Source organism: Triturus cristatus, chromosome 8 (assembly GCF_964204655.1).
Source record: "Triturus cristatus chromosome 8, aTriCri1.1, whole genome shotgun sequence".
NCBI classification, from domain to species: Eukaryota; Metazoa; Chordata; class Amphibia; order Caudata; family Salamandridae; genus Triturus; species Triturus cristatus.
The window spans coordinates 677,463,898-677,535,986 of NC_140591.1; positions in this window are offsets into that span (position 1 = coordinate 677,463,898).

The following is a 72,089-nucleotide window of genomic DNA, read 5'->3' on the forward strand; positions in this document are numbered from 1 at the left end:
CTCCATTATTGCACCGCACCTCCGAGACATCATCAACTGCTCCCTCAACTCCGCAACCTTCCCGGAAAGCTGGAAACATGCCGAACTCAGCGCCCTCCTGAAGAAACCCACAGCTGACCCCACCAAACTCAAAAACTATCGCCCTATCTCACTCCTTCCATTCCCGGCCAAAGTCATCGAGAAAGCTGTCAACAACCAGCTCGCCGCATTCCTCGAAACCAACAAATCCCTCGACTCCTCACAGTCCGGCTTCCGAGCCAAGCACAGCACCGAAACCGCCCTCATCGCAGCAACAGACGACATTCGAACTTTACTGGACAATGGAGACACAGTCGCCCTCATCCTCCTCGACCTCTCCGCAGCCTTCGACACAGTCTGCCATAGCACCCTTCTACAGCGCCTCAAAAACATCGGAATCCAAGGAAAAGCACTGGAATGGATCACCTCGTTCCTCTCCGGAAGAACCCAGAGAGTCCGCCTCCCACCATTCAAGTCAGAGGCCACTGAAGTCATCTGCGGCGTACCTCAAGGGTCCTCACTCAGTCCCACCCTCTTCAACGTTTACATGAGCCCCCTCGCGGCCATTGTACGTCAACACAACCTCAACATCATCTCCTACGCCGACGACACTCAACTGATCCTATCACTCACCAGAGACCCTAACACGGCCAAAACCAACCTACACGAAGGAATGAAAGAAGTAGCCGAATGGATGAAGCACAGCCGTCTGAAACTGAACTCAGACAAAACAGAAGTCCTCATCTTAGGTACCTCCCCCTCCGCCTGGGACGACTCTTGGTGGCCAGAGGCCCTTGGAATAGCACCCATCCCGATGGACCACGCACGGAATCTGGGCGTCATCCTGGACTCCTCACTCTCGATGAACAGACAAGTCAACGCCGTTTCTTAATCTTGCTTCAACATTCTTCGCATGCTCAAAAAAACATTTCGCTGGATCCCTACCGAAACTAGAAAAACAGTCATCCACGCTCTGGTCACGAGCCGACTGGACTACGGAAACACCCTCTACGCCGGCACCACCGCAAAACTCCAGAAAAAACTACAACGCATCCAGAACACCTCAGCCAGGCTCATACTAGACATCCAGCTTAAAGAACACATCTCTGATCACCTGAAAAACCTCCACTGGCTCCCCGTCAATAAGAGGATCACTTTCCGGCTCCTAACCCACGCACACAAAGCACTCTACGAAATCGGACCCGAATGCCTCAACACACGACTATCCTTCTACACCCCCTCCCGCCAGCTACGATCCTCCAACCAAGCCCTTGCTAATGTACCTCGCATCAACAAAACCACCATGGGAGGTAGATCCTTCTCCTACCTAGCAGCTAAAACCTGGAACTCACTTCCCACTCACCTTCGCCTTACTCAGAACCACCTAGCATTCAGAAAGCAACTCAAAACGTGGATATTCGACAAGTAACTCCCCACCCTTCTACAAGCGCCTTGAGACCCTCTGGGTATGTAGCGCGCTATACAAATCTTTTGACTTGACTTGACTTACTCCCCAAATAGCAAACTCAAATATAAAATCGCCCTTAAGGAGTACAGGAAGAAAATTATAGACCACAAAAGATCCCATCTTGAGGAGAAAATCATCCGGGCACAAGGGTCTTCAAGAGTTATTTTCAATACCGTCAGAACCTTCACTGACCCTCTGGCCCTCAAGCCTCAACCCCTGGTATCCCAGACCCTCTGCGACAGCCTATCCAGCTACTTTGAAGACAAGATTGCCCCTATTCAGAACTCCTTTCCCAGCAAGACTAACCCTGTCTATCTGGAATCATGTATGGTCAGCTCTAATCCTACTAAGGTCTTTTCTAACTTTGAGGTGATTACCCCGGAACATTCGCTGGCAGAACTACTTAAATGTAAATCTGGTTCCCCTCTGGACCCTTGGCCGGCAAAACAGTATAAATCCTTAGCCCCCCTGCTCAATCCCATTTTAAATGAAATTTGGAACGACTCTCTGCAGACAGGAATCTATCCCGACTCCTGGAAGCACGCCAGACTGGTTCCTATTCTTAAAAAAGCAAATGCTGACCCCTCCGAACCCGCTAATTACCGTCCCATCTCCCTGCTCCCTGCCCCAGCTAAAGTGCTGGAGAAACTCGTACAGCGGCAACTGGCTGGTTTCTTGGAGACTAATGGTGCCTTCCACAACTCACAGCACGGCTTTAGGTCGGGTTATAGTACCGAATCCGCCCTCATTGAGATGGCTGACGCCATTAGATGGAAGTTAGACGAGGGATCTAGAGCGGTGTTGGTGTTGCTCGACTTGTCGGCAGCTTTCGACACCGTCTCCTACCCCGTCCTCCTTGACCGACTGCAGGCAAAAGGCATACAAGGCAAGGCCTTGGAATGGTTGGCCTCCTTCCTGTCCAATCGGACACAGGCAGTATTCACTCCCCCTTTTACCTCAGACTGTCGCCCCCTCAGGTGGGGAGTCCCCCAGGGCTCCTCACTGAGCCCCCTCCTGTTCAATGTTTATTTTTTCCCTTTGGCCGAGATCATCACTCAAGCTGGAATCCAGGCCACTTCCTATGCTGATGATATACAGCTACTGTTTTCATTTGACACCCCCTCCCAATCTACTTTTGACCCGTTGAAAAACTGCCTCCGTAACATCGCTAGCTGGATGGACAACAATTCCCTCCGGCTTAACGCTGGTAAAACCGAGGTTATATTTTGCCATCAGCCTTCGCCTCTGGACCCTAACCTATGGTGGCCTCTTGAACTGAGTTCACCCCCTTCACCTAAAGACTCAGTCAAAAATCTCGGGGTAATCTGGGATACCAATCTCTCTTTTCAAAAACAAATCCAGTCAGTATCCGCGGCCTGTTTCTCTAAGATGAGGATGATGAAAAAATTCATCAATTTCCTCCCTAGCAAAACTAGGAAAACTATTGTGCAGGCTCTAATCACTTCCCATCTGGATTACGCCAACGGACTGTACCTTGGTCTCTCCCTGGGCCTCCAGCGTCGCCTTCAGACAGTCCAGAATGCTGCTGTCTGTCTGGTCTGTGGGCTCCCCCTTCGTGAACGTATCACTCCCCATCGACATAGGCTGCACTGGCTCTCGGTTCATAAAAGGGCGGAATTTAAGGCACTTACTCTTGCTCATCGCGCGATCAAGGGAAAGGGTTCCGCTTACTTATCCTCCTGCCTTCGTCCGTATAGCAATACCAGACATCTTCTCTCGAGCTCCAAACATCTCCTTTCTACCCCCAGAGTTAAAAAAGCTCGTTCTGGGGGAAATACATTCCAAGTCTGTGCTTCCCTTTACTGGAACAAGCTACCCTTGTCCATTCGGACCATCCAGGAGGAACTCCCTTTCCGGAAAGCTCTGAAAACCTTTCTTTTCTGTTGATACCAACTGAGCTCAGACACAGCTTCAGCTCTCACATAAGCGCCGGGACACCCCGTTGGGGTATCTGTGCGCTATACAAGATTCCCAAATAATAATAATAATAACAACATATCCTTCTCTGCCAGTCAGTCATATTATTTATCTCACCCGTCCTTCCACCCTTCTTTCCCTCTTTGTTCAACACATCCATCAAGGTCATCTGATCTGAGTTTGTCTTCTCCATAAAACCTTCACACGTGATTTTGGAGTCAAATAGAAGAGGCCATTGGTTACTCAACTCACGCTGCTAATGCTAAGTAAAGGGTGTCTTCTTCAACCCTTGTATAATGTTCACTACAACTTAATAAGTAGCACACAGTACAGAGAAGTAGTGAACACATCTCCATCTAGTAGTGATGTCAAGAAGTAATGAATATAACTTACCGCTGCCGGCCACTGCTGCTGGCTTCCCCCCTGTCTCTCCTGCAGGTGCCGCCAGTTCTCCTGCCCCCTCCGGAATGGCTGCATCGCCGCTGGCCCCGCCGGCACTGGTGGTTGGTAGTGTGCCTAGAAAAAAACATCACACATTTTTAGATTCCTGGAAACCTCCCCCTATTTTATTAGTGTTCACTTGGAACATTGAAAAAAAAGTTAATACAACATACATCAGCACTGGACAGTAAGTACAGTCAATAGACAGACACTAGTAGTGATATGGTTCCTAGGGTCATCTAGTCCTACTCTACTCTTTTGAAAGTTAGCCTGAGCCATGTGTAACCCTTTTAGATTCATCATGTTGACTACTACTCTTTTGGCGCATATTTAATTATACCTGCCAGCTTATTGACATGTGCAGTAGACGCCTTTCGGGCCACTTGACTGTTGCGTACAAGTGAAGAGGTCGAAAAACAACCCACTTTGTTATTGAGTTTGGTTAGTCCGTATTGCTTAGCCATCACATACATGTTACACTTTTTGCCATGACTGCAAAATGCTTGCATTCACCAGTATGCTATATAACGGCTAACGCGCAGCATTTTTCTCATATAATAGGTGGAAGATTCCCTTCTACAAACCAGAGATTTACAGAGCTTATGATGCATGATGTAACCAGTATTTCTACGTTCTACGGTGAGGGGTCTTCCAGAATTCCAAAGATCTTGTCTCTTGTTCTTGTTGTCATGCACTTGTAAATGTTTACTGTTTTAATCTTAGGCTTTTTGCTGGCTTATTGACGATGGCTGTAGTAAATTAAATTTCATATTAACGATGTACAGAGTTTGTAACTTGTTTCAAATAAACCTTTTAAACTTAAACATATACTATGTGGTATTTGGTGTGGTGGGGTGGACTTACACAAGTGAGTGAGCAAAATGGTGTTATTATGTTCTGGGTTGTCTGTCTCAGTCATCATCAACATTGTGTATCTTCTTCGTGGGGGGGGGTCGGCAGTGGGACCCTAATGTGAGACACTATAGCTAGTTGGTCAGGGGATCGTGGGTTCTTCGGACTGAGGTGTGATCAGTAAGGTCCAACCTCCCATCACCAACATCCTATTTTGTTGTGCATAGTTCTGTATGTGGCTCTGCAGAATCACTACAACAATAGTAGTATCATGTACTATCCGATCCAAAATACTAGTCAAATATCTGGTTGGCCATTTTGTTTTTGGTAATTGTCAAAGCCTCAACATTGAGAAGACTAGAAGAGGACAACCCAAAGGACAGGACACAGTGGCTAGAGCTATTGGTCAATCAAAGTTTTATTATTCCAAAGAAAACCTTCAATAAAGAGCGGGCAACTGTGCAAGCTTCGCTACAGACAGAGTAATAGTAATAGTAGTAGTAGTACAGAGAGTCATAGCAGAGGCAGTTAGAAGGAACTTAGTTAGAGGCAGGGATAAACAGAATTTGGAAACAGAGGTCAAAGAAGCTTTTGTAAAAAATAGAATTAGAAAGTGGAACCATAATTTATAGTTTGGAAAAAAAAGATGCAGTAAAATTTAGGGAAATATACATGTCAATATAACCACTGGAGGACTTACTGGGGCCAGCAGCAGGAGCCTCGGTAGAGGAGCGGTCCTGTGGTTCCCCTGCCGACTCCGACCCCGTCTTCTTGCCCCTGGGTGGTGCTGATGATCATGTAAAATATAATAAAGAAAGAGGCAAACATTAAGGAGTGCTGTGAAACAAATAATAATAAATCATTTGAAAAAATAAGTCAAACAACATTTTAGGAAACAACAATTGCAATAAAATTGACCTATCTAATCAGATGGATTGACTACTGGCTGCTTCCTGCATTCACGGATCGTCAACTTATTTATGAACACTCCAGTGTTCCATAATCATTCTGATTACAAATACTAACGAAGCCAAGTAAGTACCACCTGACCTTTACCACCTATTCCAGACGGGCCAATTGTTCACTAAGTCTGCATTTCCATTTTTTTTCAGCCATCAAATGCATAGATGAGATGTAGGACACATGCATACATTTGTGCATACATACATACAACAAATTGTGGGTTGGTTGCATGATTCTGATCTAGTTCTGCTACTGACTGACCATGCTAAGCCTACCACTCACTAAACAAAGTGCAAAAGGTTCTACAGAGGACTGGGGTAAGCAGCACTCAGTGACAGAGGAGGCGTCACGCAGACCGCATAAAACAATTATTAACTAATACTAACAAACTAAACCTAGTATCCAATATCCATCCACCACTATTTCACAGTAGGACAATTGAAGGACTAGAGTCTCACTAGCAAATCGCATTACCTAACTTCAGTTCTCTAAAATAAACTCTTACATAATCAGCACAAGCTAGCGCAAACTAAGTAGCAAACAAGTAAGAGTACTACCAAGCACCTGGGTCCTACAATCACAGAAGATTTTGCTTTTTGGAACGTGATTTACCAGCAACGCGTAGCATGCAGCAGTAATCTTGTTGTCCGCAAAAATTTAATTTATACACAATAAGTTACTCACCAAGCCCGACGACCTCGACACCTAGCAGGTCCAACAGGTCCTGCTCCCGGTCCTGGATGTCGGACCACCGGTGGGCCAGCTGATTATGGGTGCACCGGACCCCAGAGCACCGGAACACTGCCCGGCGCACCTTCACCCACTGACGGTGCCGCTCCTGGGTAGCGTACCCGGAGCCGGGCCTGTCGCCTGCTGCCAAGGTCAAGGGGGGTGGCGCTGAATGAAAAAAACAAGGGCGGCCACCTCCTCCTCCCCAAACAGTTGCCGGGCCTGCACCCCTGCAGGACGCATTCTGCCGCAAGGCAGGCGGCCCTTGTCTGCTCCTGCTGTGCCCTTGGCCATGGTTCTGGGGTGGGTGGGAGGCGGAAAAGAAAAGTTAGAAGGGGAAAAAACTTTAGAGGGAAGAAGAAAGAAAGAACTTTATAAAAGTAAAAAAACACAGTAAAAGTAGAAATAAAATGCAAAATATAAACTTAGGCAAAGAGAGAGATAGATGATAACTAAAAAAAAGTCAGAAAAAATGCTTTAAATACAAAGGATTAAAAAGATAAAGGGAGGATAGAAAAGTAGGCCCAGAACCATAGCATAGAGTGAAAAACAAGATGGCCGCGCCCATTCGCGACCGCGTGGGTAAGTTTGCGCGATATTTCTCACAGACACTCCCGAACACGACAATGCACATCGCAAACACGCTATCCGCGACCCGGAACAGGAAATAAGGCATCGCGAGCCGGCGGGACAATTGAAAAACAAGATGGCCGCGCCCATTGGCGACCGCATGGGTAAGATCGCGAGATATTATCCCCCGAGCATGCAAACAGCTCCCCGAACATGCTCACCGTGCTCCTGAACAAGAAAAAGCCATCGCGAATGGGCGCCCCAAGCAACTACGTAATCTCGCGAAGCTACGCGTAGCTCGCGAAGCGCAAGTACATCTTCGTGTAGCTTTGCGAAGCGCGACTACGCGAACTAGGCCCAGGGTTAATGGGAACCCAGTCCTTGTGACTTTAGATTAGCCTGGACAAAACTCTGCAACATAAATCCCAGACCATCGACTTTCTATCCTGACTAGAAGACTGAAGAAATCTCCCTTGGGGTCAAGGAGTGACTCCCCTGCTTGGCAGGCACCAAAGAAGCAACTGACCGGTCTGCATCGCTGATGCTCCCGCTGGACGCCGAAGTCTTTACATCACCAGAGGGGGATTACTAGACTTCGTTGAGGCTACCCTGAGTCCACAGCAAAGCTGAGGCCCATGGCTATCGTGGGTGATGTGGAACTGTGACCCCTGGACACTGTGATGTTTTGCAGCAACAGCATTTTCCTGGACTTCCTCGAAGTTGTGCTTTGGGCTATGTGTAGCCCCAGCCTTGAGCACCTTCTGCACCAAAGATTTCTGGCCTCCACTCCACGAGTGACCCGTGGGCCAGTTTCAAGTGCGACCGCTCGAGGCTCCTTTGCGATCACTAGCCCATTGGCTAGCCAGTCCTCACGAAGGCAACTCCTCTTCTGCTTGGGCTTTCCTGGTTGTTCCAGACATGTCCTGACTTGCCCTTGCTGGGTTAGTCCCTCAGACCTTGCTGGTATGCACTGCAGTCCTTTCTCTGAATTCCAGTGACTTGCCGTTGCCAAGGCTTTTTGGGTCCATTCTGGTCGCCGACACTGCAGCACTAGACAGACTCTGTGGGACAGCTCGAATCCGGTTCATGGACTTCGTCAACACCTCCTGGACCTCATGGCTGAAGAGTCAAGACATTCGTCAACTCACCTGAAGCACCTGACATCTGTGGGCATTAGTCCATCCTGCCCTCGGTCACTGGCTAGTGACCCGGACTCTGTCCCCTCTGCTTTCAGGCTCCTTCCATCCTAGATACAGGCTTGGATCTCTTTGGACACTTCTCCTCTTCACGGCAGCAGCAGTTCTTTGCAGGCTTCCATTGAAATCGACGACATGACCCGACACCAAAAGACACCTGTGCACCCGGCTTCCCTGGGTGAGGTAACTCAAGTGCTCCGGTGCTCTAGTGGGTGCTAGTCCTAGAACTTCCTAAGTCCAAAAGGGTTTGGTCCTGACTCGATTCTAAGTGTCCCTAATCTTTAAATTTCCAACCACGACATTGCCCATAAAAGATAGCTGGAACCCGCATTTGTGTTCACACACTGTATACAGTCCGCGTGGGTCCCCTGTGTCACTACCTTGGGTGGTTCCTTGGGGTCCCAGCTATTCTACAGGCTCTAGGGCTTGTGTCTAGTTCAGTTGTGTGTCTTATACCACTTTATTGGTATATGGTTTGGTACGCCCCTAGGGCCCAAACGTGTATTTGTGCTATTACTGATGATTGCTCACTTGTAAATTAAGTACTTCGAACTCCAGTCTCATAAAGAGACTAGAGGGGTGTGTTTTAACCTAAATACATATTTTAAATATATACCTGGTGTGGTTGTCTTTTCATTTGATCATTCAAGAGATTATAGACTGGTAAAACAAGCTGCTTTACATTCCTTCAAGACTTAGCCTGAAGGCTGCTCTCCTTAGCTACCACTAGGATAGCTTTCAATAAAGGTTGTCTTCAACCTATCGCCATAACGGGTTGTTTGGACTGATACAAGGTGCCCACTAGAACTAGTGGACAGCATATATGAGGCCACCTTCTCACAGTTACTACCTGGATTTTTGCAGGAGTGAATCAGTAGTGTGCAGGGGGTTAGGGGACCGCATAGGTTGTGCACATTTGACTGTACCACTGCCTCTCTTAATGCCTGATCCATTGTACAAGTGCATGGACAGTTACTGGATAGTTAGAGTGCTGGTAGTTGACAGCAGGGTGAGTTTATAAGTGCTTGTGTTTCGGCACAGAGATAAGATAAGGACATGGTTCTGTCAGGATGATTGCAGGAGTGGACAGAGATTGACAGTGTGATTGCTGACTTGCATGGCAACTACCTGGATTTTGGCAGGAGTGAATCAGTATTATGCAGGGGGTTAGGGGATCGCATAGTTTGTGCACATTTTACTGTACCACTGCTTCTCTTAATGCCTGAAGCATTGTACAAGTGCATGGAAAGTGACTGGATACTAACTCGGTATTTACAAGAGTGTATCAATAGTATGTAGCTGGTTAGAGGTCTCCATCCATAGTGCACAGCATATCTAAGCTGTACTAGTGTTACTGTCTACGCCATTCCTTAAGTACATGACTAGTAACTGGAATAATTACAGTGCTGCAAACAGAGTGAATGGTGAATTTATAAGTTCTTTGGTATTAGTGCAGTGATAGGAGAAGTAGATAGGGCTGAATGTTTAATTAGAGAATTGCATGGGACAGACAGGAATATTCAAAGGTTGCATGAGTACTAACTGGGTATTTACAAGAGTGTATCAATAGTATGTAGCTGGTTAGACATCTGCATTCATAGTGCACAGAATAACATACCTGTACTAGTGTTACTGGCTAGGGCATTCTATAAGTACATAACTAGTAACTGGAATAATTACAGTGCAGCAAACAGAGTGCATAGAGAATTTATAAGTACTTCGGTATTAGTGCACTGAATGAATAAGTGTATGGTGCTCGATGGGTGATTGGAGGACTGTCTCAGTACTAACAGGGCAATAACTGCTCTGCAAGGACACTCCTTATAGGATTAAACTACTGTATTAATCTCTACTGATACTTTACCTTTCTACAACTACTTTTAATATTACACCTAGCCAAATACAAAGCAGAAACCATTCACATTTCTCTGCAATAAGTCTCACCATATCACTGAAAAACATGAATGAGGGTCCCTCTACCACAACACTGTCTACACCACACAAATTCACAGAACAAATTTCAAATTGAAACCAAAACCAAAAATGTATTCGCATATTTTAACTGTACCTCTTTAGGGAGTTATAAAAACTAGTCTCATCACTAATACCTAAAGTCTACATATACATTTCCAATTTGAAATCAACACCTAAATGTATGCAGTATATTACTAATGTACATATCCACACATTAAAACAATCAGTCATAATCAGCAATCTCTATTCCAACACACACATAATACTATACAAAGTGTATATTAAACAACATTTAAATACATTACAATAAACTGCAATAAATATTTCTTCAATACAAAATATATGACAAACTTCAAATTTTATGATTTATATGTTATGTTTAAAAACAAAGGCACCACATAGTACACCTCACAAATTGATAACTCACCTTTCAAATTGATTTGTAGATTATGAAGTATCAGAACCACACACCAGATTTCCTTATGCACACAAGGAATATAGTGCACTGCTCTTAGCAAAAACAAAAAACCGCAAAGTTTCCTTCTCATTCTCCACAAATATACATGTAAATATCAAATCACATTGCTTCCCAGGTTAATTCAAATTCTAAAACACATTTCCATTGGTTACACATATCAACCCTTGCCAACTGACCTCTAACTGAATGAAGTTGCTTTGGGATTTTTCTGGAGTCACGCCTGGACCGTGCACCGTAAGCGATGGAACCGCGGATCCATACGAGAGTTCAAAAGTATATTACAAATAATTTTTGCATTTTTTTTAATAACACACCGCTTCTAACCATAGCACTGACTTGGGAAATCTCACTGCAATAACATATTACTTTAATATTTAAACACATTTTAATGCCACACATAACTTCCAACCCTACCCCCATTCTGCTTAATACCTGTTTCCATAGTAACAGTTCATGGAACACTCAACTGAACTCACGACAAGTTCAGCATACAATGTTGCAAATTCAAACAGCAAGTGTGCTTGCCTTTCCAAAATATCAGCTGATCCTATGTAATCTACCTTTCAAACATTTTTTACTAACCAATAAGAAACATACTTTTTAAACACAGAAACATGCCCCCTATTTTCACTCTTTAATGTTCTTAAACAGCCAATCATTTCTCTTCTTTTTTTAAAACTGCATCTTATCCACCATTTTAGATACCTCTTATTCTACAAACTACCTACTTCACCTACAGACATCTTTTCAGTGCATCCAGACTTCCCTTCAAGATGCTTAGAGTGTGGATTGTGGGACACAGCTATGTTTTCTGGTGCAAAAGGTATGCTGAACACAGAGGTATTGACAATGATCTAGCTTTGCAAAATGTGGACATTAAATGGATTGGACAAAGAGGATTAAAGTGGCACCAAATGATGCCTTTGGTTAAAACCTTTTTTACATCTCCAAGCTCCTGACCTCATAATTGTGCACTGTGGTGGCAATGACCTAGGCAGATTGACTGGGGTAGGTCTGGCTAATGAAGGACACCTTTACAGAATTGATGTTACTTTTCCCCAAAACTGCCTTTGTCTACTCTAACATATGCCAAAGACAGAAATGGAACTGGTCCAATCAATTTTGTCCACAGATTGAGAAAGCTAGAAAAAATGTCAATAAAGCTGTTTCTGCTTACCTCAGAGACCATAGTATGGGGTCCAAATACAACAACAATCTGCGTTTCAATATGGATGGCATCTACAGAAGTGATGGTGTACATTTCACAGATAAGGGAAACAGAGTCCTTCTCAACAACTTAAGACTCTGCATCGGCACTTACATATAGCTACAAAAATCTCCCAACAAGCACAAGGGCTCTATGTAGAGCCACCCAAGATCCACACATATAACCTAGGTTTATAATAAAAAAATCCTATTTTTTTATGCTGGGAGTCACGCACCCAGCGCTACTAGTAGTCGCGCACCCCTTCCGTTCACACCAGGGGGCTGCGCTGGAAACCGTGCATCCCTCGCGTTCACACCAGGTGGCCACGCTGGGAGCCGCGCAACACTAGCATTCACACCAGGGGGCCACGCTTGGAACCGCGCACCCCTCGCCTTCACACCAGAGGGCTGCGCTGAGCGCTGCACTAGGCTCGCAACTCCAAATTTTTCGATAAAAAAAACAGCTCCTACCAGTGACTTATATTCGTCCCGGGGACCCTATCCCCAGGGCCTAGCCACTTCGTTGGGGACCGTGGGGGGAGCCCCAATACCCCCACGGTCCCGCCGGCTCCCCGCGTCCTGCGTAAGCCGGCACTGCTTTTCCACTTGGGGAGCTGCTAACATGCAGCTCCCCGTGTGGAAAAGCAATCTGCTTTCGATTTTGGATGAGAGAGCAGGTTTTCCTGCTCTCTCTTCCAAAATCCAAAGCAGAGATTGCTATGGTAGGGCGGGAGACGTGCTTCCACCCTACCATAGCAAACAGCAGTATCTCAGGGTGGGTACCCCGGGACACTGCAGGAGCCGGTCCTGGGGGGTGGCGGTCCCCAGGGCCTTCAAAGGCTCCAGGAGGGGGGCTGTAAAGCCCCCAAGTTTTCAAAAGCCCCGGGGAGGAGGTGGTCCCCGGGGCTCGGGGTCCAAAATGGACCCCCGCATTTAAAGAGTTAGTGTCCTGGGGAGGTGATGGTCCCTGGGTCGTGTGGGGGGCTTGAGCCCCCCACACTGTTTTTTTATTTAAAAAACAGAGCCCCAGGGCATTTACCACACCCACCCGGGGGCTTAATTTTTTTCAATTTTTCGTCTGAATCCACGCACCCAGCGCGTATTCCGCTTTTTTTTTTTTTATGCTTTTTTGGGTCCTGGGGGTCCTTGTGGGACCCCGTGAGCAGGCCTAGGGGCTCAGGGTGTTTCTACCCTGCCCCCTTTTATTTTTTTTCACCTTTGTTTGCCCTGTTTTCTTGTGCCTCGGTTCTACCAAGTCACAAGGTGGCTGCCAACACTTCCTGGTTTGGAGTGTTGACAGCCAATTAGAATAAAGCACGTGATCGGGAGGGTGCGCGGATCTACCGCGCCTCTATATATCGAAACTTTTATTATTTGATATTCTCAGCAACTACTGAACGGATTTACTCCATTTAAAAAAAAGGTCTCTTTCTGAACCAAGGATACCTTTTTGCCAAATTTGGTGGAATTCCGTTCAGCAGTTTCAGCTGTAACCGTGTCTATAGTTTCCTATGGGAAACTGATTTTCCCACCTCTATTTTTTTAATTTCTGAGGAACTACTTAACGGATTTACTCCATTTAAAAAAAGGTCTCTTTCTGAAACAAGTGCTACCTTTTTGCCAAATTTGGTGTAATTCTGTTCAGCAGTTCGAGCTGTAGCTGTGTCTAAAGTTTCCTATGGGAATTAACATGGAGAAAACATCTATCTATCTATCTAGTATCTATCTATCTATCTATCTATCTATCTATCTATCTATCTATCTATCTATCTATCTATCTATCTATCTATCTATCTATCTATCTATCTATCTATCTGTCTGTCTGTCTGTCTGTCTGTCTGTCTGTCTGTCTGTCTGTCTGTCTGTCTGTCTGTCTGTCTGTCTGTCTGTCTGTCTGTCTGTCTGTCTATCTATCTATCTATCTATCTATCTATCTATCGAGAGAGATAGATAGATAGATAGATAGATAGATAGATAGATAGATAGATAGATAGATAGATAGATAGATAGATAGATAGATAGATAGATAGATAGATAGATAGATAGATAGATAGATAGATAGATAGATAGATAGATAGATAGATAGATAGATAGATAGATAGATAGATAGATAGATAGATAGATAGATAGATAGATAGATAGATAGATAGATAGATAGATAGATATGATAATTTTTGCAAACAAGAAGCAGAAAACTCTGTGTAGAGCAAAACAAGTGTTACAAGTGAAATAAACAAGTGCTAATTTAACTTACCCGAACTTCTGATGCCACATTGACGGAAGTTCCACAATAGCATTGAAAGGACTGTTTTCTACACTTTGTTGTTTTTCTACAATGTTTCTGCAAGTGTTGTAATTTTGCAGAAGGCTTCTGTTAGCTAGTGAATAGGCATTTACTTTGAATTGGACAACTGATAGTGTGCTTCTCACTGGGAGGAGAAGAGGCAACAGAAACCATGGTACATGGATATAGAAGTATATATTGCAGAATGTGAATGATGTATATTTCTAATAGTGCAAATGTGATAAAATTGGGAGTTCACCTATACCCAGAAGTTTACTCAAAACCTGTTGGGAGATTCTGGAGGCAAAGTAAAACATTTTGTCAACCAGGATGTTGTGTGTTTATAATGATGCGTGTTCCTAGAGGGACGCGGGACTATCCTCTAAGGGCTTTTCCATGAGACTTGTTTCCTTTAAACTTCTCTCATTCACTCTTACTGATGACTTATCTTTGAGTTTCTTTAAAGCTCCCTTCTTGGAAGATTGTTTAGCCAATTTATTTGATATCTGCTGATTTACAGCTGAGAATACTTTCCAGATGTATGCTTATATCTTGATTCTCTCATCAGTACTCTATATTGGGTATCTGAATGGACCCGTTATTCTTATTCATACTAACTTAACTTAAGTTAGGAAACTTCCTTCATGGAACACACTAGCTGTATGATTAAAATATAAACTGAACTTTTAACCAATATTGTGTTCTTTCTTATATTTCTTATGGTATTATATTAACTCTCAATGCTGATAATCGAAAGAATAATATTCTTTAATAAAATATGAACAGCAATTAAAAATAAAATCCTCGAACTAACGCAAAATCTATTTATTTTGTAGTACCTTAGTATATATGTTTAACACTCAGAAACATTTAAAAACACTCACAATCACTGGATGATGTCATCAGTGATGTCACGGACCAGGTCATTAGTGATATAATATGTGAGATCATAAGCAGTGCATTGCAAGGGTGTCAGTTAAAGTTAACTCATGTAACTGTAACTGCTGATTTTCACTGGTTTTGTGCGAGTGAATTCTGAGTCTAACTGTTAAGTTCCTGTAAGCTTTGTTTTTTTCAGTGAATTTCCAAGGTTCCTTAACTTCTTTTTCCATCCAATAACGTCCCTGTAACCTTTGTATTTTTCAGTGAATTTTTAAGGATTTTTTTACATTATGTAAGATGTTCATCCTAATGCAAAGTGGGGAGGGGTTGAATGTAGGGCCTAGCATAGTATGATGCTGCTCCCACCCATGCTTGCTGCTTCTGCCCCACCTGCTTCTTGCTACCCATTGTCCAAGCTCATGACCCTGCTCCATCATCACAGCCATGAGTGGCCATTGTTCTGCCACTGCCCTTCCCTCCTGCCCTAAACAGATAGTTTGCTGCCCCATTAACGTCCTCCCTACCTTCTGTTGTCTGAGTCCATGCACCTGTCCTGTCCCTCCCTCCTGCCCTGCATGGTCTTCTGCCACTGCCCTCCATTTAGCTTGATGTCCCTGCCCACTCCTCCTGCCCTCCATTGTCCACTTCTATGTCCTATCATTGCCCTCCTGCTCAACCTCTGTGCTTAGATTGCTGCCCTTACACTCCTTCGTTCTGTCCTCTGATATCCGTGTGCATGTCCCTGCCCACCATGTTCCATGGACATGCCACCCTCCAATGTACTCTGACTGTTCTGGTGAGCTGCCACTGCCCCTCCCACCTGCCTAGTATGGTCAGATAGCTGCCACCTATCCCTACCAACTCAACTTTGCCTGTCAAAGTTCCATACCACTATACCCTCCCTCTTGTCCTCCATCATCCATTTTGTTGCCACTTCTTTCTGCCCTGCATGCTCTGTTGTACTGCAACTGCTCCTCCTGCCTGCCCTGTGTGGTCTGTTGTGAAGCCCCTACTCCTGTCCTCTTTTGTCTGAGTCCAACCCCTAACCTTCCTTCTGTCCTCCATGGTCCTTTCTGCATGCCCCTGCCCCTCCCCCTTTCCCACCATGGCTGTTGCGATACCAATAACCCTCCTGCTAGCCATCCATGGTCTTCCATGCTGCCACAGCCCCTCTCACTTGCACTGTGTGGTCAGCTTGGTGGCCATGACCGCCTCCCACCTTCCCTCCATTGTCTGTGTGTATGCCACTATAGTCTCACTGTTGCCCTCCATGGCATGTTGTGCTTCCAGTGCCCATCCCACCTGCCCTTCATGGTCATCTTGCTGCTCCTGCCCTTCCCCTTGCCGTCAATTTTCCATGTGCAGACTGCTATCCCCTCCCTCTTATCTTGTCTGGTCCCTTGTCATCACCCTGCCCCCTCCCTCCTGCCCTTCATGGTGTGTTATGCTGCAACTGTCCCTTCTTTCTGTCCAGTATGGTCAGCGTGGTGCCCTTGTCTCTGTCCCCTTTGATCTCTGTTGTCTATGTAGATGGCCATGTCCCCTCCCTATTGCTTTCCATGGTCCGTTGTGCAGCACAGCTGTACCGCTTACTCTATGTGGTGTATTGTGCTTCCACAACCCCTGACGCCTTCCCTGTAAGGTTGGTTTGGTGTCCCTGCCCATCTCCCTTCTACCCTCTCATACCTGAGTCCATGTCCCCACTCCATTCCTCCTGCCCTCTGTGATCCAATGTGCCTTACTTATCAATATTTTTTACTTGGCAAGAGAGAGATTTTACCAATTGATGTACATTGACAAAGAGAAGATTTTAGGCAGGAGACAGATAAACTAGAGTGCTTTTGGGATTGATAAATCAGGAGTATCCTGCCTGAATCGGGTCTGCTAGCATGAATGTTTGTACTATGCCTGCCTCTACCTTCTGCCCACAATTGTCTTTTTTAATGCCACAGCCTCTGTTGCCTGTTCTGCATGGCTGGTTTGTTGCCCTGCCCCCTTTTCCCTTGCTCTCTATGGTCTTCTGTTTGCCACTGCCCTTACCGCGTGCCCAGTGTGGTCAACTTGTTGCCTCTGCACCCTCTTTTATGAGAGGTTCTTCTTGCCATAGAACTTGGTTAGAAGCTCTAAACACCCCAAATGAGGACATATTCTCTGTGTTCTCAAATAGCAATAAAGAACTTTTAAGTAATTTGCTATCTTTATGTTTTTTTTATCCAGTTGATCACTTGATTATATGGTACTCTCAAGGGAGAGGATGTAGCGTTACTGCCGGAGATACAGACTTTGCAGCTGGGGAACCAGGTTCAAGTTTTGGCGTCCGTTCAACATCCTGTATCCTGGAAAAACCACTTAATCTCACCATGCCTAAAATCAAAATGAATGTGTCCTTGTGTTATGTAAGTGATGCTCATGCAAAGCACTCCAATACCTTCAGGTCAAGTCTGCGTTATATATAACTGCAAAGACAATAAGTGTTACACACTTCTGTTAATGGGCTACATTTAGGTGATATTTGTGCTATAGTTGGGCTCTGTTTTCTTTAGTTGCCATCTTGAGGGACTTATTTCGTTATGACGCTCCCAAATTTCCTCATTTACTGCAGTATCAGTCAATCAATCAATCAAGGGTTGGTAAAGCACAACTACTCACTTTTGATGGTCTCATGGTGCTGGGGGAGTTGGGGAGCAGATCTGTCTCAGTGCTGGGGTCATTTGAAGGGTCAGGTCTTGAGGTTCTTCCTGAACTGGGGTAGCGTGGGAGATAGTCTGAGGTGGAGGGGTAGGGTATTCCAGGTCTTGGCCGCATGGCAGAAGAAGGACTTTCCTCCAGTTCTGGTCTTGCAGATCACTGGGTTGGTAGCCAGGGCTAGCTGGCGGAGGTGTATTTTAGGTGCGTGGAAGGAGAGGGAGCTGTTCAGGTATGCTGGTCCGGCAATGCAAAGAGCTTTGTAAGCATGGGTGAGGAGTTTGAAGGTTATTCTTCTGTGTGCCAGGAGCCAGTGAAGTTCACAGAGGTGTTGAGCGATGTGGCTGTGCCGGGTGAGGTCGAGGACCAGTCTGGCTATGGTGTTCTGGACATTCTGGATCTTTCAGAGGTTTTTGGGGCTTCTTATCCTCAATAGGAAATGCTTTCAGTTTTCTACTTCGATTCCATCAAGATGGCATTAAGACGTGCCTCACCTTTAGCATAAATTCTAAATGTTAGCACTCTGGTTGCTTATTAGAACACTGTATTAAAGCAACTGATCAACAGGGAGTTAACTAGCAGTCTGCTGCTGGTGTTGAAAGTGCATGTTTCAGTCTGCATATCAGAATGTTTAAATGAAATAAAAGAGGAAAATATTTGAGAATTCACTTGAAATGTGTCCTAATTTTTCTCTCTACAGCACTAACCATAGTTTCTATAACAAACTGAACCCCCTCACTGTGTTCCTTTCTAAATTAAATGTTTTAAGTTTTGCCAGTTTGATTCAATCAACATTGCTTCAGGTGTGCCATGGTTTTGTCAGAAACAACACTGTTAGCGCTCTAGTTGTTCTTAAGAACACTCTGGAAGGTTGCAGTAGAACACAAGTAGAAGACAAGGAAATCAACTGACAGGCTGCTCCTGATGGAAAACGTGATTTACTGTCAATGTCAGAAGTAATTTTCATATGGCTGAGAAATATAGTGTGAATTTGCAGAAAATATGTTCTCATTTTAGCTTCTGGAGCACCTTCTATAACCTCAATAGGAAAATCATGAGGAAACTGTTTACTCTCAAACATGATTCATGAAATTCCAGCAGAAGACTTTTTTACAGGGTAAACTCAACTTAGTGCATACCATAGGTTCTAAAAATTAGGAAAAATTGTACTAATTATAATTATTTACTGGCGACTGCTAGTAGGTAATAGTCATCCAGAAGATAATCACTCAACACACTTATGATGCCAAATTAGTTTGCCTCTTCATCCTTGTTTGTTTCAGGATTACTATCATCTTTTGGAAAGAAATATTTGCTCATTTTAACCATCAGTCTCATTAGGTTTTGAGTTGAGAGACTAGTCATTCTGTGACAACTGCACCAGCTGCACTGTACACATGCTCAGAAGACACCATGGCTACCACGCAGACATGCTAAATACTTTATTGCCAGCCTTCTGAGGTCTGTCCAATGTGCCCTCTTGCAATACCAATTGGGAACATCTAAATGACTTAGGGGCCCTGGGGCAAACATATGTTGGGGCACTTGTTCGGAACTACTTTTTTATCCATTTTCAGCTCATTAATGCCCTAATGACGCCACGCTATACTAAAATATTTACATTAAATTCAGCATTGAGCCAACTGTCCTTCTGTGGAATCTGGACCACACATACTGTGTTCTAGATTCCACCCAAGAACTGTAGGATACCAAACATCTCCCATCTTCACAAAACATTTGAAAGATTTAATAAACACAAATGCAGAACATGAGCTACAATTACCTAACAGCAAAAGAATAATGAACATGAAGAATTACAAGGAAGAAAAAAACCAAAAAATAATAATATATATCATGAAACCTTATACATTCATATCATAATCTTTACACCATATAGGTGCATGTCTTCGTCTCACATTAAGATGGCTTCTTCTATAACTGGGACAACATTGATCACCTTTCCGCCAGTTCATATTTTCACGTGAAACTTTTTGGTCTTGCAATGGATGAACTCCACTCTTAACATCATTGGAAGAAAGTCCCTTTGGAACTTTCACAACTTTTGAAAAACTCCAAACATTACCATCCGTCAACTCCACCACTTGTCTTTCAACCCTCACAACCTTCATGGGAGCAGAAAACTGAGATTCACCTGTCCTCACAATTCTCAGTTTTTTCACACACACCCAATCATTAACTTGCACAGGACAAGAGGAACCTTTGTTTGAAACTTTGAATATTTAACCATACCATAGGACTGATCTATATCAGGTTTATCAGGTTTTCTAATTTCATTACCTTTGTATATTAAATCCCTCATCCATCTCCGACTCAGATTACATAAACTCTTCCTACCTCTCATTTTTTCAAAGGGAGATTTATCACCTTCACTTCTGGGTGTGTTCCTATAATTCCAAAGTAACTTATTTATGGCATCATGGCAATTCTTCCCATTGCTAATGGCAAGTTGTAATCCTTCTTTCAATACCCTTATCCATCTCTCTACAATTCCATTGCTTTGAGGATAATAAACAGAAGAATGCTTATGTGTGATACCATGACTCTCAAGGAATGACCTCATTTCCACAGAAGTTAATTGCACCCCATTATCAGTTATTAATTATACATTCTGGAAAGCCTTCCTTCTCAAATACTTCATTTAAAAACTGAATAACAATTTTAGAAGTAACCTGTGGAACTAATTTAACCTCAGGCTACTGAGATAATTGATCAATTAAGACAATAGCATAGACAGGATTAGGACCTAAACTCATTGGTCCAGCAATATCAAGTGGCACACACTCCCACACTTGTGTAGGTCTTGGAACAGGTGCATGATGATAAACCAAAGATTTTGTGATGTATCGCTAATATTGCATTCAATGCAAGATCTAACTTTTCTCTCAATGCATCTATCAACATCAGGCCACCAGAATTCACTCATAATTCTCCTCTTCATACTGGTCATAACAGGATGTCCTTCATGAGCCATATCTAAAACAATTTCTCTGAAATCACGAGGCACCATTAACTGTAGACCCCTCATTAAAATGTCATTCTGAATGGACAATTCTTTTGCCACCTGATAAAAAGGTAAGAAACTTTGAGATAACTCAGCTTTCTTAAGCCAGTTAGATCTAACAAAAGACATAACTTTGTTAATATCCTCATCATTATTGCACAACATCCTCCATTGATCTTCTTTTATGCGCCCATTAGATACTTCACATATTGATACCACTTTTTCACCTTCACCATCGTCAATAATAACATTGTCATCCTCAACAGACAATCTTGACAAGCAGTCAGCAAGTACATTTTTTACTCCCGGAATATATTCTACTTTGAAGTGAAATTCTTGTAATTTATATTGCCATCTGGCAATTCTAGCCATTGCTTTCCCACATCCTTTAGCCGTAAATAAGTCTACCAAAGGACGATGATCAGTTCTGACTTTGAATATCGTACCATACACATATTTACAAAAATATTCAATGCCCCACCAACAAGCAAGAGTTTCTTTTTCAAGTGTGGAGTACTTATCTTCAGCACCTCTTAGTGGCCTTGATGCAAATGCAATGGTGACAAGATGCCCTTTTTGATTTTGCATAAGCACTGCACCAATGCCAACATTGCTTGCATCAGAAATAATAACAGATTCACACGAAGTATCAAATGGGGACAAGGCAGGTGCCGAAGCTATACATTTTTTAAGAAAAGAAAATTCTTCATTACATCTCAAATCCCACATTAACATTTGGTGCTTTTTCATTAAATTCCTCATAGGCGCTGTTTTGTCTGCAAATGAAGGAATACATTTATTGTAGTACTCTGCCAAGCCTAGAAAATACCTCAACTGATCTTTATTTTGAGGTTCAGGAGCTTCTTCAATAGCCTTCACTAGATTCTGTTTCGGAGAAATACCATTCTTACTGATGGAATGACCTAAATAATCAACAGAGTTTAGCACAAATTTACATTTCTCCTTAGTTAAAGTTAAACCATTGTCTTGGAGAATAGACACCACTTTGTGTAGAATCTCTGTGTGTGTCCTTGTGCATCCTTTCCAAAGACTAATATATCGTCTTGAAAATACAAGACATTATTCATATCCTTAATCAGTTTATGCATAACCCTCTAAAATACAGAGGCAGCTGAAATTAGCCCAAAAGGCATTCTTTTATACCTAAAGGCACCTTCTGATGTAATAAAGGACGTAAACTGTTTGCTATCTTCAGGTAATGCAATCTGATGATATGCATTTGATAAATCTAATGTAGAAAATGTTGTGGCCTCTTTGAGCTTAGCAAACATCTCTCCAATATTTGGTAGCGGATGTCTGTCAAACCATACATTGGCATTCAGGTCTCTTAAGTCCACACATAACCTAACTTTTCCATTAGGCTTGTGCATGACAACAACAGGCGAAAGCCACTCAGAAGACTCAATTTCCTCTATAACATCTAGTTGACATAATCTCTCAAATTCTTTCTTAACAGCATCTCTCAACATGAACAGAATATTTCTGACTGAATGAACTTTGGGAGTGGCATTGTGTTTTAAAATGATCTTGTGCACAAATTACTTCAATAATCCCAACTGAGGGGAACATACCTTGGGAAACATTTTCTCCTATTCCGTATTGGCACTATAATTGACTTGAAAAATTAAATCAGAATAACCCAATACTTGATCCGGATGATTGGGATATAAAGTTATCATCAAGTCTCATTGCTGTGGCCAACCTAAAAGACAAGATCCCTCTTGAGCCACATAAACTTTAGCAGATGTGGTTTTACCTTTAAAACTGAGGTCAGAATTAAAATAACCCAAAACCTCAATTGGTTTCTTGCCATATCCTACTAATTTGATGTCTGGAGGAAGTAAACATACACCAGGAAGCTCTTTTAACCACTCATCACCAATCAAAGTGTGTTTTGCACCAGAATCAGCCATAACCTTTACTCACTTATTACGTGTTTGTAGCATACGAAATGGTGCATCTTTGCCAGTATCATTCATTTCATGCACTGCTAATAAGTATTCTGTTTCATCAATGTTATTGTCAATTTCTTTAACATATTCTGATCTAGAATTCCTGACTTCTGAGTTCTTATTTCTAAATGTGTTCCTATTTCTACACATCCTGGACTAATGTCCTTTAGACTTGCAATATCTACATACTTGACTTATAGCTGGCTAACGTCTATCTGTAGCCAAAAGTCCTGAAAATCCACATTTCGAGCAAACATATTCTTTTCTTTCTAAATTATGGCTAGAAAAAGATATTTTGTTGGTATTATCCTCAACAACTTTTTTTTTAACAATATGTACTTCAGATGTGCTATTTTTATTGTCTGATATTTCTTTCATGCCTAACTTCATATTTTCGAAGCAATGAGCAATATCAAGAGCTTTGGGAAGCGTTAGATCATCTGCAGAAAGTAACTTTTCTTGTAGCTTAATATCAGGAACATTGTGTACCATCTGATCACGTACCATCTGATCGTGAAATGTATCGTAGTTGCATTTGACAGCCAAAATTCTTAAATCTTTCACAAAAGTATCAATAGGTTCATTAGTTAACTGTTGTCTACTAAGTAACTTGTTAAGAGCAATAACTTCATTCAGTTTTTTGACATACTGTTTGTCAAGTTGTTTAATGGCATTTTCATAAACATCAATGTCGTCATCACTGGAATTATCTTTAGAAATGGGTGGTAAATGACTTAATACTTGTCTTCCTTCAGCCCCTAAACAATGTTTTAAAATAGCGAATTTGCATTTGTCAGCATAATCATCGCCTCCAATCGCTTCAATATACGCTTCAAAGCCTTCTTTCCATTGTTTCCACTCCAAAGGAGGTTCTCCTGGCGAAGGTAAGAATGGGGGAGGAGCATTAAAACCTTCCATGTCCACAATATAATGTGAAAGTGTACCAATTAGATACAATGTTAAAAACAAACAAAAATGTTATTACCTACCCACCAAGTATGATTAATTAATTGACAGATTTAACAAAACCGTTATGCTGTGTGTGTCAGCGATGAAATATACTCCAAATAATGATATCATCTTGACACACAAATAAATCAATACTTTTGTTGTGTGTGTCAATGATATACTCCGAGATGAAAGCTGTGTGTATCAGCGTAGGCTTGAATATTTAGTGACACAAGTCGTTTTAAATGAATAAAGCTGTGTGTGTCAGCGAAGACTGTAGCTGCAGCAGACAGGAAGCAGGGTGCTAAGCAACCCTGATTGTGATGTAAACGCTAGGCAATATGCAAATCTATTGCAGTCAGGAGTAGCGTCATAAAGATGATTGATTTGCATCAGCGCGTGATAAGAATGCCAGCAGAGTTCCAGAGCGTAAAGCACCGTGCGAGTGAAGAAATGTCGAATCAACTCTTGAGCGCGAGACACAGCACGCGCACGTGATGTACTGCTGATTCAATTCTTGAGCGCGAGTCACGGCACGCGAGGCACAGTCAATAACTAAGATTTCAAGGAAAAATTGTTTAAAGTCTCACCATAAACAGCACAATACTGGGATTTTCAGAGCTATTTCTGTAATTACGTGGCCATCTAGCGGTCATATTTTGAAGTGAATATATAACTCACGGATGTCAACCGCCTCCCGATCTGCATACGATGCAGGGCTTCAGGCTTGACATCTTCAGGTTTCAGTTTACCTTGTCGTCACCAGTGAAGGATCCTCTTCAATAAATAAAACATGCGGAGGTAGGTTTCCTTAATTTATTGAGATTAGGAGATCAGCATTAAGTTGTCTGAACAAGCCTGAGCCAACGGACCTTCTGTGGAATCTGGACCCCACATACTGTGTTCCAGATTCCACCAAAGAACTGCAGGATACCACACTGTGCTGTCTACCACTATTACAGGAGTAATCCCATGTGAAATATGGTCAGGTCAGGTTTACTATAGTTCCAGCGTCCACAGTGTAACTCTACAGCCAGTAATCCACTCAAAATAACTACAGTATAAAATAACAGACAAAATTGTTTTTTTTTTAAACATTATTATGTAATGTGTAATGAAGACCTTAGAAATTACATAGAACTAATTAATTGAGAGACAAGCTCACCCCACCTGTAGGGATGGGGCAACAATGCACAGCCTTACTTAGGGTGTGTGTTTTAGGCGCTTTATGAAATAGATAAGAGTAAACCTCCATACCAAAAGGGTCACTTTGCCCCAAGTCCTACTTTTTCAACTGATGAACCATGCAAGCTCACTACCATAATGCTTACCCTAAAGCTATCATAGTTCGTACTGAGAATATATGCATTACCGTAAACTTAATAAACATTACTTGTGTGTTTCTCCACAAAGAACAGTTTTGTAGGAGTGCCATCTTTATATTAAAAAATGCATATACAAGGGAAGTTAATGTGGTCTTTCCCTTCGCTCTTCTCACTGAGATGAACACGTTTCTCATGGAAATAGCAATACACTTCTATTCTTGTCATGGATGTATGCTAGGGGTAAGTGTCTTACCTTTGTTCCTGAGAAAGAAGGTTTTCCAATCATGCATCAACAGTTTAAAAATAAGACATTTATATACTTGTTTACTTACTAATACAACAACAAATATTGTGCTTTGTCATAATTATATACTGGAACAATTCAATTAGCTCTGTTGGCAACATTTAGTATTAGTATGGAACAGAGTTTTGCTTACTCAGATCTTGATTAGTGCAAATGCATTTGTGAAAACTCCAAACTGCACACCTTTTTGGAAGATTCTGGTGTGTTTGTGTCCAACATATCAGCTCCACCCAGCACCAGCTGTCACAGCAGGTGAAACATGAGGAAGACTTCCCCAATGAATAGAACAGGTGTCACTGGCAGGAGGAGCTTTATTAACATATCAATTTTTAATTGAGCAGATAACATCATACTTTTAGAAAACCAGACACAATTTCAATCAGGACTTCAAAACATATAAGAAAAGGCATAAATACATTGTATAGATAGCTAGAACTAATAAGCTGCACTCAGTCCCACTCTACCTCATACCGTATTAAGACCCATATCACAAAAATACAATTATGGATCCCTAAGTCAAATTCTTGCAAGTATTCTTTATATTCAAATGGCTTGTATATTCTCTCCGTTATCAAAAAACAGTACTAATAAACTTGGGACAGTTTTATTCCAATAATTGCAAAACACTCATTCTAAATTCTTACATATTGCAGCAGTCTCAGCCTTGTGACACAAAAAATATGAAATCCATAACCTTTATACAGGTAAAGTCCAGAGATGGCAGAGTGCATGTGGCGAAGAACAATCAGCATTTAAACAGATTAAATGCAAATAAGCAAAACAATCTTTATCAAAATATATCTATTTTTCAATAACACGTAAACAGGAAAAGTGCAGAAATGAAAACATACATCTTAAGAGAGAAGAAGAAATAGCAGCATTTAAGCAGTTAAAGTGTAAATGTGCAAGACTGTCTTTATCCAGATCTAAGATATTATACAATACTGCAGTAGCCTTCAGCCCTACCCTCAACCAGAGGGTATCTTGGTTTTGGATCAACCCAAAATGGAATCCTATCACTAACGTACATTGATGAAATTTGGGCATACATTCTTAAAGTGCTAGCGTGCATTGAAGATACAGGAAATTGGGTTCAGACCACACAAATTGGCAGATATATAAATTGGTTCCCTGACTTAGAGCCTTCCCTAAGTGCATATCTAGCTCATACAGTTAACTAGATCCTCTAGGGGTGCCCAAACAGCCGCATACTTTGCAGAATTGCCATTTCTTCTGCCAAAGCTTATTCAAAAACACTAACCCTTATCAATTTATCTAGCCAGACCTTCACCTTTGGAACATTAGTTGACCGCCCATATTGTAAAATCAAAGATTGAGCTAGGGCTAATGCTGTAGAAATAAAATATTGGAGATGTCTGGTTAATTTTTGAGTTGTACTCGATGCCTCAAACAAAACTACAATTGCTTCTGATTGAATTGTAACTTTTGCACAGTACAAAGCACTATGATCCAGCACACCACATGATCATTATACAATGTTGTATATTGAAGAATATCAGTTCAATCAGCAGGTCTGGTTTCAAATTTCTTTCTTTATTTTTCTTTTTTTAAATCTGCACAGCCATCAAGAATGTGTGTAGCAATAGGGTATCTGTCATCTCTGTTTCTTATAGCCCTTACGTGTTCTTGTATTCTGATTTTAAGACAGCGAATACTAGTGCCAACATAGATTTTATCACAGTAACAACCAATTACATACACAGTATGTGTAGTGTTACAATTTATAAAGGAATTGATCTTATATTCCCTTTCAGTATTGTATCTAAATTTAGATTTTTTGTGCAATACAAGTGCACAAACATTGCATGAGCCACATTTAAAGAAACCAAAGGGTTTCTCCGGTAACCATGAAACACTCTGTTCTTTTTGCTCCTTAACATAGCTCAGGCAGAGGACGTTTTTAATTGTCTTGCCCCTCTTATAGACTACCCTAGGCTTGGTTGGAATAGTCCCCGTGGGAAGCTGTGCCATAATCAGTAAATGCCACTTTTTTCGTAATATGTTGTATACATGATTACTATAGGCATTATATTGGGTTACAAAGACCACACTCTCTTGTCTCATTGTATTCTCTGTCTTTTGCCTCTGTATCATAGTATTTTTCCTCACTAGCCTTCTGATTTTATTTTCTGCTCTTGCAAGGCAGTTTTTAGAGTATCCTCTGCTTAAAAAATTGTTCCTTGTGATTTCTAAATTGGCATTAAAGGATTCTTCCTCACGACAGTTCCTCCTTGTGCGAACCATTTCGCCATAAGATATTGCATTTATGGTTACACTAGGGTGCCGCTTTCAGCATGGATCATGCTATTGCATGCAGTGGGTTTCTAAAACATCTCACTTTGTATCTTGTTATTACATACATATAGTCTAAGGTCCAAGAACTCTATCTTTTGACTTGAATAGTTCATAGTCAGTTTGACATTGAATCTATTCGTATTAAGGTAGTCCTGGTAATCCAATAGTTCTTTTTCACATCCATTCCATAACAACAAAATGTTATCTATGTATCTGCCATGAAAAATGACATTGTTGATCCATTTTTTGAGCCTGGTCCCCAGGCATGCTCCGTTTCATACATGCCCATAAAAAGGTTTGCATAAGACGGAGCAAACCTAGATCCCATGGCCGTACCCTGTTTTTGTAGGAACCGAGATCCATTGTGCAAAGAAACATTCATTGTTAAAATCATGCATGACGTTTCCAGAAACATGATTGAATGTTCTACATGTTGTGCGTTTTTTTTGTATAGAAAATGTTTTAGAGCCTCCAGACCTCGTTCCATATGGATGCATGTATATAAGCTTTCAACATCCATGGTAACGAACATAAGATCATTACTGTCCCAATCAAAGTCCTCTAATTTGCACAGTACACCTCTACTATCTTTAAGATAGGAAGGCAAATGGCTGTAGAAAACCATCAACATACTCTGACAATCGTTCGGTAGGTCCGCCATTTCCCGAAATGATCGGCCTACCTGGTGGAAAGACTCCCCCTTTATGTACTTTGGGGAGTATGTATATGCAAGGGTATCTGGATTTATGGATTTGTAAATAACGATTTTCATGATCAGAATGTAATCCAGTCTCATGCCAATCTTAAATAAAGAAATTTGAAACCAGACCTGCTGATTGAACTTATATTCTTCAATATACAACATTGTATAGCGATTATGTGGTGTGCTGGATCATAGTGCTTTGTTCATGATCTTTTAGGAGGTTTAGAGGTATTGGACGTCAGATCCTTAGCACCCGAAGAAAGTAACATAGACTTTGACTCCACTCAATAATAGGTGCAGTCATTATTGCCTCATACCTCATTGTTTTGTGCTTGATAACTTTTGCACAGTCACTCAAAACTTGAAAGCCCTCCTTCCAAAATTGAAGCAGTTTAGGGCACTGAAAAAATATGTGCAACCAATCCCCTTTATCAGTTTGTGCACACCTAAAACACTGATTCTAGTTTGTTGGAAACATTTTATGTATTGCCAGCGGGTGTAGTATGCCATCCACCTTGCAAGGAATCACATTCTTTTGAAATAAGCCTCTTTAAGGGATTTATACCCTAAGCTAGAGATATACTATCATTCTCCAACTGTCATCTGACATCCGATGATGCGTTCTAGTTTGTTTAAGTAGTCCCCAACCGGTGAAGTGTCTGAATACTTCGTAAGAGCCCTATACCTGTTGCCTATCTCAGTCAGTTCACTTTTCATTAAGAACTTCATCAGTGCTTGGGTCGATTTCCTCATTTCTTGAATACTATTTGACAAACAGCTGGCAATTTGCAAGAAGATATGCCAAACCCTATGTCACTCCATACCCAGATGACCTTGCATTTCCTTCCAAGTTAGATCCCTTTTGCCCACATAAAAATCCCCCCATACTTGATACCCTCTGGCATTCCAGAAACTACATGCTGAACTTGGGAGGCATAGTCCCCCAACCTGACAATCATGAAGCTGTAGTAGTCTATGACAGGGTGTTACTTGATTTGCTTTCAAAAAATGCTTAGTGACCTGTTCTACTTCACCTACTTCCTTATACCTTGTTCTTTTTGGCAATCTAGCCACCTTCAGAAATATGGGAAGATTGCTTTCTGCTTCTTGCACCATTTGTATTAGTAAGAAATTATCAAGCCCACCACAAGCCTTGCCCCTGTGGACCATAATATCCAACCATGGAGCCTGATAACAGGCAAGAAAGTCCAGCCCACCCTTTTCCTTATGCAGCTGGAGAATTGCATACCTCACCCTTGAATTTTTACCATTCCATAAAAACTTAGCTTAAAGAGAGCCTAGCTCATTGAAAAAGGCCTTGTTCGTTTTAATGTGGCGATTAGTAAATGCAAATAAAAACAAGGGTAGAATAGATATTTTAAATAAAGATACTCGGACAGTTTTTTAGAGGAAGAAGCACCCATCTGACCAGCAAGATTTTCACCATCTCTAACATAGTTTTATAATTCAACTGAAATAGATCAGAGTATTTATTTGCCAAATGGACCCCAAGATAGTGGATTGGATGGCTACAATTATATTGAGCTGTTAATCAATTGGCAAAACTGAAGGATGCCCATTAAAAAGTAGAGACTCTGTTTTAGCCTGATTAATCTTATGGACTCCTACACTCATATAATCTTGAATAATATATATATCCCCTTCTATAGATACCCTGTCTGCTTTAAAATTGAGGATCATGTTGTCAGTGAATAATTGAACCTTAGACATTACTGCAATTGGAGGAAGAATAGATTTTGGACTGCGTATTGTACTGCCAGCAGCGTTGATAAACAAGGCAAAAAATATAGGTGACATCGAACATTCCTGACGGGTGCCCTGTTTAATTTGAACAATTCCTGCTTTGTTTCCACTTATCACACTGTATACCTCATATCATTTGTAAACCTTACGAAGTATTTTAACAATATTATCTGGAAATCTGAACCTGGCTAATGCTAAAAATAAGGCATCCCAGTTGACAAGTTTGTATGCCTTCTTGGCATCGAGCATTACAATTGCTACTTCTTCTTGACGGCTAGAGCGAAACATCAATTGCCTGTATTAAATAATGAGTGTTCACTGCCATCAATCTATTTGTCAAAAAAACGTTCTGGTCACCATGGACCAGGGTTTGCCCTAACATAACTCCACGTGACGCTCAAACATTTGCAAAAAACTTGTAGTCTGCATTAAGCAGACTTATTGGATGCTATGAGTTCATACTCAGAGGTTTTTTATCCTTTTTTTAAACTAACTACCACTGAATTTGATGGAATATCTGCCCCTTCTTTAATTACACTGAATAATTCTTACAGATATGGGAGTAATTCTTTCCGGAATACTTTGTACACCTCCTACGGTTTCCCATCACTAATGCAGGCTTTAGCATTGGGCATTTTTTTCAAGGCAAGCGCAACTTCTTGCATTCAGATGTCTTCAGGTAGCGCCTCTTTCTGATCATTAGAGATCTATGGAAGGTTAATTGGCCTAAAAAACTTTTCAAGGCTTGAAATCAAAATTGATTTTGCTTCTTCATAAATGTACTTATAATGGTATAAAAAAACTTTTCAGATTCGTGATTGTCCTTCGATTTTGTCATCATCAATCAATTTCCGCAGAATTCGAACTACTTTTATGGAGGCAGGGGCTGGCTCCAGTTTCAGCAGTTACCAGTCTTCAGACCAAAAGGAGGGAGCAGAATTTGAATCTTTCCTGTGTTTAGTTGAAGGCAATGGTGTGGTATGGTGGGCAATTCCCTTTTGGGTTGGTGGAGCTCCCAGGGTGTGTAAGGGACACAGTGGGTGACTTACTTTGATGAAAGAACTGATAAATCATCAGGAGTTTGGTTGTGGCTAAAGTATGCTAGAAAGGCAATAGCAGTGGGTGAGTCTGGGGTGGTTGGCTTGGTCTATCAGATTGCTCGATGCAGGGAGGGGTCAACTCTAAGAATCTGTAGAGTATGCAAGAATGCGTAATATAGGAGAAATCTTGTGCAATATTAACAACATTCTAAATCGGCAGAAATATGGGGCTATAATGAATTGGTTATCTTCGTTTAATTTGAAAGTCATCCTTTTACAGGAGATCCATCTCCAAGATAGAAATCCTAAACTTCCTGTACCTAAGAAATACTCTCATGCTTATTTTGCTTTGGTATGTGGAGTAGCAATATTACTTTCGATATCAATAGAATGGAAGGTGAAATATGTAATAAGACATACCTGGAGGAGATGGATCTGAGTGAAGGTGCAAGTTCCGGCTGTCCCTCTAAACTTCCTTAGTTATTACGGTACAATACAATCCTGCCTGTTGCACCTCCCCAGAGAAAGTTTCTTGTAGCACTGCAAGGAAAGGATTGGGAAGATATTGTTTACCCAATGTGTCTGAGGAATTAAAGTGGTGCATAAGTCCAGCTGAAAAACATTCTTATTTTTTGAAGCCACATCATATCCAGAAGAATGGTATCCCATGGGTTGATTTGATAAGGCCTACCCAAGGATGAATACCTTGTTTGGGTCATCACAGTGAAGATGTACGCTGATGTCAAAAGATGTAACACTTGAAAAAAATCCATCTCAACAGAAACTGAAGGAAGTAGGTCTGCCAGATGCAGGAAGGTCTTTGTCTGTTTCACTCATGCCATTGTGCCCTTTACAAAGCATATGTCTGTTTCATGTTAAGGATTGGTAGTATGCTATGTCTATTAATATGTTCCTAAATTTATATTTTTGTTGCTGGTAACTCATTTTGGCAAGGTTTTTTAAGCTGGAAAAACTCTGCCAAGCATGCCCTGCTGGAGCAGGCCAGTAAGTTGGTTTCTTTGTCAGATTGACTGTGCACATTAAAAGGGGCAAAAGGTTCCTAAATCATTTGGCAGGTTTGCTGTCTGATAGTACAATATATTTAAGATGGATCTTACGAGCGAGATTTTGATTACTTAAATTCTTAAACGCCTGCACGTTGCTACAGGATTAGGTCTCCAACTCTTCCTACTTATAGCAAGGTCCAGGACAGAGAACAATCAACAATCCTCCGGCTTCAAAGGCACCAACTGTAGTCTGCGACTTTTGTGTTGTCCAAGAGTTCCTCGGCAGCCAAATAACTCAGATGTCTAGGCAGTTCAAGTTCCCAGAGAAGGCAATCATTGCAAGGCAGCAGGAAGAGCATATCACTGGTTCCAATAGTCAGCTGGTCAGCACCAATGAGCATGTTACATACAATATGCACCATGGCAAAATAGAACAAGCCCTTATTCCTCTCTCAGAAGTAGGGAAAGTTTATAGGAAGCAGGACTCCTGTTAGGTGCTATAGCCACAGTAAGCAGTGCACAAGAAACATCTCTGATTCTCGTGATGCATTTTACAAATTAAACCACACCTATAGCACAGTGTCACCTGAGCCATCAACAGAGTGAGCCACTCAAAATCATGTCATAGTTGCTTTTCAGTCCATTTATTTTCTGAGTGGATTCCAAAAATTCCAAGATGACATGGAACTCAGTGGATCAGTAAAAGGTCCCATAACCCTTTGCTCTGATTCTCCTAGTACATCAAAGGCATTCCATGTGATGTGGATAAGCAGATGAAGTCACTCTCATGCTGGCTTTGAATATCGTAGGGTCCCCTACCAGTAAATACATTTCTGCTGCCAATTTATGCCACATTAAAAAAAAATGGAAATTTGCTCTCCTTTTGAATTTGAATGATCAAAAGAAATGGGCGATAGTTCGCACAGCACATGTCTCCTTGAAACAGTTCTTGTTCCTAATTGGAGTGTTAAGAGATATAAGTATCAAACAGATATGGGAAGAGGATGATGGCAATTTGAAATGCAGTCTATAGAAGACACGTTAAGACTTACTTGATAGTGCTATGAGATGGAGGCACTTGATGTTAAGGTGTGAGTAATGCAGAAAGAGGATGGTGGCAATTTCATAAAATCAGCAGTGAGATTTACTGTTGGATATCCTTTTCTATATGGAGGCACTTAACATTAAGGGCCTGATTATGATGGGGGTAGGACAGCCAACATCAGGCTGTCGGTGGCGGTCCCATCGCCATTTTACCCTGCTTGATCGTACGCCACATTATAATGGCGGGTGGATGAAAGGTGGGCACAGAGACCAACTGCCACAAGTCTGACGGGCTCCCTAAGCCTGTCGGACTGTTGGAGGGACTGCATTCCCTACAACAGTGGTGCTGCCTGCTCAGGCACCGCCGCAGGGATTACAATGTTCCTTTCCGTGGGCCGTTTCACGGAAGTTAACCTGCCATGAAATGGCAGTTGGAAAGTGACTTTGGGGGTCCAAAGTGGGCCCCCCCACCCACTGGCCCTCCTATATGGGCCCTAGGTGGCACCTAAGGTGCCCCCAACATATCCCTCCACCAAGTGGCAGGCACTGCATGGTGCCTGCCACATAGTGCAGGGATATGCAAAATGCGTTTTTTTTGTATTGTTGCTTGTGCCGCAGCCCTCAGCCCACGTTGCAATACAATATACACACATTGCGACCGCCTTGAAGGTGGTCGCCTCATAATACCGGTATCGGGACCGCCGACAGCTACTCCGGCTGTCCCATTCCTGACGATGGTGGTTGGACAAAAGTCAGACCGCCATCATAATCTGGCCCTAAATTGTGACTTTACCTGTTAAACAGAGCTGTAACAATGGGCATGAAGTTTGGATAGGATTGTTGTCAGTTATATTCTTTGGCTCTCTTGTGCCATTTAGACATGGTTCATATAAATATACTTTTAGGGTTGAGAACTCCATGGTAAAGTAAAGAAAAACTTTAAAAGGTGTGTTAAACTTTATAGTGAATTATGACAAATATGGTATGTTAAATATTAATGTAAATTAGTTTAAGTTATTTAATCTAAATGTAGAACAAATTAAACACTACAGCACTATTAGCTTAATTTTGAATTATATTTGTAACTAATTTAAATAAATGTAATTGACTTAAAGAATATTTTCCAGAAGTTTAAATTCAAAAATACATTCAAACCAAAATTAAAAAAAGCTTTATTATGCTTGAATAATATGAAATGTGATTTATCAACTTGATGAAGATTAATTTCATTATATTTTATTTAAAATAAAATGTCATTAATTCATCAATTTCAAACTGGTTGTAAAATATTTTAAAATTAAATTAAAAAAATGGTTTACTTGTAGATGTTTCCATTCAATTAAATTTATGTACATTTTTAACTATTTATATAATGTATTTTAATTTACCAGTATTTCCTATGGGGTTTTATTTTAAGTCCCTAACTCGATAATTTTCTTTGGGACTATGTTGCAGTATCATTGCATGACCATATTTGGCACTGGATTTACTGCTGTTTCTTTTTTAAAGTAGTAACTTACTCAAAAATACAGCTCCACCTCCTTTATCAAGTGTTCACACCATGTAAGGATACACTTTTGGGCAACTTTATACTCAGATTTTGTGATTAGCCAAAAGTTGTAAATTTACTCAAAAGAGTAAAAGTAAATTAAAATTGTTAATCAATCTCATGTGTAAGTTACCTTTGTGAATAGCCCTGAATTCCTCTCTATTACTCCTCTGCTAGAAAATATATTTTTGCACATAGATTTCACAAGGCAACACACAGTTTTTGAATAGACTTGGTATCTGAGTGTGCAGTTAGACATATGCGTTCCATAACGGATAAGAAGAGTACAAAACACACACAGATCTGCGTCTATGTACAAATGTCAGTTCACCATATACATTCCTAGTGAATCAATTAGCATCAGAACTTTTCATTTGGCCGTCTTTCCTAGAGAAGTATATGAAAGTAATTCTGTTTTATACTCTCAATTTAGCAGACCACTGACTTAGTCAGTGTGACCGCTCTCCCCATGCAGCTCTGCCACTGAGTGCTGCCCCGAACCCTGAGCACTTTACTGCTGGGTGTTCAAGGCCCTCCTCCACCCGCAGGCTCCTGCCTATGCCTTATCCCTGGTGGTCCAGTGGGAGAGCACTCTGCTCTTCTGCTGTTCTGCCTCTTTTGTCTTTTTCTCTGTGACCTCTTTTCTCTTTTTTTTCCTTCTCTTGCCTCTCTTCTCTGTTGCTCCTTCTGGCTTGCTTGCCTTTTTTCGCTGTGCCCTCTTTCTTCTTTCTCCCGTGTCTTCTCCCCGCCACTCTTGCCCCCATTACTCGTCACCCCTTCAGTGTGTCCTTTCCGCTTCCCAGCTGACCCGCCTTCCCTGATCCCTACTTAATGGGACCTGCTGCTCGGCCGCCATGCAGGCGTGCTGAAAGTGCACCAAAGGCAAGCTCGTCTGCGCCTTTCTGCGACCCAACCATGACCTGCACCAATGACCCTTTTCCTCCGACCTGCCTCCAGTATGATTCCAGCACCCCCCACACTCTCACCCCTGGATGCAGCAACAACTGCCAGCTTTCGACCCCCAGCAATACCAAAGCCCAGCAGTCCCCAACCTTCCAGGCATCATCGCTCACAAATAACTCAACTGCATCCTTCTCAATGTGCGCTTCCTTATACCAGCATGCCATAGAAATCTGGGACCTCATCAACACCCACACACCCAATGTTGCCTTTCTCACACAAACCTGTACCAATGCCAACTCCACACCAGAAATCTCCACTGCCATTCCTAATGGATACAAGATCCTGTGGAAAGACCTCCCATCCGCCATGGAGGAGGCAACGCCATCATCCACACAAGCACCCTCCAAATGAAAAATAAACCCCCGGATGACACTTTGACCCTCATGGAGCATCTCCACTTCCAGATCCAGACCAACCCTAAAATGACCTTCTGCGGAACCCTCATCTACAGGCCACAGGTCCCATGCGCTCCTTTCTCCGACACCATAACCGACCTCATCGCACCCCACACCATCGCCTCCACAGACTAGATTCTAAACTTCCACCTGGACAACCACGATGACCCCAAAACCACAGCCCTCCTAGAGAACCTCCTCAACATAGGACTGAAGAAACTTGTCAGCGCCCCCATGCACACTGCAGAACAGACGCTTGACCCCTTCTTCGCAGACCCCTTCTTCGCAGAAGGAAACAGCATCTCCTACAGCCACACCACTGAACTTCTCTGGACAGACCACAACTGCATCCACTTCTTGTTCAGAAAACCCACCATACACAAGTGACCCAGCAGTGTACCAACAACAGATACTCTACTACCACATACTCACCTGGGCCCATAAACACACACAATTTGAGTAAACCACTGGACTGGTTTGTAAGCTTTTCACAATGTTTAGTATTAATCTAAAATACATCTATTCACCTTTAACTAACCCTTCACGGATCAAAACGTTATTTCCTCTGGTCGATGTACCATTAGTTGAACTAGCTGATGGTGATAATTAACTCTAACTCTAACTTATTCATTTAAAGTAAATAACCACAGACTCAGGAAAGTTTTAAATCTTTATCTAAATTAAATGATTGTAAACCACTTTAAAAATACAGTACAGTCACCATCATTCATAGGAGAGAAAATTAAATTGGTTAAACACAAAGCATATACTTCGGACTCATACAATGATTAATGCTCAGCAAAGGAGAGGACAGAGAGAAAAGAGCATCTGCAAATAATGTGAAAATAGAATTACCAAGAATGGTGTGAAAGACCAACCCCCCTGGCCAAGGAGCTGGTAAGGGTCCCCCGGGATAGGTCAGCCAACAAAGACTTCAGGACAGGATAGTTGACCTCTTTAGAATGTCGTCAATTGCACTGCACCCCTCTCTGACACTCTCTTTCTCCTCCAGATTCTTCCTTGAACTTCTGATCTAAACCAATTAAATTAAGATAGAAAGTTCTGCTTCAGGTTCTGCCTTTGGCTCTTCATCAGCATCTCACAGCATCTCTCCCAGCATCAGCATCTCCCGCTACACAGGCAGCATCCCGAGCTCTGCTAGCTAACTAACTAAAGCTATCTTAATTATACCTTTCGTTCTTCATGTTCCACCCACTAAAGTTTCAATATCGTAAAAATACAAAATATGATTGGTCAGGCAAGGGGGGAAGTTCCATCACACCATGCTTACATGTCATCAATTTAAATTTAAATATTGTTCGCAAACCCATCCCCTTAATGTTTATTCATAATTTCAATTCCCATATGCATTCATGTTTCTCTTGTAACATTTTATTAACATTCTGTATGCAAGTCCACATCATTGAACTCTTCACCGTCCGTTACCAGAGAGTAACACTTTTACTTCTAGCTCACATTAAAAGTTTCAGTCATTGTCCCAGGCTCCCTTTCAGTGGACATGCACAGTCTTTCCCTTACTCAGCTTACTTCAGTTATACGAGAGAGGCCCTAATGGCACTAGTGATAAAGTCAGAAAGACCAATATTAATTTCACAAATAAAGTGGTTGCACTGTATACCACGCACCTCTACTCTAGTCCCCTTTACTTATTAATACTTTCCAGCATTAGCGTTAGTAAAATAGCTTGTTTTAGTTTTGGCTAAGCAGATGCCATGCACGCGAGTCTTCAATACTCTATTTTAGTGCTTTCTGCTCATCCGCAAGAATTTCCCTCCAAGCCACAGCTTGTCATACTACGTAGATGTAGTTGACGCATGCGCAGTAAAGATTAAAGCGGTTTTAGTCCTTCATTCATGTTATTCACATTAGTAAACACATAAGCAAGCTTCACTTACCCGCGTGTTCATGTGGTGCGCATTAGTTTTACAGAAAAATGTTTAATAACTTGTTAGTGAGTTAAAGGAGTGGATTACTTCTGAGCAAGTCTCTTTTCTACGAGTCCTTGCTCCATCACAAGCATGCCCACCATCTCCCCCATAGAAGTTGGAACAAAGTCACCAAAGACCAGCTCACCTCCGCCATCATCAGCACCCCACTACCAACTACGCCACACGCTAACACCACGACACACTCGTACCCTCAAAAAAGCCACAGGACAACACATCAAGAAAGCAAGCTGGTTCACCCTTGCACTCCATAAATCCAAGTGCTCCCGCAGATGACTCAAAAAGACATGGAGGAACAGAAAAACCTCATAACCATGCACTGCCTACAGAGCAGCCACCACAGCACACCACCAACTCATTAAATCCACGAAGAAGAATGCCTCCAAGACAGAATCCTCACCAACGCCAACAACACTAAAGAAGTCTTCTCCATCATTAAGGAATTTGCCAATCCCTTCAGCGAAACAACAGACATCCCACTCTCCCAAGACCTCTGCAACAGAATCAGCACCTTTTCACCTCAAAATTAAGATGATTTATGACAACTTCAACAACCAAGACCTCCGCACCGTACCGCTCCAGCTCCCCGCCAGGGATGCCACCCAACAAAGCCTGTACACTTGAACACCACTTACGACAGAAGACAGCTTAAAGACCATGAAGAGCATCTGCTCCAGAGCTCCCTCAGACCCCTGCCCACCCCACATCTTCCACAGAGCCGCCATGGCCATTAAACCCGAAGTATGCCAGACGATCACTGTTCCCTCGAAACCACCACTTTCCCCAATGACTGAAAACACGCCAAAATCAACCCCTTCCTGAAGAAACCCTCCACAGACCCAACAACCTCAAGAACTTCAGGCCCATCTCCCTGCTTCCATTCCCAGCCAACGTCATTGAAAAGGCTGTCTACACCTAGCTAGCAAACTTCATGGAAGCCAACAACATCCTGGACATCTCCCAATACCAGACCCTGCAGCAACCACAGCACCAAGACTGCCCTACTCGCCACCACTTATGACTTCCACTCCCTCCTCGACCAGGGCCAAGTGGCAACCTTCATCCTCCTGGACCTCTCAGCCGCCTTTGACACCATCTCCCACCGCACACTAGCCACCAGACTCCTTGACGCTGACATCCGTGGAAAGGCCCTTGACTGAAAATGCTAATATATCACCAGCAAAACTCAGTAAATCAGTCTCCTGCCCTACTTCTCTGAACCAATAGAGACCAGATGTGGAGTGCCCCAGGGATCCTCCCTCAGCCCCACCCTCTTCAACATCTACATGGCCCCCCTCGAAACCATCATCAGAAACCACAGGCTCAACATCGTCTTCTTCGCCAATGACACCCAGCTTATCCTCTACCTCACCAGAGAACCCAACATCACCTGGCATAACTTTCAAGAAGGGAGTAAAGCCATCACCACCTGGATGAAGGAGAGCTGCCTTAAACCCAAATCAGAGAAAACAGAAGTCCTCATCCTTAGCTCCGCCCCCTCTGCATGGGAAGACACCTGGTGGCCCCCGCTTTCAGAAACCCACCACCCCGACGGATCACACACAAAACCGAGGCATCATACTAGACTCATTGCTCACAATGAACAGCAAGATCAACGCCGTATCCTTGGCCTGCTTCAACACCCTCAACATACTCTGGAAAATGTTCAGATGGATCACATCCAAATCCAGAAAAATGGTTATATACGCCCTCATCAGTAGCAGACTGGACTACGTCAACACTCTCTACGCTGGAATCAACAAAAAACTATTTCGCAAACTCCAGACCGTCCAGAACGCCACAGCCATACTAATCCTAGACATCCCCTGTCAGGACCACATTACCCAACACCTCCGCGATCTCCACTGGCTCCCCACTGAAAGAAGAATAATCTTCAAGCTCCTCACTCACACATGCAAGTCCCTCCACAGCACTGGACCAGCAGACCTGAACAACCGCCTCTCCTTCCACACACTAAAGAGGCACCTCTGATAAGCTGACCTCTCTCTGGCCGCCATTCCATGCATCTACAAGACCAGAACAGGAGGAAAGTCCTTCTACTTCGCAGCCAAGGTCTGGAACGACCTCCACCTTCGGCAAGCCCCTGTACTGTTCCAGTTCAGGGAGGACCACAAGACCTGACTCTTCGGATGACCCCAGCACTCAACTGAGCCACCCACCTAGCGCACTGAGACCCTCGTGGGTGAGTAGCTGCGCTTTACCAACTACTGATTGATTGATTGATTGATTGAATTAAAAACATTTACATAATTAAAAAAATGTATAGATCATCAACCATTTATAATTAATGCATATGCAGCTATGTTGCAAATGTGCCTGCTTTTTCAGTCACTAAACTATTTAGGCACGTATAGATACTCTTTACAAGGTCTTGTAAACCTGGGAATGCGTCAAAAAACCATGGGAATTGCATGGGCACACCCATGCAACGCCTACCCAGGACAAAGTAACGCAACGCAGCTAGTTATTCCAGATTTTTTTAGTCACTCAAAACCACACAACGGGGCTTTGCATTGCTTCAAAAATCTGACATCACATGGTGCAAAAGCGACGCAAACTGGGTCATAAATATGGCCCTTAGTTTATATGTAAAAATCAACACAGTGTGGCAGATTTACAAGCCCCTTGCGCCACTTTTGCGTCTCTTTTCCCATGTTAAAAGTAACGCAAAAGTGGTGCAATCGGCTTGTAAATCTGCCCCAGTGTGTGAAACAAAATCGCAGCATATCAGACTAAGTAGGCAGATTTCTGCAATACACATTACTACATTTTTTGTCATATATGAAAGAAACACAATCTTCTAACTTTAAAGCTCCATACACGCCTAAAGTAGTCTTGTTTGAAAATATCCTTTCAGAATGCCGACATTCATTTACATATAATAGGTAGATGCGGTTTGAGTGTTAATAGTTTGCACCTGGAAAATTCCCTACTGGTCTTTTAAACATTTGCATCCGAATGGGCGCATTTTAACAAAAATGGCTTTCTAAATTGGTCTCATTATTGTGGATTTCTATTTAAATCTTTTCATTTTTAAGTAACAACAGTCTTGATATGCATTGATTAGAGAATTCCAAGAACTAAGTCTTGCCAAAGAAACACTCCCCGTCCACGCACCTTCTCACGCTTGTTCGTTTAAATGACTGAAAAATGTGGTTTAAAAATAATCAAGGTTTACAGAAAATAAAATGGAGTCCTGTGTATTTAACAGCGCAGGAGCCCAACCTGCTGCCAGCACCTAACCGTGCAGCACATAATCCCCTGTCAAGTGTAATTCAAAGAGGGTTGGCTGGAGGAATGGATGGGCGTGTTTGCTTCAGTCCAGTTTGACAAGCAGTTAACTTTTTTCAACCCTCCAGATTGAGGAAGTGATTGAATTGGTAACAAGATATTGAGCGATAAATCTCCCATGATCACAAGTGCTGCCAAGGAGCAGCATCATTCTTCTGCGGAAAAAAACGAGGACTGGCGCTGGGCTCGGCCACTGCCAACCTTTTATGCCATGCCGCCATTTCACTCAAAATGACATGCAGGCCTATGGTGGCATCTGGGCTGTCGTGCAATCTCAAAGGCAATCAAAACAAAAGTGGAATGTTTTAAAGTACCTCGGTGTGTTCTATCTTTTCAAATAACACCTAACATGACCTGTGCAAAATATCTTTTTTGACTGGAGCACATTTCAGATCCTGATATTACTCATGATTACCTAAGTCAGAATGAGAGATCTTGGAAGAAAGTGTTAGGTGTACATATTTATCCAACGCGTAGTTTTAACCTATTGACACAGCCTTCATAGAGTGAATACAAGCTTTATTTTCAAGATGTAATCATGAAAAGAATGCATTGCTGTATAGTTTATGTACTTGATTACAACAATCCTGTAAAATTACGACCCCCACACAAGCCGCTGTAGTTAGCAGCCGTTGGTTAGCAAGTGCAATAAAGTTTGCACCCCCTTTACGTATTCACAGGTTAATGTGCTAGGACTTTGCAGAGGAAGAAAGCAAGTTAATTGGAACATGTAGAGTTTGGCACAGGGAGAATTAAAATATACATTTTTTTTACAGAGTTTTATATAGCGCAAACTTGACCCGAAGCAGGTATCAGAGCGCTTTACATAGCACCAGTTGCATGACATGAGGACACATTTATTTTTGTTATGCACCTGGATATTAAGTGATTTGCCCAGAATCACAGAATGTTCAGCGTCATTGCCGAGACTCAAACCCAGTTTCCCATTTTCGAGGTCGACCGCCCTAGCTGCTCGGCCAACTCCTCTTCCACATGTTCCTGCTAAGATGTTGTAATTGGTGCTATGTATAGCACCGAATAAATTCAGAACCCCGGAGTGTGATTATCAGGAGCAGTACATGCAGACTAACCCTTGAAAATACTATACTATCACAAATCAATCTTACTTTCGAATGACTGCAGGTTTACTTTTATGTGTTTCTTGAAAACCAAACACTGCAGTCCCCTCAAAGTATTCGAATTATTCAGAAACTTGGCCCATAGCACCTGAAGTATATTCCATTATTAAAATACAGAGGGGCAGATTACAAGCCCCTTGTGCCACTTTTGCGTTACTTTTCCCATGTTAAAAGTGACACAAAAGTGGTGCAAGGGGCTTGTAAATCTGTCTCAGAGTCTATAAAAGATTGAGGGTATTATTACTAGTTTGGTGATTCGTGGACTGCCCTACAGGCAGTAGTGGTCCAAACAGCTGCGATCCCGTCTGTCCATCTGCGGTACTATGAGTTGGGGAGAGCTGCCTGTGCAGAGACCAGTGCAGAACCACTAGCAACACCAGCACACCACCGACCGCTGGCACCGCAGTCGGGGGAAGGCAACCTCTATAGGGCAGTACAGAGGAGCAAACCGCCATCCATATAACGAGTTGGCTTTTTCAAGAATCGAACACCGTGGTCGGACCGCACCCAAAGGAGTGCCAAAACTAAGGATTTGGGGTGCATATTCACCCCTGTCCAGTTCTTCCCATCAGATTTCAATGTGGATCCCTTACTCCAGGTCCCCTCTACACAGGAGCATCTTCAACCCGAGGATTATGACCCCGTCTGCACTAAAATACAGGTAAGTGCTTTTTGCACCATATACCCTTTGCCAGGACTGCCCACTCAGAAAGAGGAAAATGCCTCAGAGGATTGTTTTTGTGCAGGGAAACAGACTTCCTGCACAAAAATAATCCTGCCTACAATGCAGGCACCTTTGCACCATGACACAAGGATGCTTACATTGGTGCTAGGCAGTCAAAAGAGTACCAATGCAAGGAAAGGACAGGAATATACCGTATAACGGTGCATTCCTGGATTTTCCCTGTCATGCAGAGTTCGCTGCATTGTGCTGCATGAAAAGATTATAAATATAGGTCTCAGCTTGTTCAGCTATCCCTCTGGCAATGGGTAAGTGTTATTTTTCTATGTGTATAATGTATTTTGTGCATTTGAAGCACATGTAGTCAAAATGTACACACAGGCTTCGTAATATATATGGAAATACATCCACCATCCACTGCAAGACCGTCGCAGACCCAACTCATCGCAGGACACAGAGTAGACCCAATCTTTGCCACCAGCGACAAGATGAATTACAACTCCACATTACCCCTCAAATGGATAGATAACTCCACCGTCTACTTTCTAATTACCATACCATAAGTTGACACACCCACCAGCCTCATCCTTTCAGGCTACAGCTGGGGCACAATTTCAAAAGCAGACTGGCTCAATGCCCTCAGCATGAACCAACCCAGTATCTCTAACAACCTCAACAATAACATTACCAACTTCAACATATGGATTGAAAACTGTGCAGACTCCCTCACACCCTTTAAATCCAACAGACAAAGAAGAACCAACAAACAAGCTAGCCAGAGGACATCCAAAACTCAAAACGTCACTGCAAACAGCTAGAAAGAAATCGAGAACCATCCATGAAACCACCGCCACGACCGTATGCAAGTCCACGCTTACACACTACCATCAGCAAATGAGAGTGAGCACCAACACTTTCAAGTAGATCTTGTCCACTGTCAGTGAATCCAACACCCCCAAGGCTGCAGTTAAAAGCATCACTCTGTGACAACATGTCAAACTTCTTCCACAGCGAGATAGCAAACATCTACAGCAACTTCGAACACCAACCAAACCCCAGAGATCTCATCACCAACCTACCCACCAGCGATCAAGACAAACACCTGACCGAACAGGAAACACTCATCAGAGAAGACACAGGGACAATCATGCAGACAATCCATTCAAGGGCCCCAACCGATCCATGCCCCTAGCCCATCTACAACACAGGAGGACCACCTTTCAACCACAGCCTAATCCACATCATCAACACCTCCATTTCATCAGCCACGTTCCCAGAGGACTGGAAGAATGCAACAGTCAACACCCTCCTCAATAATCCACCAGCCGGCCCAAACCAACTTAGCAGCTTCTGTCTTACCTCACTGCTCCTCTACTTAGTCAAAGTAATGGAGAAGGCCATCAACAAACAACTCACCACTCACCTCAAACCTCACCACCTACTGGACTACAGCAATAGGGATTCAGAAGTAACCAAAGTGCAGAAAGAACACTCATTGCAGCCACAATTGACTTCTGAACCGTACTGGATTGAGGTGAGACTGCAGCTCTCATCCTGCTTGACCTCTCCACAGCCTTCGATGCAGTCTCTCAAGGCACACTCATCAGAAGAGTCCATGACATCAGCATCTAAGAGCAAACCCTCAACTGGATCGACTCCTTCTTCACAGGAAGAACATGAAGAGTTAGTCTACCATCCTACATAACAGAATCCAAGAACCTGTTCTGCAGGTTCCCCAAGGTTCATCTCTTAGCCCCACCATGTTCAACATCTACATTGCTCCGCTTGCTAACATTAGCAAATCCCAAGGCATCAGCATCATATCCTATGCTGACAATACCAAACTCATCCTATCCCTGATGGACAAGGCAATCACTGCCAGAACCAACTGCATCAGCTGCATGATAATGATAGCACAATGGATGAAATCCAACTCCCTGAAGTTCAATTCTAACAATACAGAAGTACTGGTCTTTGAAAACAAGAACTCTCTAATGGACCCTACCTGGTCGTCGACAGACCTAAGACAAACACCAGCACCCACCAACCATGTCAGAAATCTGGGAATCATCCCGGATGCCAAACTCAACATGACAGCACAAGTCAATGCAGTGAGTTCATCCTGCTTCCGCATCCAATGCATGCTACAAAAGATCTTCAAATGGCTGACCCAGATCACCAGACCATCATGCAAGCACTCAACACAAGCAGATTTGACTACGGCAACACACTCTATACTTGGATCCACAAACAAATGGGAGAGGATGTAGCCTTATGGCTAGAGCTGTCAACCTCGGCCTGGGAAACTGGGTTTGAGCCTCAGCAACAACACTTAACATCCTGTGATTCTGGGCAAATCACTTAATCTCCCTGTGCCGAACAAAATTGAATGTGTTCATCTGTAAAGAAACTGGGGCTCATGTAAAGTTCTCTTATACCCGATATCTCGGGTCTAGTTCACGCTATATAAAACTCTAAAAAAAATAAAACAGCTCCTTCATGGAAACATACAAAGCACTGCACAGCAGCATACCTGAACAGCTGAGACCACTTTCACCAGCCTGCCAGGTACCTATGCTCAGCATCACTCTTGCTCACTCACACCCACTGCATTCACAAAAGCAGTACGGGAGGTCACTCATTTTCTTACATTGCACCCATAATCTGGAATGACAGTCAACAACACATCTGAGTATCCTCCTCACTTCTTGAATTTTGCAAGGAGCTGAAGTCCTGGCTCTTCGACTAGCTCTGCGGGCCTCACTCCTACACACCTGCTCATGCAAACGGAAACCCTCAAAGGTGATTAGCAGGCTATATAAATCCACATAACATAACAGTGACTGGATCAGGGTACAAGATCACAATAGCCAAAATATATTCTACAGGACAAACATCGCTGTGCCAATCCTAAAATCCGTAATAATTCATCTGCAATTTGGATCCATGACAAGTTGTCATTACACCATTTCTGGTTTAACTATATATGAGAAATGGTGTAGTTGGATGAGAAGGGTGTAATCATTTCTCGAGTAACAGCCACAATCGCTGTCAGGGTGAACCACTAAAGTCACTAAGTTAATCTGTGCTTAACCCTCTGGTAGCTTGGCTCAAAGGCAGTCAGGCGTAATTTAAAGGCAGTGTGTAAGGTATTTATGCAATACACAAACAGTAATAAAATAACAACACAACAAAAATCCCATATCAATTTAGAAAAATAAAGTAAATTGTAATAAACTATTTGATACCAAACTACAAAATTACAATCTGTAGAACCTGAGATAAGCAGTTTTAAAGATTTAGGAAAAGATAGTGCTTGAAAGCACAAACTGCCATCTGTTGCTATATAGTTATGCCAGACCAGGACAAACTCACAAGTTCAGGCCCACCACAATGGAGTATGGCCCAGACTCAAGGACCAGATTAGGCCTGCTGGGAATTGTACCTTATGTCCCTGATGGGACATTGTTCCGCACAGCATTGGTTCCAAGGAGCGTTGCGTGGTCCTATGTTGAGTTGCATCTTCATAGGACGTCAATGAGGATCTGCGAAGGTTGTGATGCGAGCCCTGCCTCAAGTTGCATTATGCTTTGTCGGTTCCAATGAGGAATTGTGATGACTGCACTGTGAGTAGCCTCATGCTGCATCGTGGGGAGCTGCAAGGACTGCATCGGGTCACATCAGGTTGTGTCACTCTGCACTGCTTCTGATAGGGACCACAGCTGGACTGGCAGGGCATGGTAGGCAGCTTCCAGGTGCAGGGTTCAAGATGGTTGGTGTCTTTTCTGTCCCTGACTCTTTGATAAGGAGGCTAGCCAACTAGCAGCAGGGAAGCAGAGCAGCAAGGCAGCAGAGCATTCCTTTTTTCAGAAGAACAATGGAGCCTTCCTTCCTCTGAGTTTTCTACAGGTCCAGAAGTGATCTGAAGAGTGGGTTTGAGGGTCCAATATTCATATGTGGTGAACACTTTGAAGTTTGAGAAGAGTCTGGAGTTTCTCCATATTTGCTGACTCCCTGGCCTGGTCCCAGTCTATCTGGGGCATAAAATACTAGTGTGAAATCCTTAGTGTGTGACCTGAGCTAAAGCCTTTGAAGTGCATGTGTGGTAGGTGACAGATCTTCCCCCCATTAAGAGAAGGGGCCATCTTGCCAAAACACACCCACTCTGTTGTGATGCCCTCTAGGAGGGGTACACAAAGGCCAACTACAACTAGTCACGGGACCCAGGAACAGGGTGCAGGCTCCAAATGGCTAGGGAAAAAAATGCAATTTTTCCTAAAGTAGCATTTTCCGAATCGCCACTTAAAATACAACTTTACTATTAAAGAGGATTTTAAATTATATTTCTCCAGACACCAAAGTTGACTTTCGTACATGCTTCCAATCAAATTTCAGCACTATTTAAATGTAATCAGGTAACACAATGTTATCCCATTGGAGAGTTATGCCCCACAGAATTGAAAAACAGATGTGCAAGTCTTTCACTGTCAAGACATGTGAAACTGAAAAGAACATACCCCAATTTTTAGTTGCAAAACAATCTGCCCAATACTTCTTCTTCTATAATCTTTATTTCGACTACAATGAGTCATAAAAGATAACACAAAATAACATAAATTCGACAGTTGTAACACAGAGTGACATAGAATTTCATAGTTATTACAATCAAATAGAAAAAAAAAAAAAAGAATATATCCATGATGCACTTATAGTTGGAAAAGCCACTAATCACGTTAACAGACACAATTAGCATCATTCGTCCTAACAGAAAAATGTAAAACTAGATGGTATCATGTTTACAGTACCTTCTCCTTGTTTTCCACATTGCGTCTAAAAATTTGCTAACAGAAAAAACGGTTAGAGGCGATAGATCCGTTTTTAGTATTCGGTATGCCTCCATGTGTTTTCTAAAACCCCATTTTTTGCATAGGGGAAAAATCCATTTTTTCCTGGATTCTGTATATAGCGGACAAAAGAAAATTACATGGAGGTCATTTTCAGACTGAGTAGTGCAAGAGGGACAATTAAGTTCAGTGCAAGGGCGCCATCTATTCGTGAGAGCGCGGATGGGAAGGGAATTATATCTCCATTGTAGATAAACTTTTCTTAAAGTTGTGGGATAAATATCATCCAGGACCGTCTCAAACCTATAATAATCTTTCATTAAAATGAACGATCTTGTCATGGAGCCCAGCTTATCAGAGGTCAACCAGACCGAGCAATTTCTTTCATAAAACATTGTTACCAGGGCTTTACGTGATATGGCCTTAGATGCAGTTTCTGGAGAACTCCATAGGGAAGGGCAACCCAACCTATCACACTCTGTCTTGATATACCTTATCCAAGGAAGATTTTGTATAATTTGGGACTTCAGTAAATCCAAAAGTTCTTGTCTATAAGAGTTAAGTTCGGCGGTTGCCCATAAACGTCGCCAAAAGGTTAGAGGCTTTAAGGCTAATTCCTCCTTAATGGACCTAATTCCTAGGTCCAGCCTGAGGGGAAGAAGTGGAGTGCTAGCCGGTAAAGATGATAATTGTCGAAGAAAATTATTTTCGACGACCATAAATGATTGCAGGCAATTATTGCCCCATAGTTCCGCCCCATAAATTACTGCCGCTCTGGCCTGTACCTTATACATTTCTAAAGGTGGGCCAATTGGTTTTATGTAGGAGTTTTTCCAGAGTTTGCCAATCGCCCCAATTTTCTGTGTTAGTTTTAATTGGGATTTAGTTTGGTGTTGAGTCAATGTGAAGTTTTCATTTATTGTCACTCCCAGATACTCAAACACCCGAACTCTCTCCAAACTAACTCCGTCAATGGTTGGGTTTGGCCGGGATTTTTTTTGGGGGTTCAGAATCATAAATTTTGTTTTTGAAGTATTGATTTCCAGGCCCCTGTCCTGGCAAAAAGAAACAAACCCATCCAATACCCGCTGGATACCCATAGGGGATTTGGCAAGTAGCAAGGTGTCATCAGCAAACATAATTGCCGAAATCCACACTCCAGCGAGCTTTGGGGCATCTCTGTTTGGAACCTTATTTAGATAGGGGATAACTCCATTTACATATAGGCAGAAGAGGGTGGGAGCCAGGACGCAGCCCTGTCGCACACCCCTATTGACAGGGAAACTAGATGATAATTTTCCCTCTCTCCCACATCTAACCTTAGCAAAGTTTTCAGTATGCAATCGGATTATGATGTCAAGAAGGGAGGGTGGAATTCCTAATTCACGAAGAACAGCCCATAACTTGGTACGTGGGACCAAGTCAAAGGCTGATCGAAGATCAACAAAGACTGTGTATAGGGATCCACCCTCAACCATGACAGTTTTCCAGTAGAGCATGTTAAACCCAAAAATCTGGTCAATAGTAGATACAGATTTCCTAAAGCCAGCCTGATAATGGCTCAGGATCTCCTCCTCATCAGTCCAGTCCAGTATGCGATTGATAATCAGTCTGGCAAACAGTTTTTGGGCTACATCGATGAGGCTGATAGGCCGGTAATTGATTGGGAGGAGAGGCGATCCCTTCTTATAGATAGGGACCACCTCCGCACCCAGCCAAGTAAAAGGAATCTTCATGCCCCTTGCGATTCCATTATATACAATTAAAATATAAGGAGCCCAGACTTCTGGTTCATGTTTATAAAGGTCACCAGGGACCTTGTCAAGGCCAGGAGCCTTCCCTACTGGAAGTGCAGCGATAGCAGTCAGGACTTCAGATATGGTAAAAGTGATTGGATTAAAAGTGGGATCATCACTCAGTGGTGATTCTAATAAAAGAGGAGTTAAGCTAGGGGCTGGATTATTATACAAAAGGGTAAAATGATCCTCCCAGACTTGGGGGGCAATATTTGGGCTGATAGCAGGCACCATATCAATGGAACCGGTAGTGACAATTTTCCAAAATCTAAAAGAATCTCGTTCCGCCAAAGCAGATGTTAGATCGGCCCAGTTATGACTAGCCCACTCAAGTTTGGCATGGTGAATCAAATAACAATACGTACGCCGTTTGTATTTGATTAGGTCTCGCTCGGCATTTTCCTTTAATGCAGTCATTAGTTCAGCTTTTGCGAGTCTACAAGCTCGATTATACCATGCGTGTTTCCTGGGTTGGTGTTTCTTTAGGGGAACTACAGGGTTCAAGATATCTCCTAAACTTGCATAGAGTGCATCATTATGTACAGCAATCTCACTATTAATATCCAGAACTAATTGGGACTCAATAAGGTCGGCAATTTGTTCCAAAGTTGAACTAACCTTCCCATAAACTTTGGAGATGTCCTGCGGATTGCTGACCAATTTCGACCATTTCACCCTCCGTCTATTATTGGAAATGGCAAGATTCTCAGTTCTGTCTGGAGTCGACAAGGGTTCAATAGGACCCAAACCTAACAAGGCATAATCCAAGATTAAAGGGTTGTGATCACTTTCCCTCCTTGGAAACACCAGAAAGTCCAAGACTCGATTCCATTCCTTGCACTTAACAAAGATGTAATCGAGATGGGCTTCTCTGCCCGATACATTAAAAGTAGACTTCGGGGGATTATCGGTTTTGGAGCGTCCGTTACATGCTCTGATGGAATGGGCCAACGATAAAGAGGTAATTTGAAGTGCCAATGGGGTCCATGATCTTACTGTAGGACCAGCTACTTGTGGGATATCCCAAGAGTCATCCTCTTCTTGATTTATGGCATCTAATAATCCCTCTAAGGGTTCAAAGTGAGAATTGAAATCCCCGCCCACCACAAGAGGGATACCCTCTGGTAACTCCGCCAGTACCGTTGATAAAACCTCCACAGCCCTTGATTCTGCAGCAAAATTAGTCGGTCTGGAATAGATGTTAACCAGGGCCATCTGTGCCCTAGCCTGCCATTTCACTATTATAGTTTGAACATCATCAGATCCAGTACTAAGGGCGGTAACGGTACAACCTAAATGAGATGCCACCCAAATGGTGAGGCCACCAGACGGTCGGCCTCTACCTCCCCAGGTTGCCGGGATAAAAAAGGAGGCAAATCCTACTCGATGATAGTTAATCCTAGCCCATGTTTCCTAGAAACAACATATGTCATGTTGATCTATAAAAAGACCCCATTCGGGGCAATCAAGCTTATTGTGGAGACCCGCTATATTCCAGGAAAGGATCTTTAATGATGAACGAGGACATGGGAGGTCGGCAGATATACCAACGTTAACTGAGATACGTGGGGGGTCGTTGTTAGTAATATCAGTTGGTGGAATCTCCTCAGTATGCGCTAATACAAAATCACACTCATCTACAGTAGGAGTAGATCCAGCCTGCAGTCAGTCCACCTCTTCGAGTGGGCTAAACCTATTATGGCATGGGACATTATAAGCAGTAGGCTGATATAGCCAGGAATTATCACAGTTATGAGAAACAGAAGAAAGAGAGCCCACCCTTGTCCATCCTTCTACATTCTCAGCATATACACTGTTATTTAAGAGGGGATAGAAATAGGAGAGTGGTAAAGGTTGAATACAAGTCTCTCGCTGTTTTCCCCTCCAATTAAGGATATATGATACTATATTAGGGTCTCTGAAGTTCACCAGGACACAATCGCCCTTATAACGTTTAAGTGAATTTCCAACCAATTAATCCTCCTGACCATCAAAACAGCCGTGGTTACAGAAGGCGGGAGTGGCCTATGGGTATTTAACCAACTTGTGACTTTATTTTTAAGAGAGTCATAGGTTTCTGCGTCAGAGTTGGTATACTTAGGATTCCAGCCAACACTAGTACATAGGGGGCCGCCTCGGGGGGTAAGTTAATCACATCCTTCCTACTTAGCTTACCCTGCGCACTAGTGTTGTTTCCTGTTGTAACACTATAGGCATTCAATTCTTCAGCGTTGTCCACAGGCCTAGATTGGGCGGGTAAACAGTTCTGGATAGGGTGGGGGGGCACGTCAGAAGTCTGTTGGGAGTTCAGAGATTGAGCCAAAACCTGTTGGTCAGTAACCACCCCCACTCCTGCCTGTTTAGGTGGAGCACCTAAACTTTCCCCCCTAAGGGACAAGGACTCTGGTAATTGTTTCTGGGCATCATTATTCGTTTTGGAGATAGAACTGCCTTTGTTTAACAAACAGTTAGTAATAGTTCCAGTTGCTTTTTTTATTTCTATAAGCATCTCATTAATAGAATCAAATCTAGCCAAAAGGGGGTGTATTAAGACTTTTAGCGCATTTACTAAGGAACTAACAAGCAAATCACTCTCTCGCTCTGATCCAGCAGCTCTGTTGGAGGGTGAGGGGGGTTGGGGAGTTTGATTGCAACTTAATGTGGGTGCTAGAGTCTGGGTTTCAATAATGCCTGATAACTCAATAGGTAAGGCGTCAGTATCTAGCCTGGGCTTTTTCCCACCCTTCAACTTCCTCACACTTTTCCTTTTGGGTATCGCCCCCTCCCGTGAACCATGAGCTACGATTAGAGGTATTTCCTTCCCCAGGTCCGTAGGTACGTCCGGTGCCACAGTTAAGCTAGATCTTAAATCCTGAAGTACCGAATCAATCGTTTGGTCAATGCTGTTCATTAGGGCAGTATGAGAGTTATCCAATCTCTCCGGGGTTCTTGCAGCTGCAAGTAGGCCAAGAGAGGATCTCCTGGCACTTTCGATGCCTTCCGAGAGTCGTTGTTCCAACATTACCAATTCATTGTTAACCACCGAGTTAGCCCTGATAAGAAAATTGTCCAGTGTACCTGAGAGCATTGAGGTTGATAGCTGTGTTCTCGACCGTGTGGCCATAATTTCTCCTCGCAGACGAGACAAAAAAGAGAGGGGGCCCGGTCCGGTCTTGACCGTGCTTGAACGGGCTTAAACGGGCCCGCCCTTTGCCCGGGCTTCGCCCCGGACTACGCCCCGCACGCGTCCCGCTCACGCGTGAACTGAGGACAATTAAGTAGCGGAAGGAGGTGTGTCCGGGAAGAGGATCAGGTGCGTTCGATAATTTTAGCCCAAGGCACCCTGGTCCTCGCAGTCCCTACACAGTGGCAGGCTCCCACGATGAGCGCGCCTGTCAGTTTCGCCCCACTGTTCCAGCCAGCTCCTCGGTAATGGTAAAGGATAAGAAGTTTATCTAAAACAAACAAAGTCCCAGCCTGCGAGCGGCAATCTGCCCAATACACTTCCTAAGACATACCTGGTGGGTGACATATGGATTAAAGAGTGAATTTTTGATTAGGGAAATGGGTTATTTTACCAAGTCAAATTGGCACTGTTAAACTGCTGGAAGGTTGTAAAGATGGGCGCGAGACATGATTAAAAGGGCTACCTAAGTAGGTTGCACATTAAGTGTTGAAGGCCCTCCAGGAACATTTAATTTACAGGCCCTGTGTATATGGTTTACCACTTTGCTAGGGACTTTTATGTACATTTAATATGCAAATCAGGTGTAAGCCAATTTTACCATGGTTAAGGGAGTGAGCACAGCACTTTAACACTGGTTAGCAGTCCTAGGGCCAATAAAGAAAAATAGGTGGGTAAAGGTTAAACATTTGTGGGAGATCACCTTAAGACTGACAGATCTAACAGTATACAAGCAGCAGTTCCTTTGAGACATAATGTCCTCTGTTTTCCCTAATTCTCTTGCAAGGAACTGAAGAAACAGTTTGTTTCACACTACAATTCTAAGTTCAGGAGGCTCAAACTGTCATCCAATAAAAAGGGACGATATCATTGGCAGATTTCAGCGGCCATTACTGAACCAGGCACCGCGCTGCATGCATCTCCCTCACGTCCGCTCGGGACTCCGGAAATAACACACCTGGAACCTCTTCACAGCTGTTACTACACAACGCTGACTCCAATTTAATTCCCAAGCATACTATTTAAACCTGATCCCGCGGCCTCACTCCCACATTCGGGAGGACCAGGAGCAACACCATAGGCTGACCGCGGGACACTTTGCCTGAGACAGTAAGAGTATGAATGCACTATTTACCGTAACTGAACCCCTATGGTCGGTTACTGTGTGAATGATCGAGTTCCTTTCTTGCATGTGGAATTTCATGGTCCCACAAACTGGATGATGATATTCTGATGTATACTATATTTACCTTCTCTCCCTCCAGATTGAACAGGAGTGTCCCCTCCCTTCCCCCCATGTGGCAAGTAGTTGTCTCAACTAGGGTAAGAACGATGAGAGCACTTTGACTCTCGATCTGTTTGTGTACACACATAGAGTGGCACAAGTCACGTGATTAGTCACTCACCATAAGGAACTTACGCATGCGCTGTGTCTTTTTATTGTTGTTTTTGTATGTTTTTGTGACTTGACCCATTTCTACAGGTTTTACACCATTGTCTGTTCACTCCCCCCTATAGGCTTGACGGTTGGAAGCCAATTAGGAAGCGGAGCGTGGCCCTCGCCACACCCGCGCAGTGGTAATTTCTTGCTACCTGTTGGTAAGAACGGAGCCCTAATTTGAACTTAGGTCCTGATGAATGCCCTGGACCCGCTCGGGCCAACAAGGCAGAAACATGTCGACCTTCCACAAGACGGTTAGGGGACACTAACTACCCCACCCAACGTCCTTTTGTTTTTAGCATCATATAGTTATTGGTCAATTAAAAATTTCCTTCTGGTAACTATAATGGTTTTTAACTTCACGTTCCACCCCATGGGCCCCCACTCTTTAGTTTAGAAGTGCATCCCTGTCTCCAGGTGTATGCCCGCCCTCCATCAAACGAAGGTTTTGGAGGGCGAGGACTGGCCGATGATGAAGCATGACACCAGGTGGTGTGTGAGACCAGTCCGTCACTTTTTGTGAGATGTCCCAACTCACAACAGTTCTAGAACTGTAGTAGGGTCACACGTCAATAGGAGCAGCTTTCTGTGGTTAATATCCAATAAAAAGGATCAGAAAACAATGAACCACATATTCAAATAGGAAGGGTAAGGAAGACGACATAGAGGAAGAGAGAGGAAATGAGTTATAAGAGCAGTCTGTAAGTGTTCTTGCCCACCATTTTCTTCATTATTTTATTGCCTCTTTGTTTCTTATTTTGCTCTTTCAGCATCTGCCCCTCTTCCTCTTAATTCTTCTTCTTAATCTCTACTCAATTTACTACAATCTGGTTTCAGTGAGCTTTACACCTTAACACCTTCCTTAATAAACACTGAAAAGTGTTTCCTTAGTTCACTACAACCATTTCTCTACTGTTTTTACCATCTTGCCCTTTCAATTGCATTCAGTTCAGAGTAAATAACTACACTAACAGTACTTCTAACATCCCACTATATCATTCACAATGTGTTGGCCTGGGTTTCCTCCTATAATAAAAAAGATTCAGTCTCTGTGTCATGGTGCTCCTCAAACCTGTGCTCACACACGCATCAATCTGCATCAACGAGGGTTCCTTCTTACATTTTTTGGTGTGCAGATTTATGTAGGGAGAACTCAACCCAAAGGTATTGGAGCGCTTTACATGAGCACCAGTTACGTTACACAAGGACACATTAAATTTTTTTTGGTAGGCACGGGGAGATTAAGTTATTTGCCCAGAATCACAGGATGTGGAGCCGACCCTAAGGCTCGAACCTTGGTTTCCCAGCTCCAAAGTCGGCAGCCTAGCCGTGAGACCACATCCCCCCATATCAGCTCCCTCAATCTCCTTTTGTGAAATTTGTCACTACCTCTATCCTAACATGAATCCTTCAACGCCTTAAAGTCAGACATTGAATGGGCCTCCAGTTTCTCATACTATGTGCATATAAAACACGATTTTTATCCTTGCACGATTTTCAATGTATACTACATAAAATGGAACAATTATTACAATCATTTACAAGTTTATGCAAATGGCAACATGGCAGAAAATGATTTTTTAATGAATTTGGATATGTTAAAGTTTAAACGGTTTAAACAACGTGAAAACACATTTGTTTTAAATCAGTTGAAAAAAACCCTATGCAGTTAGTTGTTGTGACATGTTATTTTGATTCGTAACAATGTGTGCATCTAAAGAAGAAAATCTATTGCAATTATTTATAGTTTCATTATTATAATTAATATTGTATCGGGATAGGCTGCTTGTTCATATTACATTTCCGAAATTAGTGGACTAATGTAAAATATGTTATTGTTATCGGAAATTAAAAAATAAATGAAAAGGTAAAACCTGAGATGTAAAGTGAACTCCATCATTTCTATAGATTCCATGCATGTCAAAACGCAGATTGTTGTTATAGACTCTGCCCGTGCGATGGTCTCTGAAGAATGCAGAATACGTTTTATTAATATGTTTCCTGGCTTTGTCAATCTGTTGACAGAATTGATTGGACCACTTCCATTTCTGTCTTTGGCATATGTCAGAGTACACCAAGACAGTGTGAGGGAAAAGTATCATTAATTCAGCAAAGGTATCCTTCATAAGGATTATTCATACAGGTACTAACACATACTCACTCACCTATACAGTAACTGATAGAAGCACACACTCACCCTTATGACCACTCTCACAAGTCACACATACAGTAACTCATATACTCCAATACACACCTATGCTGCCTTTCACATATGCAGTTACTCACCCGAACTCCACTCACACATCAATTCACTCACCTACAAAGCCATACCCACACTCACTCACCCATACAGCTACTTACACACACAGTCCCTAACCCATAGAGCTACTGACTCACCTATGTAGGCAGTTACAAACACTCTCAACCACCCACACAGACATTGAGACACCCATACAAGTACTCAGACAACCAATCCCTCACCCATACAGAAACTCATGTACCCACTCACACACCTATACAACCACTTATACTCCAACTGACAGATATATCCAGACATTCATATTTTAAAGCTTTAGTCCTGGTCTTTAAAGCTTTCCATGGGATCGGGGCCCCGTACCTACGGGAAAGATGTCAGCCCTACTTACCTCAGCGCTCTTGAAGATCCTCCTCCCAGTCCCTGACCTTGATTCCAAGGGTCAGGCTTTCGCGGGTTGGAGGAAGATCGTTTCAGGTTATGACCTCCCGACTTTGGAACGGCCTCCCTCTCTCACTGCGTCAGAGTCCGGACCTTCTGACCTTTAGACGAACCTGAAGACGTGGCTTTTCCAGCTTTAGGTTTCTTTTTTCTATGATGGTGACTAGGGGCGTTTTCATTTTGTTGGTTGTTGGTGGTCTTCTGTAGCGCCGGGACACTCCTTGGAGTAGCCGCGCGCTCTATAAATCATGAATAACATAACATAACATTCACACAAGTCACTCACCCATACATTCATTGAGACATCTAATTATTCACTTATACGATTACTCACGCAGCCACTGAATCATCCAGCCAGGCACTCATATACCCACGGATTCAGCAATACATCTTAGTGTGCGTATTTGAGATGTCTTCTTTTATTTTTATTTTTATTCTTTTATTTTTTTTTAACAGAAAAAAAAAACAAAGAGCAGTTCATTGGAGCGCCCTCCCCCCCCACCACCCCCCACCCCCTCAATGAGAGAAAAAACGACGTGTAGATTAGGAATAAGAGACACAGCAGAAGAAAAAGAAAAACACACATACTGTAGAGGCAACAGAAGATACAAAAACATGCAGTTATTGAGAGTCAAGTGGTAAAAATAGAGAACAGATAAAAAGAAAAGAAACAAAAAAGAAAGAACGTGGTGATTATCCTGTTTATGCCAGCAAAGAGGTGAGATTGTCCCACACCTCGAGCCCCTTTTTCCGACCTTTACTACCCTTTCTGGCGTAGACAGTGATTTCTAGGTGATATGTTGCAATAAATCTGGCTAGCCATTGTGAGAAAGAAGGGGGCTCTGGATCAAGCCAGGCAGATGCCACACAGATCCTCCAGACTGTCATTGCAATGAATGTTATGCGATCTCTTTTCAGCCGTGAGGTTTCAGTCTGTGTGCCTAACATTATGATTTAAGGTTATAGGCTGAAGTGTGACTTCCCTTAAAAATTCCTGTATGCGGTTTATTGTGTGGGAGAGCTTTAGGCATGTGGCAAACACATGAATTGAGTCAGCCGCGTACTCAGAGCATCTAGGGCAAAAGGTGCCTTGGCCAGTCCCCCACTTTGCAATCTTGCTAGGAGTAAAGTACAGGAAAAAGATAGTTTTAAAGTGTTGCGCCTGTAGTTTGGCTGAGATTAAGATATTCTGTGATAATGCAAGTGAATTAAAAAAAGTGCTACTGTGAGAAGTAAGTTTGTTGCGCCATTTGTCAGCTATCTTTTGTAGGTCATCAGGGGTCTGTCTATTTATAGTATTATATAGAAGGCCAATTCGAGGGGTTAGTGGATTACGTAGCAAGTTTAACAAGTCAATTTCCTTAAATCCTGAGGCACCCCCGGCCTTCCTAGACAGAAAGTTAGAGACAGAGAGATATTTAAAAGCGTCTTCGCTTTGGGGCTTAAATTTGGTCAATAAATCAGAGAAGGGTATTACTCCCTCGCTGGTCATGAGATCTCCTAATTTCAAAATTCCGGCCTTATGCCAATTTGAAAAGTAGGCCTTGCCAAAAATGTCAGGCAAATTGTCATTATTTAGCGTGGGAGCATAATGATTGAATCTACTCTGCTGATACTGCGGAAGACTTTAAAAGAATTCAGTAGTGTCTTAAATCTCACCCGTTTATAGTATCCGTAGGTGGTTTCTCGGAGTAAACAGCCCCAAGATTGTTCACCCAGCAGTGACTGAAATGGCGAAGGAAGCCCTGATGTTTGAGGAAATGGAGCTTCTTTTAACAATCCTGAACTGTATTGAAGTACCGAGGCCCAATAATAAAGAGTAATGTTAGGGAAAGACCACCCCCCTCGTTCTTTAGGTAGGCATAATTGCCTTAAAGCCCTCCTGGATTGGGAATATGACCAAATAAACTGAGTAAATATTTGTTGGAATTTTTGTAGACTTATTTTGTTAAATTCCAGAGGTATGGTTCGAAAGAAGTATAAAAGTTTAGGAAAATATGTCATCTTTATAGCATTACATCTGCCAACAAGGGTTAGGTGTAGGTTGTCAATTTGTTTCAGAGCCTTCCTGGTATGTGCGGCCAATGGAGCTAAGTTGTCTTCAACAATCTCATCCAGGTTTGATGAGATAGAGACTCCTAGATATTTAGCTTTAGAGACCACCCTGCAATCAATCCAGGGTATTTGACTGTTTGTTATAATTTGAGTTTTGTTTTGATTCAGGGCATAGCCAGAGAGCTTCCCGAATTTAACCGCCTCATTTTCAATGGCCACAATGTCAGTTGAGGGATCGGGTGAGGTGATAGACAGATCATCAGCGTAGGCCATAATCTTAGTATAGCTGCCTTGAAAGTTGACTGCAGTGATCTCATTATTTCCCTGAATTTGCTTGATAAAGGGAACCAAGTAGAGGGCAAACAACAGAGGGGAGCAAAGGCAGCCCTGCCTGGTGCCCCGGGAAATCTCAAATTGCCCAGTTAATTGCCCATTGATGGTAACACAAGCAGTTGGTTTCACGTAAAGAGCTTGTATCGCCTGTAAGATTTTTGGCCTGAAGCCCATTTTACTCATGACTGCCCACAAGTATCGCCAGGAGACCCGGTCAAAGGCTTTTTCAGCGTCCAAGAGTATAAGTGACATCGGGTCTCCGGCAGCCTGTGCGGCGTCAAAAAGAGTAATAGCTCGTCTAACGTGCTCAGTTGTTCCTTTTTTTGGGATGAACCCATGCTGCCACTCTGAAACCAAGGAATCAACCACTGAGGAGATTCTCTTTGCTAATATCTTAGAGTAGATTTTTGAATCGCAATTAATAAGCGTGATTGGTCGATAGGAACCCATCTCTAGGGGGGATTTGTCCTTCTTTGGAAAGATAGCTATTCTGGCCATAGACCAGGAAGCTGGGGGCAAAGCCCCGTTAAATATAGAGGTTATTACTTCTGTAAAAATTGTTTTGATTTGTGGGGCAAGGATCTTGTAAAATTCTACTGGGATGCCATCAAGACCAGCAGCTTTTCCATCGGGAAGACTATTGACAGATTCCAGTATCTCGTCCCAAATAGGAGTTAAATCTAATAAGGCCCTGTTGTCTGAGGAAAGAGATCTAAGATTGATCTAGCTGGGATAGCAAGTAGTCTCCCTTGTAATTAAATCATTGGGACCCTGGTTCTCCTTGGTATACAATTTAGAATAGAACTCCTGGAATCCCTTTCGTATAAGATAAATATCATTGGTCTCATTCCCAGATGGAAGCCTAATTGTATGTATCTCGCTGTTAGAGACCTGTTGTCTGGTCCTGACAGCCAAATGATGTCCAATACTATCGCTACACTCGTAGTTTTTCTCACGGGAGCTTGCCCATTTTACAGGGGTTTTTTCTGCAAAGATTGCCCCAATTTCAGCTCTGGCCAACACTACTTTCTTCTGCCCTGTCTCTATGTTTTGCCCTGTTTGAATATAGTGGCCTAATTTAGTTTCAGCTATCTTTAGCTTCTCCTGTAGATTATTTATCAACATCTTCTCTTTTTTATTTTTACGGACTGAGAAGCCGAGGGTTTCCCCCCTAATCCCTGCTTTTAACGTATCCCATACAATCATAAGTGAGGCAGACCCAACGTTAATTTCTACGAATTCCTTTAGCCATCCCTGCATGTGAGCCTGATATGATAGATCCTGAAGCAGAGCTTTCTCGAAGCTCCAGGCAGAGGCCTCTTTTCACTTGCCTAGCCCTCTGATTTTAACAATGAGGGGATTGTGATCGGACATGAAGCGTGGGGCTATTTCAATGTTACAGTTGTTAATAGTTGAGGATGAAAGAAAAAAGTAGTCTAACCTAACGAGGGTGTGATGTGGGGCTGAGAAAAAGGTGCAACCGGGTTGAGAGGGATTCAATCTAGCCCAGCAATCTCTTAAACCGTGTATCTGTGCAAGATTTATCAGGGCCTGAAACACGAGGGGCTTTCTGCCTTTGTATTTCCAATGGTTGTCAGACTCCTAGTTGCAAGGCAGATGCAGATTAAGATCGCCGCATTAAACAATAGGGGTGGGCCAGTGTGCTAATTCCCCTGAAACCAGGTTGATGACTCCAGGATCATCTGTGTTGCTTCCATAAATTGAACAAAGGGTAAAAGGGGGGTTATTAGAAAGGTGACACTCAGTGATAACCCATCTACCTAGGGGATCAGACTTAACCCGGGGTGAGGAAATAGAAAGTCTTCTCTCAGCGAGAATTCCAACCCCCCTGGGTTTAGAGCCTTGAGTGGTGGCCTCCAAGACTTGGAAGCCCAAGCAGTCTAGAAGATGCTTCTGGGAGCCCTCTATGTGAGTTTCTTGTAAACAGTAAATATCCCCCCCCAGAGATCGAAGCCCCAGCGCAACATTTTGCCTTTTAGAGTGATCATTTAATCCGCATATGTTAACAGACACAATTCTTAATGCATCTAACTTAGCCATTTAAAGAGAAAGAAATAAGAAGAAGAAATACATAATACCACATCAAACTCCAAATTCTTGTCCTAATCTAAAACATGCGAATTTTAAGTGTGTATGTGTGTGTGCAGAAAGACATAAAAGGGTAGAATTTACATTTTCTGTGTCAAACTTTCCCATTGAGGTGCCATTCCCAGGCCTCACCCCCCCTTTTTTGAGCAATCAGGAAAGGCCTGAATGATGGCAATCAACCCAAGCTCGACTGCCAGCCACGCCGGACTGAGAAAAAGAAACTTTAGCTCTAGTTTAATGAATTGGCCAGGAGCCCCTTCTTACTTTTTTCCCCCTTTCTCCCTCCCCTCTCTCCCCTCCTCCTTTACCCAAGAGGGTTTTTCATCTTCCCCCTTTTGGTATTGCCCTGTGTAAAGTACAGTGTCAAAAAAAAAAAAAAAAAAAAATGAGGAAAGCATAGAGGCTGAAAAAAAAAAGGAAAACAAACAGAAGGCGCTATCAAGTGAAGTCATATAAGGTCAAAAGGGTTCACATCATAGGCTTAATTTAGTAATCAACAAAGTAGTTAAATATTATTATTTCTTTCTGGATTTCAGTTCCTCCAGAAATTCCCCAGCTTTGATTTCGGAGAGGAAAATCTTGGTATTCCCGTTGGAGATTACTTTGAGCCTTGAAGGATTCATAAGGTACACTTCCGCACCCTGCTGTTGAAAATGGGAGATTAGCTGCCTCATACGCCATCTTCGTTCAACAGTCTGATGCCAGAAATCTGGTTTGGCAAAGAATACTATCCCGTTGGCTCCTTTCTTTGAGTTGAAACGGGCCTGGTCATATATCATCTGCCTGAGGAGGAAATTTCCGAAATAAACTAGAAACACCCTTGGTTGCCCCCCTGATGAATTGCCACTGTTGTGTTGTCGCTTTTGATGGAAGGGGAATCAGTGCGCCCTCTGTACTTCATGGTCCCAATACCAGCCCGGATGGTCGGGGAAGGAATCTTGTAATAGTTTAACTATGAAGCGCCTTGGATCGTCCCCTTCCTTCCCCTCCGGAATGCCAAGTAAGCGGAGGTTGTTTCGGCGCTGGCGATTTTCCTGTTCCTCGATCTTTACCATCATATCAATCATACAAGCTGTATTGGACTCCCCCTGTTGGTTGGTGGCCAAGGCTTCCGTTTCCAGGTGTTTAGTTCGTGCTTCTATCATAGTAACTCTATCACAAATGTCGACACAAGTCTTATTCAATCGTCTCAGCCCGCCCTGTAGTTTCTTGGCAGCGATCTTAGCTATACGGTTGTCCCTCCAAACCTCTTCATGGAACTCCTTGATGGATGTTAGGATGAAGGCTAGAGAAGGCTCAAAGGAGTCTGCATTCAAGCTCTTTGTGCACCCTCACTGAGTAGCATTTAGCTCATCTTCGTCAGGTAAGTATGACATCTGGGAATCGGAGTAATCCCACTTAAGCTGGCTGCGACGTTTATTTTTGCTGAGAGATTTTTTATGACGCAGGACCGTGCCTGTATCCTTGTGTGAATCCTCACTGTCCCCTTTGCTGACGTCCTCGGATCCATCCTCAAATGGGGAAGTAGGTGTACCGTCAGAGACCGAGTAAAAGTGTTCTGGTCCTGCCCTACCCCGGATTTACTCCACGATTTACCCAACACTTTCTTGTCCCCACCAACCTCAGGCTTTGTCTTTGAAGCTTCTTCTGAAGGATCAAAGGCGGCACCTTTAACATCTTTGGCATCCTTCAATATCTTGACAGTTGCAAGCGTTTTTTGTTTAGAGCCTCTCCGTGCCCCTAGGCACTCATATTGTTTCTGCTAGGTCCGTGTAGCCTCTCACCCTGATTTCTTCTAGAAGGAAGAGACCGGTGGTTCCAGGACTTGCTATCTGCGTTTAGTGCTGCTGGGGAGGCCGGGGAGAGGATTGCCGCTGCTGAAAAGTGTGGAGAAGTGAAATGCAGCACAGCCCAAGCTTGCAGGTCGGAGAGGATGGCACGTTTAACCCAGGCGATTACATCCAGACTGGGTCCCCCTTCGTGAAGCAACAGTCTTGAAAGGAGCCTTGAAAACAGCCTTAACGCTCTCCCTGCATCCCGAGAATGGCGAGCGTGGTAATCCAGCATCCCGTTGAGCACCGCAGGGCAGTTAGTCGAGCGTTACGCCTCCGGCATGAACAGCCAATCAGCGCGAGCTCAGGGCGATTCCATCTTGCTCCATATTGTATCCCTTGCTCCGTATTGTATCCTATTTGAGATGTCTTCAATGATGTCACTGACCATGTCATGAGTGATGTAATATGTGAGGTCATAAGCAATGCATTGCAGGGGTGCGTGTTATAGTTAGCCCAATTTTTCTGGTTTTGTGCATGTGATCTGAGCCTAACTATGACGTCTATGTAACCTTTGTTTTTTTCAGTAAATATATTGATATATACTTATATTTATACTGAAAAGTAATCTCCATCATCGGGGTCCCCAAACCTGCAGGGCGGTATCAGCTGATGGGGACAGAGCTTCCTGTTTAATAAACACCAAGAAAAAATAGCAGAAACCAATTTATAGTTACACTACCACGTTTATTTTCAAAATGCAGTGGTTGCATATTCATGGTCCTCCCTTTCCTGACGTATTTTGGCAGTCACGCCTTGATCACAGGTATCAAGGTCTGCAATCAACAGACCCAGGCGCTCTTAAGTTCATTTCACCACGTGGCCATAGGACACAGTCATGCAAGTCCCAGGATGCATTAGTGTTGTTATTATTGAATTTCTATACTGTAGCGCAATTCCAATACTGCTTGACAGTGTTAAATCACCACATGTCAATCACATTTCATATCATTCAGTGCATCTAATTTCTTCAAGTTGGATTGCTAAGAGGTTGTTGGAGACCACCTTTCCTTTCACCACCAATCTGCTAACGCACCTCCTGGCACACTGCTGGTTGGGGGAAGAAGTCCACATTAATCCTGAGGCCCTCAGGGGGCAAGGGGACTTCACTCCCTAACCAGCAGCACACCAGGAGACGAGTTTGCAGGGTCGTTGAGAAAGGGGGCATGGCCTCCAAAGACTGCTCAGGAATCCCACTTGTGGGACTTATTGGAGGAAACAAGAGGTCTTGTTGGCCCCAAAGGACCTTCAACAGGCAAGGGAACTTCCTCCCCCAACCACCAGTGCACCAGGAGGAGTGATTGCAGAGTGATGTAGAAAAGGGTCCAGGCCTTCGGCATCATCCCAGTAGCTTTTTATTTATTTAAAATTATAAAGAAAGGAGGGCCGCGAGGCCCCTTTCCCTGAGCCTATTTTAGACCCTGTGACCCAATCCCCCGGTGCTTGCCCTTTATATTTTTTTCTTTATTTTTTATAAAACAAGGAAAGGGGGCTGCACGGCTCCCTCTTGGGTCGATTCTGGCACCAGGGACTCCATTCCCCGGGCCCTGGCTGAAATACTGGGGGTTCTGGTCCCACCCTGGGCTCCCAGTTATTCACGTTGGGGACTGCAGGGGGCCTGAAGACCTCCTGCGGGAGCTGGCATCGCTTTTGGACAGAGGGAGCAGCTGAACATGCAGCTCCCACTGTCCAAAATCAATTCTGCTCCCCTTTGTGCAAGCAAGAGCATTCATCTTCTCTCTCTTGCATGAAGCACAGCACATTTTGCAAAGGCTTGGAGGGGGAACCTCCTGACAAGCCATAGCAAACAGCTACCTCCCAAGGGGGGCATCTTCGGAGGTGGCAGGAGCTGGACCAGGGGCGAGGCGGTCCCCAGGGCCATGTAGAGCTTCTTCAGGGGGGCAGTGCAACTTGCCTATGGGATTTGTTTTAGCCCCAGAGAGGTGGCGGTCCTCAGGGCACAGTGGGGCTGTGCACCCCCATACAATTTAATGAGAGTTTCAGGGAGGTGGCAGTCCCCAGGGCTGCCATGGGGCACAGTGGGCCGAGCTGAATTCCTAATTCGAAGTGCCTTAGGGAGGTGATGGTCCCTGGGGTTTTCAAAGGCCATAGGAAGGGAGCCCGTGCATTTCTCTCCTATTTTTATTATATGACCCCGGAACCTGGCCCACCCGGGTATTATTCAAATGCAAGTGTGCAAGCCCGCACTTGCCTTTTTAAAATATTTTTGCTACAAATATCACAATGTTTTTGACAATTAAAAAAAAATGCTTTTTTGGCCTGTTGGGGACAACTTTATGGGGTTAGGGTATTCCATCTCTGACTCCTTTTCTTTTTTTTACATTTTTTTGGCGACTCCGTGAAACCAAGTCCCAAGATGGCCGCAAACAATTCCTGGTTGAAGTGTTGGTAGCCAATCAGAGCTGTGCATTTCCCTGCACAAGCTCATCTTTTTTCATGAAGGCTGCGTGACCACAGACATCACTAACTTTTCTTCTTAAATTTTTCAACAAAATACTGAAAGGATTTGCACCAAGTTAGACCTGGCATCTTTTGGCATGTTTCCCCTGTCTTCTTGCTTTCCGACCTCCCGGTTTTGACTCTGTATTTGCTGGTTGAATGTCTCTTTGCACTTTCTCACTGCTGTTCAGTGTTAAAGCGCAAGTGCTCCTATTGTAAATTGTGTTATGGATCGGTGTTTCCATGATTGGCATATTTGATTTACTAGTAAGTCCCTAGTGAAGTGCACTGAGGGTGTGAGGGCTTGTACGACAAATGATGCTAGTTGGGCCACCCACACAAGCAGCCCTGTAAAGGGTTCTCACACCTGCCACTGTAGTGTCTGCACACAGTTTGTAACTGCCATGTCGACCTGGCAGATGCACCCATTTGACAGGCCCTAATCTTCTCTTTTCTTACATGTTAGTCACCCCTAAGGTAGGCCAAAGGTACCCCTGTGGGCAGGGTACAGTGTATGTGAAAGGTAGGACATGTACTGGTGTTGTGGTATTGAAATACAGTGTATTTAGTTTTTCACTATGGAAAGGCTATCTGGCCCATAGGATAGAATGGGAGTTTACTTATGACACCTTCTAGGCATATCTTCCCATTGGGAAAAAATAGAGAACTGGAGTTTAGTATGCCTGAACTCAGAATATAAAAATGCATCTTTTAGTAAAGATGATTTTTATGATCTGTGTTTGAAAATACCACATTTACAAAGTAGGTATTTTCTTGCTTAGCCATCCTGTTTGCCTCAGTTGGGTTTGTGAATTGATTGTCTGACTGAGTGACAGGGGCTGGGGACGTACATTTTCTTCATACAGCCACTGTAGTTCGAGTTGTGTCCTGTCTTTCCTGGATGAATCAGGGGCTGAATAGACCTGGGTTGCAATTAGAGTAGTGGGAGGAGATTTCCTTGCACCTGATTGGGCCTGGTCTCCATTGGAAAATGCTGTCTCCACTTCCTGCCAGCAAGCCGGGCCAGAGAGGACAGAACTGGTTTTGGCTGGTTACTGAGTATAAATATTGAGGCCAAAGTATCTCCAAGGCGCTGAAGTAGAGCTTGCCTCTTGTTCTGAAGTCTCAGGGACCGCAAAGACTTCACTTACCTCTGGGTACCACCTCTGGAAGCCTGATTTCAGTTGCCTCAGAGGGAGCCCCGCCATTACCCTTTCGAATATCCAGCGGTTCGGGCTGTAGGTCAGACTATGGTTTCCTATGGGAACTAAAAACGGAAAACACACTTTATTTGAGCCTCCTTTTTTCTGTCTTGACGGATCACCTCAAAATTTCCCATGCACAACAAGATTTACCATGACACTTTTTTGGGAATTTTTGTTTGAAGATTCATCAACCGGCACCAAAGATATAGGCAAGTCGAAAACAGCTTTTCCTATAGAATCTGGGTCCGAACTATAAATACCTACTGGTGACTGCCTGTATTTATTTTGATATATCCTACTGGCAGTTGCCAGTAGGTAGTTATAGCTAGGACTATGTTTCTATAGAAAACGCGTTTATTCACTTGCCTAAACCTTTGGTGTCATTTGACGAATCTTCACAAAAGTTTCAGAACAAAGTATCATAGTGAGTCTTGTTGTGCATGGAAAGTCTTGGGGTGATCCATCAAGCAAGGGCTGAGGAAAACGGGGCCGTTGGAAAAAAGAACAATTTTCCATGTTAATTACACATAGGAGCTTTGAACATGACTACAGCCCAAACTGCTGGAAGAACTTACACCAAATTTGGCAGGAACGTAGATTGGGTGTGCAGATCACACTTTCAGTAATTTGGTGTGAATCATTTCAGTAGTTGTTGTGAAGTTTAAGGGAAAGCAAATAAGGATATCTGGGTGGAGGCTAAGCACAGATCTAATGGTGAGATCTGATTGCCTGTCAGCACTTCAACCAGAAAGTGTTGGCAGCCATCCTGGGACCACTATACATGATAGCACCCCACTGAATTGCATTTTAGTGAATGGTAGGTTTTCAGGGTCACATCAAGGATAAATCATTTGTTGAGTATCCATACAAATTGTAGGAATTGCAGTATGTTCTAAGGCAGATTTACCCTGTGAAAAATCCTTCTGCTGGGAGTAAATCAATCGTGTTTGAGAGAAAAACGTTTTCTCTGATTTTCTCAAAGAGTTTCTAGAAGGTGCTCCAGAATCTAAAATGAGAGCATATTTTCTGTAAATTCACACTATGTTTCTCAGCCATATGAGAATGAAGTCTGACATTCTCAGTAAATCCTGGAGTTTCAAGTTTATTTTCATTTATGTTACGGAACTCTGAAGAGGTTCACATAAAAATTCATTTCTTTTACATATGAATAAAAACAATTGGAGATTTACAATTTTGTATATGCAATAAATACAAACCATAACATTAAAAGAGCAAACAATCATAAAGAAAATCCAAGGTGCAAAAAGGCAGTTTCCCAACAAGCAGGAACAAGAAGTAGTACTAAAATAGTACCTAAAGTGTCTTTCATGCCATCAAAGCATAAGTTAAGAGCAACAGAATAACAATAGCTTAATACATATGTCCTTAATAAAACTTTAAAAAATCCTTCAAAAGGTAAAAGATTCTCTTACATAACATTTCATTCTGGGGTACATAAAGTGACTGTAATAATGCAGAGGCTAAAAGAATAAACAACTGCAAACATATCGGCCTCAGCCATTTCCGCTGGCACAATAACAAAGCAGGGCAAATAAATAAAACATAGTTTAAATTTTGAAGACCATTTTTGCACAGATTGGAGAACACAGAAGTACCATACCATTTTGCTGAGAGGGGATTTAAAAGTAGCATACCCTGTCTCAGGAGTAACTCAAAACAACACACTGCATGCTGCAAGGTCCAAGAAATATAAACCTGTGTTTTATTTATTAAACAAGAATGAATAGTCGGATGATAACACCTCTTTGAGATACAGTTCTCCCTGTCCATGCAAAAGCTCAGGGACCAAGAAGCTTGTTTTAAGGTAACTTTCAAATGCTGCGGTAATACAGAATCGAAGGAAGATCTAATTGCTGTATATCTACCACCAGAGAAGAATTCCTATAGATTAATGAATTTTCTTTTGGACTATCTAGTAGTTCTTTTCTTAGCCACAATCTAAGTGTGCTATGATCACTCCTTGTAAGACTCACGGCCCAACGTACTCCTCGTGCAACACCCTGCACAAAATCACTCATCAGCCCAAATTCTAACTTTGAAGCAACCAGAGAAAAAGCTGGATTAACTGAGGTTAAACTTTTAAGGACCCAAACTACTATTGTATTTAAGAAACCCCTTTTCGAAACATCAATCAATTCCGTACCATATAATAGGGAGGCAAGCATTTTAGCACTATAGACCTCCACTAAAGGTACAAAACACTTTTTCCCAGTGGCCCTATACAGGGACCCCAAACATTTAGACTGAGAAATAGCTATAAACATATTATTTTCTATATATGCTTTTTCACTTAAATTTCCACATACTATCTCCCCCAAAAAGGTATTAGACTTTCCAACTTCCAATTTTTGACCACCCGGATGCCATATTAAATTACCATACTTCGGCTTTTTTTTCCCACTGACACACATACCCTTACTTTTAGATGGATTGATCTTAAAATGAAGAGACCCTGCAGGCAGCTATTTAAACCCTTTAGGGTAAGATCAAAAAATGCTATGTCATCTACATAAAGTAAGCACACAATTGGCTATCCCCCAACTATTAGGGTAATACCTCCACTCCGGGAGGTGAGAAATATACGAGGAAAAAAGAAGGCAGCAAGCATACACCTTTGTTTTAACCCATTTAAAGTAGTGATTGCTTGAGAAAAACCCCTATCACCACCCAGGAGTATCACTATAAAGGGCCCGAGTTCAGTGGCGGCTCCTCTGCTATGGCAGATGAGCGTTGCCTCCCCCCCTGCTTGAGTGCCAGGCAGCAGACAAAAACGGGAAAAAATAAAATGATAACAAAACCATTTTATTTTTCTTTCTGCTGCAGGCAGCCAAGTCTGGGTAGGGCGGGGCCATGAGGAGTTCAGAGGACACTGTAAAGTGGGTCTGATGGTTTAGCAGGCTGTTTAATGCCAGCCAAACTGTCATGTGCACTTTGATCTCTCTCCGCTAGAGCTGTGTTGTACATCTGGGTGGAGTAGAGGCTCAGACTCCTAGGACCTGAGCGAGTGTTAAACGAGCCCGCTCAGGCGAATCATGGCTCTGATCTCATGAGAACAGCATCTTTATTGGCAGCTAGGAGCCTACTCAGTGTGCAGGGACCCCAAGGAGAAGAATCCTGAGATGGTGATTGGCAGCGCAGCAGCAGGTAAGTGTTTTTTAATGTATTTATTATATTCCCCTTACCCCCTTAACCCCTTCCCCCATGCCACCACTTGTTAAGAAAGCAAGCTGCTACTGCCTGAGCTAGGTCTAAAAGGGTACCCGCCATACCCAAACTTAAAAGCTTACTCCACAGCAAAGGGCGGTCTACTTTGTCAAATGCTGTGGAGAAGTCAATAAAAGCCATATATACCATAACCCTTCTAACTTGAACATATTTTTCTTTTAATAACTGAAGGGCAGTCACATTTTCAATTGTTCCATGCTTGCTACTAAACCCAGTTTGTGACACTGGAAAAATATTATGATCTTCCCCCCATTCATTATTCTGGATCTGCAAGCATTTAGCAAAGACTTTACCCACTGCATCAAGAAGGGAAACCTGTGATAATTCTCTGGTAAATTATGGTCTACCTTCTTAAAGAGTAGGACTATGACACTCTCCTTCCAAGACGGGGGGCTTCTTTCCTTTCATAACAAGCTTCAAAAACTGTGTATAAAACATTACTCCAGAGGGAGCTGTTTTGTTTTATAACAGTAATTGGAATTTCATCAAGACCCATCGTAGCCGAGGACAGCATTCCCCTAATTGCAAGTTTTATCTCTCTTTCTTATGGTGGGCCATATGATGAAGAATCTTCACTTACTATAAACCTCTTTACGGCACCCTCATTTGTGAGTAGAGACTCTAAATAAAGTTAACCCACCACAACCAATGACCAGAAGGTCTTCGATTGGCCTTTTAAGACTGATTCTCTAAGTTTTTATCAAAAACCTATCCTCCTCCTCTTTTCTTATACAAGCCTTTGGACGGCTCCTCCTTCTCTTTAATATCAGCACCCTAGCATGCTCCAAATATTGCTCCTTGACAAGGGCATTTATTTCACGATTTAACAGGAGCAGGGAACAGTGGTTCTCTCCCAAATTTTTCACAGGATTCACTTGTTTCACTGCTTTAACTAACTACTGCATAAAAGTATTAACATTTTCTATTTCTTTTCCAGCCTAACCAGACAACTTATCTAGGGTAGCCTTTAACGTGCTTCCGATGCTTGAGATTGCCCTATAAACCGAAAGGGTTCTCCTTGTTTTCCTATTAAACCTGGAAGACTAGCCATCACACCTCTAAGACTCAGTAGAAGTATTACCATTTAAAGAGAAGGACAAGAGATTATGATAACTAAGAAGGGAATCTATGACCTGTAGATCACCCAGCAAGAAAAAGAAAGCACAATCTACCACCACATAATCCAAGGTAGATGCTCCCCCAGGAGCTTTATGTGTATATGTTTTGAGGGTATCAGAAGGTAAACTCCCATTCCCTATCACACCATAAGCTTTTTTCATCTGAACCACTACAATTTTCCCTCTTATATTAGGTCTTTCTTTCAGTGGAAAAATGGCTGGGGGTATCTGCTTAGCTTCTTCTTTTTCATTTTCCCACAACTGTTCTATGGCAAAATTAGATGTTTTATAATTCAAATCCCCAACCAGAATTAAAAATGTGGAGACCTCCTTATCAGACACTTTTCTAACATAAGAAAAGACCTTATATAAGAGGGCACCATAAAAAGACTCAGGGGGAAATTGAATATTTATCAGTATTAGCGGGGGAGTTTTCTGGAAACTGATATGAATATATGGAGTTACAATTAAGAAATAGTTAATTGGGTCTTTATAACATTCATAACTCCACTAGATTGTATTAGATAGCAAACATGCCACCTCTCTTTTCACATGTCCTCAACTTGAGGGTATGCTTTACAATTTAAAGTGATATAATAACCCCAAACCAATTTCTCTACACACCAAGTCTCAT